General features: G+C 40.6%; 3 protein-coding genes and 1 long non-coding RNA gene across 5 annotated transcripts in view; 3 read left to right on the plus strand and 1 right to left on the minus strand.

Moving 5' to 3' along the window:
- The window catches only part of LOC144667151 (uncharacterized), a 9,323-nt gene extending 8,576 nt beyond the window's left edge, over positions 1-747 (plus strand). For both annotated transcript variants that reach the window (XM_078528543.1, XM_078528544.1), the window contains exon 7: positions 1-747. This exon is cut by the window's left edge and continues 365 nt beyond it. The gene's annotated coding sequence lies outside the window, so the exon portion shown is untranslated.
- A 27,355-nt stretch (positions 748-28,102) lies between these two features.
- LOC144628806 (uncharacterized) lies at positions 28,103-29,788 on the plus strand. Its single transcript, XM_078486921.1, has one exon. The coding sequence runs from the start codon at positions 28,103-28,105 to the stop codon at positions 29,786-29,788; it is 1,686 nt and encodes a 561-aa protein (XP_078343047.1).
- Positions 29,789-36,415: 6,627 nt separating this feature from the next.
- LOC144628807 (uncharacterized) lies at positions 36,416-39,957 on the minus strand. The gene is made up of 3 exons (XM_078486922.1): positions 39,273-39,957; positions 36,913-38,588; positions 36,416-36,673 (listed from the first exon to the last, which is right to left on the minus strand). The coding sequence occupies exons 1-3, from the start codon at positions 39,955-39,957 to the stop codon at positions 36,416-36,418; spliced, it is 2,619 nt and encodes an 872-aa protein (XP_078343048.1).
- An 11,524-nt stretch (positions 39,958-51,481) lies between these two features.
- Positions 51,482-60,729, plus strand: LOC144667161 (uncharacterized). The gene is made up of 3 exons (XR_013573288.1): positions 51,482-51,627; positions 57,448-57,556; positions 60,532-60,729. It is a non-coding gene; the product is annotated as an uncharacterized LOC144667161 (long non-coding RNA).
- The last annotated feature ends 219 nt before the right edge of the window (positions 60,730-60,948 follow it).

Below are 60,948 nucleotides of genomic sequence, written 5' to 3' on the forward strand. Positions count from 1 at the left end.
TGAATATCTTTAAACTTATGAATTGTGACATAATTATGATTGTTAATTATGAAATCTTAAACGTCCTAAAGCCATTTTGGGCCCGAGAGCTTTTTATTATAACTTCAACTTCAATCAAATGGTGGCGTAGCACAGGCCATAAAACATCCTTCAACGTTTTGCAATGTAAGGTTTGATTGCTCACTTTCAAAATCAACAAAACCTTAACCTCTCTTGGTAAACATTACGCAAACAATGTAGCTTTTTGGGCCCGAAATGGCTTCGGGAGATTTGAGAAATACACGCCTGTAATCCGAACGGGGGTGGTTGATATAAAAAAGCTGAACTAGCAATCACGAAACGGGTTTAACTATCAAAAAATTAGATTCAGTTCCTAGACTCAGCCTACTTATACTTATTTCTTTCTTTAACTTTAAACGAGACCACAAGCTTTCAAGTTAACAAGATCTAACAAGCAAACAAAATGAAAACTTCTTCGACGTGAACAGCGTAAAGGAAGCTGGACTAGACAATATTCTGACGCTATTCATGGTATAATTCGGTTCTCGTAGAACTTAGCAAAATATCTAAAATTCGTTTGACAATGAGCCACAGTGGGCTTAAATAGAGATTTAGTTCCTGTAAAAGATATTTTCTCCCCAAAATAACTCCCAAATGTGAAGCCTTATTGTATTTTTAGCTCTTACAGCATGTCCAGGGAATAACTGATGCTTATTTGATGACCGCACAACTAGTTTTGTGTTAAGAGTCCTTGTGATAACCTATTTTATGTGCACCTTAAACTTAAACATAATATCCCTTCCAAATGTGGACTCAATTATTTTTAAAATGCCTAATTTCTTCCTATAATTCCCCCACTCCCCTTTTTAACAACATCAAACCTAGGCCTTATTTTCAGAACGTATGGTCACTCGATGTAACAAAGGAAATCTAGTTTTATTTTGTGCTTCATTTTGAGCCACAACTAACACAGTGACGCTGTGACCGTGCTGTTTTTATCATTAATTCAAGCAACTTATAGTTCACTTGTTTGTAGCCATCACTTCTCTTTGTTACAGCGAATGGATACAGCTTTTCCACTTCTTGTGCTATCACGCCGCGTCCCTCACCATCCAGGCCGTATCGCTGCTTCGCAGTCTTGTTCCATTTCCAGCTCACCCCACTAAGGCAAACACTGTCGTATTCAGAGTGAGGCAGTAGGGTCACGTTTTGCTTTAGCCGCTGGTCACTAAACAAATAAGCTGCGGTAGCCATACCAGCTCCGATTAAAGAGCCAAAAAACTGTTCCGCGCTGCCCCCACCTCCTCCCTCTTGGGCACGCATTGATTGCAGTTCGGAAATTTTCCGTGACTTACTTTCAGTTTCTTCTTCCAGCCGTTTATTTCGCATTTGCAATTGTTCTCGCTTCTCAACTTCTTTGCTGAGCTTTTCATCTTTGTCTTCCATTTGTTTTTCCCAGTTTTCACGAGCAGTTTCCATTTCGGCTTCTTTTTCCTCCCGTAGCTTCTCTTCTTCTTCCGCCTTTTGCTTAAGCCCTTCAATTTTAGCTGCTTTCTCCTTGGCTGCAAGCAACTCTTCCCTCGCTGACTCCACCTCTTCTATTAAAGCACACTTAATTTTGAACTCTGCCATCGTCTTCTCCAAAATAGCGCCAATTTCGCTTGCTGTTTTATCCAGAACAGGCCGTACAATCTTGTCATAAGCTTCCGCGCAAATTTTTCCTTCCAACATTAGGTAAGCATCGTTAAAATCCATCCAAGAATTGTTATTCATAGCGTGAAAAAGTTCCTTTATAAACCCGGCTAGTGATTCTCCATCCATCAAATGATCACTTTTTAAGGATTTTTTTGGAGGAGATTTTTTGAATTGCTCCACCAGGGACAAGATCGCATTATGAAAATCAGTTTTCTTGAATTTACGCATGTCTTTGAAAATCGTAATATCCTGAACGTACGGGATTTGATTTGCGGATATTTTGTTCCTCGAGAAATATTTTCCGATGGTCTCTCTCTGTTCCCGCATTCCGTCGTTGTTGTCCAGCCGGGCCCAAGGATAAAATCTTGGACGTATTCGTCCAGTGTGTACCCTGGTGGGGTTTCAAGTGCTCCGCGCACTACCATACCCAGGTGTGGAAAATTGTCGAATCTCTCATCCGGGAATATCATTTCAGTGAGCCTCGAGATAAAGTACAAGAAATCCAGAACATGATTGTGTACCACGTCACGGGCGAATATGTGGACTGATGACGACACAAGGGCGGTAAACATACTTAAATGGGTCGTCACAGCATCGTCTCCCAGATTCAAACCTTCTACATCCAGCAGGATTGCGTTACTCTCATCCGGGGTTCTGGCTGGAATTATCAAAGCCCAAACGCCGTGCGTGACAGGGACTGTTGTATTGCCAGTCACGAAGGCTTCGTGAAAGGGTTTAAGGCTGTTTTCATCCCAGAAGTAGCGAATAAGGTTTAACGTTGTTGATTTACCAATTCGAGCATCTCCAACGGCGCTAACTATCACAATAGGCCCATAAAGCTTCGATATTTCTACCAAACAATGGAAGTCCAGTACAAACTTCTTCGTCTCTAAGTTGTATTTGAGTAGTTGTTGAGCCTTTTGAGGTCTGGATATTGCAGCCAAACAGCTTTTTAGTGTACAAACCACCAACACGGCTAAAATCCAAGCTCTCAGGGAACTCATCATGACTTTTCAGTGTAATCGTACCGACTGAAGCACAAGGCAGGAAATAATTTAATAAATGGCAGTCAAACCGAAACTGTAACAGGGATAAATCCCGGGGAAAACCCCCTTTTCTAAGAAAGCTCAGCAGCGCTTAAAACGATGAAATCAACAATGACTTGCATTTTTTAAAAATATTTACAGTTGAATAAGATATTTTCCTGTTCTAGAAAAAGCCAGAAACGATAATTCTGTTTCTCGTTTTTAACATGCAATTGTGTTTAATTGCACTGCGTTACGTTGCGTGACAAGCTGTAAACGGTAGGTGCGTTTGTGGGGAATGTTTTGCTGTAAATATCGAACCGAATCGAACAAAGAAGAACATCTTTAAAAAACCTGCAAGGCGAATATGTAATGAGCGGAATAAATTTTTCCCTCTTCGCTTTCAGTTTCCATTTTAAGTCGTGACAGAACAATTGCAAGCCACTTAACCATGAAAGGGAAAGCCCCGCACTGCTTTCGATTTCAAAGAATTGTCGGGTGTCGCTTGGATCACAACCCGGGGGGGTTATGCCCCGGGGATCACAGCTTTCTAGAAACAGATCCATTCCTTCATTGTAACAATGAATCTGGCTTTATAACTTCAAATTCCTAGTCTCCTTCGTAGCCGTTATTTGGAGGACAAGATTCAACTTAAAGGATTAGTGGAAAACACGGGGCCGGGGTCCCGGGGTCCCGGGTAGGCATAAATAGATTGTGTTCGGCAACTTTTGAGCAACTTAGCGTTTTGAGCAACTTTTTGTAGTACCAGCAACCTAAGGCAACTTTTGCCTTCCTTGGCAACTTTTGAGCAACAAATTGATGTAAAACCGATCCAAACCATAATAGGTTGTTTCATTTCGATGGATTTTATTAAAACTGGTTTTATCAAAACTGATATTATTAAAACTAAGGATATACAATAAAATGACAATAAAATAACACTTGCTTTACGCCCGCGAAATCTGGACAGCGGCTTTCTATCTAACGGGCGCTTAAATCCAGCGGTTACTCGCTGCAACATAGAGCCTGCCGCCGGCCATCTTGGTATTTAAAGTGCGAGTAATAAACGCTGGGGAAACTCTTAGTAAACCTGCAAGCACTTCAATTTCTAGAAAACACAAAATTCACTCTAGAGAGCAAGCAACTTTTCTAAATTTTGGTGGCAACTTCTTGATATTTAAGCGGTCAGTGTAAAACGCAGACTGCGGACTGCAGACTGCAGACTGCAGACCGGGGGTAAAATGCAGACTGAGGGTAAAATGCAGACTGCAGACTGCAGACCTGGGGTAAAATGCAGACCGAGGGTAAAGTAACGAAATATGAGTCACAAAGCCATTTTCCCCCGCCGGCTCCAAATTTCGAAGGAATGTACGTCAGACAACGTTTCGCACGAGCGATCACGAAAGTTCACTGGCGATAAATGTCATATAAAATAGATTTTATGCCGACACAAATTTTATCAAATTTAACTTGATACAGCATAGGCATTTTAAAGATTTTTGTGACACTTAAACTTCAGTTTACAACCTTCTACGTTTGTAAACCGGATAAAACTGAACGGTTTACAGATCATTTAGAAAAAATAATTTTTTACCATGCCGACATGATCACGTTTACAGCGATCATATTATACCGCGGCCACAGCTCTTTCAATGTTTCAAGGGTTTTTAACTGGCACAGATTAAACCCTTCCGCGGTTAAGTTATAAAAAACGGCTTTGCTTCGCTACTGAACCGTCGTTATAAAACGCCATAAAATAAAAAATAAAAGGTACAAAACTTTTATGTTTAGCGAGCGGTAAACAAATCATGTTCGTGCGCGTGTATAAAATTAATTTCCGAAAGGGCATAGGCTAAAAAGCGGTAAAAGGGCTGTAAACCATTCAGTTTCATCCGGTAAACAGATGCAGAAGACTTGAAATTAAAGGTTAAGTCTCACAAGTCTGTATAAAAAGTAAAATTTGAACACATTTGTGTCGGCATAAAATTTATTTATCGCCAGTTCAGTCATGTGTTCGCTCATGCGAAACGTTGTCTGACGTACATTCCTTCGAGCTTTGGAACCGGCGGGGGAAAAGGCTTTGTGAATCGTATTTCGTTACTTTACCCTCGGTCTGCATTTTACCCCTGGTCTGCAGTCTGCAGTTTGCATTTTACCCTCAGTCTGCATTTTACCCCCGGTCTGGAGTCTGCAGTCTGCCCCGGGGGGGGTACTCCCATATATGGGCTATATAGGTATGTGCCGCCCGATAGGGTATGGTTTTTGAGGTTCTCGGTCCTTAAATAGGGTATCATTTTTGCTCCTTTTGGCATTGTGTTCCCGGTCTGATCCTTAGATAGGGTACCTAAATTCTATTAGCTTAAATAAACGCCCAGCTAAACGAAAAAAAGGTATCTTAAAACTGAACTTTCTGTTCAGGTATTAGTAAAGCGATTTTATAAAGATTTGTGTTTTGCCGTGCATGGTTAGCCGTTATTTGGGTCGTCACGGAACGCTTCTCCTTCCCTAGAATAGGGTGTCATTTTTCGGTTTTGGGCCTTAAAAAGGGTATCAATTTTCGCTTTCTTTATCCTTAAATAGGGTCAGGGTTTAAGAACCTTGGCGGCACACCCCTATCCGAAATTTATGGGAGTACCCCCCCCCCCCGGGGCAGTCTGCAGTCCGCAGTCTGCGTTTTACACTGACCGATATTTAAGCAACTTTAGAGCAACTTTTGGGTATATTGTGAAGCAACTTTTTCTGTATTTACCTGCACAATCTATTCATGCGGGGTGTGGAAAACGCGGGGTCCCGGGGTCTGTGGAAAACACGGGGTATAGAAAACGCGGGGTCCCGGGGTCTGTGGAAAACGCAGGGTCCCTGGGTCTGTGGAGAATGCGGGGTCCCACTTGTTTTTATTAAAGTTGAATTTGTGTTTTGTTTTGAAAACGGTTCCTAGCGGCTAGTGCTTTGTGAATGTTCGTAGTGTCTCTTCTTGTCAGTCGTGAGGTCGAACAAACCAAGATGTGTGACATTCTCGTTTAGCCACGAGATTGTTCGTAGCTTTTCATGACCTTTTGACATCTTGGTGAAAATTTACAGAAAAATGGCTTTATTTGCAGGGCAACCAACGCATTATAAATTACAAAAGAAAGCTATGGTCAAAAAAAACTTTGAAAGCTTACATTAAGGGGTTAAGTTAGTTTCTGTGAAGTATAAGTTTGAAGAGCATTTTTTGTTCCTAAGTATGATCTACCTCTTAAAATCGGTTGTCTTAAGTTTTAATAGGAACGTTGCATGATAACTGACGGCAAAACTAACACACACTTCAGCCAGATGCCGCGCGGCAAGTGAAAAACATGGCCGTTAAATATAGCTCAAGTTGTGATTATTGCCAACATATTATCTATTAAATTATCGTGATCATTAGTTGTACAACACTTCTCTGGTCATGCTGTTCAGTGCTAGAATTTCTTTTTACCTACTTCGATGGATCACTTATGAATTGTAAAGTTAAGATACTAGGCAAAAGATTTTAATCGCGGAGTTTGAAGGATGTCGGCTGGGCTACGAAGTGTTCAGTTACGTTTTTAATTTCCCATCCATCTAGATCTGCTTGCCAAACTTTCCCGAAGCAGATAAAAGGCATGGAACCCCGTTATTCCGGTCACCAACGGGCTACAAAAGTCTGGCTGTATTAACAGGGTGGCCGGCTTATTATAAGGAGGTTCTTTCATAAGGCGCGGCTCACTGTATACTAAAAGACACTACGTACTGATGGCACTAAAGAAGAAGAAGTATAATGGGCTCAGCACATATCCTGTCATATTAATTCTCCAACAAAGCATGTGAGAGAAACAGATGCAATCAATAGGTAAGTTCATCATGAGACCCTACTACAAAAAAGACATTGAAAAGTTCAGAGGAAAGCTACACGTTTTTGTTCAAGGAATTACATGTCATTATGCATGTTTTACGAAAACACTAAATGAACTTCAGTGGGAAACTCGTGAATCACGAAAAAGTAGGCTCGCTTTTGTATATAAACTCAGTCGCACGACCTATATATAAACTAGTAGAGGAATACTTGCAAGTTTTGTTGTTTTTTTATTTTTATTACAGCACACGAATACAAACCAAATGCAATACAACTACTAACTTTACAAAAGTTACACTACTTACAATACGCTACTCTCCTAATTACTAGACTTACACTGCTTACAAAAAGATACACGGCTTAGAATGAAATAATGTATTTTTTAGTTACAATACTTACAAAAAAATGCTTACTCTACTATACCGACAGCTTACTATAGCGATTGATAATGGGTGCCTATGTAGCCAATCAGGTTCAAGTTTGCCAATAGTCAATCACTGGGTTATGCTTATCTAGAATGAAACTCCCACCCTGAAGGAATTATAACCTCCAAATCTATTGATCAGTTTAAACTCTTTTTAGATTTTTTTATATTTTTATTTGATTTTAGATTTTCTGTTGATGTAGTATCGATCATTTGATTTTACCGACTAAACAAAGTGTAAATGTACAGTAGAATCCCGATTTCTTGAACCTCCCGGTAACTCGAACCATCTCCCAGACGAACACTGCATTTTTACCCCCGACTCGAATTCTCCGATTTCTCAAACAATTTCCGTTTCCCTTCGAAGTTCGAGAAATCGGGAGTCTACTGTTATTGATTTAAGATGAGTGTTTATTTCATAGGTACTGAGATTTACTCATGGAAATCGTAGCGTGTAAAAATCGTACTGAGCTTAGCCAATCAGAAATTTAGCCAATCAGAAACGCGAACGATGGAATTTCACTAGTGAAAAAACATCGTTCGTCCAATCAGCAACGCGAACGACGAAATTTCACTGGTGATGAATGAACGTACAGGGTTGCACGGCAGCCGTTGCACACAAATCGCGGGCTTTGAAAAATTAAAAAGAAGAAAGGTTTGCTTCTAACTTGTGTTAACGTCAACTGAAAGCAATAATCGCTCTTTACAAGACTCAACAAGATGTAAACACTACTCGAGGAGACTTGGAAAGGCGAGGAAAATCGAAGATAACTCCGCTGTGGAACTCAATAATTATTCTTACCTCTGTGAATTTAAAAAATCTCAAGCTAAAGAACGATAAAGACGGCAATGAATACGAACTTACTTTGCTTCAAAGTTAACTAGAATACTGGTAAGTAGGCTATGGAATTTTTTAAAGGCTTATTCATTGAAGGGGAGAGCCTTTTGCTATCAATATGATTATAATAAATCTAGTCAACAAATCTATCGCGAGTCGCACACTGCCAAGATGGAAATGACTCGGGCAACGACTTGATTCAGTTAATTAGTTGAACGTGAATTCTTCCTAGCAGTTTGTGACCTCTGCCATTGTTAGCAGACACTTGACTTTAAGAACGTGAAATTCTTATTTTAAGTTTATAGTTTTTAAGACAATTTAGAATTTAAAATACCTTTGACCATTTATTAGCTTTGAATCACTTTTCGCCTCAACGCCGTTTTGTGTACTTTCGCTTGTTTGTAATCATGGCACGAAAACATCTCAGTACCAATAAGATAAACAAATTACACCATGGAAAATGCTTTGTACGATTTTTATTCACTCGTTGAGGTGTATCAGAAAACTCACTCGTTCGCTACGCTCACTCGTTCGTTTTCTGATACTACTCAACTCGTGAATAAAAATCGTACGCGCGCATTATCCATGGAGTAATCTCTATTTTCATCATACGACACATCAATAAAGTTCATTGTCGTCAACACCAGCATATCAACATCATTGATCATGTCTGATCTAGCTGAACAAAACAACATGATACGCCTTATATGATGTGTCTCTTTCTTCTATCGTCGGTAATGGAATATCATGTACCTCTCTGAAGCTTCCCATGTTTATGTCGTCGAGTGAAACATTAAATGGCACTACATTTCGCATCTCATTGAGCGCCTTCTGAAAGATTTGTACATAAAAGGCTTCAAGTGCTGTAGACATGGGGTTTTCAAACAAGTGCAATATTTCTGAGAAAATTGCAAAGAGTACCTTGGCATCTTTGAACTGAACTCCGGGAAGTTGTTCATTGCCATCTTCTAGGCTGCTAACAGTATTCTTGAAAGCGCATGAACCCTTTGGGAATTTATTTCCGATGTCTTGATGATTCTTCGGTGTACAGATAGCTGCCATATCTTCTTTCTCTTCCGAGACAACGGCATATAAATTCTTCGGAATAAATTGCTCTAAGTGAAGATCTTCAGAATGGTCTGAAATGGGCTTTTCAGGCGGGACTTTAAACGACGTAGAACCTTGCGCGTATGACTGTACGGCATTAACGGGAAGCTGTGAGGTGGTGTTCATCCTCATGTCTACAATAGGGTCGTAATTAGTGGCGTGAGGTACTTGCTGGTTTCCCACATTGCTCCAAGAAGCCGATGTTTTATAGGCACAAGTTTGAACATCCTCCTGCTCAGTATTGCTTAGTAGTGGGTTACCGTTTGTTTGGTTAATCCCTAAAGACTTAAGGGAAGTACACTTATCTTCACCTTGCAGTCTTTCAAGAACTCTTTCAAAGTCTTCGAGGTCATTTAACAATTGTTCTTCGTCATCAAGAACGCATTGGGTTAGCGGCAAAGACTCTTTGCAGTCGCCACTTCTTTGCTGGTTCACACCTCTACGACTGATATCCTTATTGGTATAGTGGTCCTGCTTGGCTTTTTGTGGTGGGCTTGCATATCTGGTAGAAAGCTTCAAATTGATACAGATTGGAAGCACACAGCGGGGGTCTGAACAATTTAAGCCATGCGCATTAAAATTAAGGCCATTTTGTTGACTTTTCATATTCATGGTCAAGGTGCTCTGACGTCCGCGTGCGTCCACCTAACATTAATGAAAAAAAAAAAAAATAATAATAGATGTTACGATGATGAAAATACAGAACTAGATCTAGATAGCCTGACGAAACGGACATCACATAGTCTCCATACGGCCGCGTTATTTGGGTCGTCACACAGCACCTCTTTCCGGGTAGAAGTATTGCGTGATGACCCAAGTAACAGCTGCGAACGGGACTAGACGTCACACTGCGGGTGCAATTTTCCCCACACTCGAGAGAGATACACCTGAGGTGAATAGGCCTTATCACGGTTTTTGACGCCATTTTGACGGGTAGGCAAAACGGGTATGTATGGGAATCCGACGGCAAATATCTTTTACAAAAATTAAATTCTGGATAACTTATGAATTGTAAAGTTAAGATACTAGGCAAAAGATTTTAATCGCGGAGTTTGAAGGATGTCGGCTGGGCTACAAAGTGTTCAGTTACGTTTTTAATTTCCCATCCATCTGTCTGTATTTCCTCTGCAGATTTACGTTCCGGTCCGGTGAGTTGACGCGGTTCGCGGGAAAAAAATTATAGACAAATGTATGGGAAATTAAAAACGTAACTGAATGCTTTCTCTTTCCTTGTACCGATCTATCCTTGTACCTATCGTTTTTCTTGACAAAAACAAGCATTTCAGTGCCCACATTCTCCTATCAAAAAGTCAACAAATTACTGAAAATCTAGACCTCGATTTTTCCGATGGGAAAATAAAACGTTTGCGCTTTCGGGTGGGCGAAATTGGCCAGGACAACATACTAAAATATAAAGGTATTCTTATGACACATGCAGCGCACTGTCGTGCACCATTTCCATTCTCCTCTCTCCGCCTCTCTTTTTCTTATAAATAGGAAGTACCTGTTTTTAATGCCTTTTTTAACCTATAAAAATGCAGCTACACCTACATCAATAAAGAAGGACAGTTTCGTCTCTGTTATGGCACCTACCTATTTCTATTTGTATTTCTATACATTAAAATGTATAGCTCCATGTGCTTGTAGTTCTGTTCTTCTAATTTTTGCCCTATTATTACGCTCTTTGTTTATGTGGTCAACTTTCGCGGATCAGCGCCCTCCCGATTAAGCGACCTCCTTTTAATAATGGCTCCTCTTCCCCTCCCTAGCCGCGAAAGGATAGCAATCGACTTCGGACGTCTTAGAATCAGGCTACCTCCTGCCCCGTTTTGGCTGCAATTTCAAATAAGTACCTGGTCGCTTACGATACGATATTTATAACACAGAGTTTCGCAAAAGGGGGCTATTTTGCTTCTCGTGCGAATGCTTTGATTCATACCGTCTTTTATCCTTGAAATTGAGATAATTAACATCTAATTTAGAAGTGACGACAACTTAGTTGCCTTTGCGTTGAGACTTCAGCGTTACAAAATTAATTGTTTTTTTTTTTGGCTTCGGTTTAATTGAAATTTTACGCGGTGTGACGGGTTTATTAATTTACCGTGCAGAAGAAAACTTGGTATTTTTAGTGTTAATGGGGTATAACGCTACCTTCGGAAAGGTTAACTCATGTATTATTTTCTGAAAACAAGCATTTGCCGTTTGGTTAGCCTCTTTTTTTTGTTTAGATCACTAACTGCTGAGAAGTAGCAGTTACTGCGTTACTGCCGTCACGCATCCCTGGCGCTTCGTAACATTGGTAGAGTAAGGAAATACATAAGCCAGAGCAGCACCGAGCGCTTAGTACATGCTTTCATAACATCCAAGTTGGACTATTGCAATAGTCTATTGTACGGCTTGCCCTCTACTGAACTTCAAAAGTTACAACGCATTCAGAACACTGCTGCGAGATTGGTGGTTAAGGCAAAGCGCACGGATCACATAAGCCCTATTCTACAACAATTACACTGGCTGCCTGTTAGCGAACGCATTTCGTTTAAGATCTTGTTGTTTACCTATAAAGCTATGAATGGCTATGCTCCGTCATACATTGTAGATCTTCTTGACCAATACGTGCCATCACGTTGTCTACGCTCGGCCTCGCAAAATTTGCTTAAATTTCCAAGATCGGCCACCTCTACATACGGAGATCGGGCCTTTTCCATTGCTGCGCCGAGACTTTGGAACACACTACCAACAACAGTAAAGAATGCCCCTTCAGTCTCCACTTTTAAAACACTTTTAAAGACATATTTATTTAGGTCGATATATTTTTAACAAGTTCGCCATGTTTTTATTGTCATTTTTATTCTTATTTTTTATCAATTGTAATTAAATTAGGTTATCCTTAGCGTATTTTTATCTGATTGTAATTTAAATCGGGTTTTTATATTTTTACTTTTAAATTTCATGTAAACGCAAGCAGGCAACAGAAATTGATTTGATTGTAGTATTGAGATGAATCTGGTGTTAAACCCATAGCAACAGTACACTCCAATGAATTGTTGTTTGGATTAATTTTGCACTGCGTCAGCCGTGATGTCACATCGGCCCAGAAGGATTCCGTTTTAGGGCATTTCCAGAAAAGATGAATTAATGTTTCTGGCACCTCACGGCAGAAGGAGCACTTAGAGTCATCTTTAATTCCTATTTTATGCAAGAAATCGTTTGTTGATATTCTTCGGTGCAAAAATTTAAATTGAAACTCTTTCAGTCTGGTACTTTTTGTGCGCTTCGAAGCTAGCTGGTACGTCTCTTGCCATTTAATATCTTCAGCATTTGTGATGTTACAATCATTCATCCATTTCTGCTGGCTTTGGGTTGGAGCAGTTGATTTTTTGGCAACGAGTTTAGAATATGCAAGTCGGGTTGCACTTTGTGTTGTCATTAACTTAGTAGAGAAGTTTTCGTACTCGGGGCGATTGTTTACAAAATTACATTTGTGCGTGTTCCAGGTAGACTTGATTGTAGATACCAGGCCGTAATATCTTAAAGGACACGCATTGATATTGTATTTAGTTATTAGTTCATCTAAAGACAGGAAGTTGTTTAAGTCATCTTTCAAATGTTTCACGGCCTTTTTAATGCCCTTGTTAAACCATTCTTTGTAGAAAATAGGGCGGTTATCGATTCTAATTAGCGAGTTATACCATAAGGATTGATCAAGAAATTGTTCCTCAGAAATTATATTGTCTTCAAAATTTGCTTCTGACCAGATTGTCAAAACTTCTTTTATAAAACTATTTGAAGCTTTTGCAGTGCTGGTTGTATCTTTCTTGTCGAGGTTTCCTGTAAGGGCTATTTTTCCTCCAAATGTTCCTAGTTCTAAGTCAAAGAAAAGTTTCCATTTTCCTTGGTTTTCAGTGTCAAGATATTTCTTAATCCAAGTGACTTTTAGCGACTTACTGAAAGACTGAATATCTATCATTTTAAGACCCCCGTGAGGATAGTCGTTAATCAAAACATCTCGTTTGATTTTGTCACCTTTTCCATTCCATAAAAATGTATAGAAAAGTTTATTCGCTTCTTTGATTGCATTCACATCTGTACGTAGCGGAGATAGTACATAGACAAGTTGGGAGGTCGCTAGACTTTTCAATACTGTTATTTTGCCAATTAGTGTAAGTCTGCGGTATTTCCAGCAGTCAAGGACATTCCGAACTTTAGCTAATCGTTCTTTATAATTTAACATTATGGTTGCTTCAGGGTCGACTGAAATCCATACACCTAAGGATTTAACTTTATATTTTGGCCATTTGAAATTCCTTTCTGGAAATATTATATGGTCCCTGCCAGTGTTAGACCCGATCCAAAGGGCTTCCGTTTTCTTATCATTAAGTCTGAGACCAGAGACGGCTCCAAATTTATCGAGTACTTTAAGAGAGGCTTCCAAAGAGCTCTTTGATCCGTCCAGTATTAGTGTCGTGTCATCTGCGTACTGACTTATTTTGATTTCATTTTGGTTGACAAGGATACCTTTGATATTTTTGTTTTCTCGGATTGCTTTAGCTAGTACTTCAACGGACAGAACGAAAAGATAGGGTGAGAGAGGGCATCCCTGTCTTACTCCTCTTTGAATTTCAAAGAAGTTGCTCGCCCATCCGTTGTTTAAAACGCAGCTTTCCACATTACCGTAAAAGATATTCATCCAGTTAATGACGCCATCGCCAAATCCAAAATATCGAAAAGTTTTCCTTATGAAAGGCCATTCTATAGTATCAAAGGCTTTTTCGAAATCTAAAAATAGAAGTAATCCCGGTATATTTCTCTCTTTTGCAAAACCAATAACGCTGTCGATAAGCCGAATGTTTTCTCCTATAAATCTACCTTTAATAAAGCCCGTCTGGTCGTTGTTGATAAGATCTGGGAGCACAATTTTAATGCGGTTCGCGATTGATTTTGCTGCTATTTTGTAATCACAGTTAAGAAGTGTTAAGGGTCTCCAATTTTTAATAAAAAAAGGCTCTGCATCTTTCTTAGGAATCAGTTTGATAATGCCTCTTCTTTGGGTTGTTGATAGCTGTCCAGATTCGTATGAATAGTTAAGCGCTCTGATGAGGGTAGTAGATATTTCTTTCCAAAAAACTTTATAAAATTTAGCTGGCAATCCGTCGCTTTCCGGAGTCTTGTTCGGTTCCATACTTCGAAGGGCATCCTTCGCAGGTTTTCTGTTCATCTTCTGTGAGAACTGTATCGTTTTCTTGCGAGAAAAAAAAAGAGATGTCTTCTGGATTGAGAACATTTACTTCAGATGTATACAAATTTTTGTAGAAGGTCACACATTCAGTTAGTATCTCGGCAACGGTGATAGCAAAATCGTTATCATTTGTTTTAAGTTGGCTCATTGTTCCTTGCTTGTATTGACGTTTTTCAAGATTTAAGAAATATTTCGTGTTTTTGTCTCCTTCGTTGTACCATTTAGTTTGTGATCTTAGGATTTCACCTTTGGTGCGAAATTCTATTATTCTCTCAAGCTCACTCTTTTGTTCATCCAATTGCTGTGCGAGGTGTAAGTATTACGTGTCTTGATTATTAACATGTAAATTATCAATTTTCTCTTCAAGTTTGGCTATTGTTTCTTCTATTTCTAGCTCCCGCTGTTTAGTCATGTTTTTCTTAGTCTTTGCGTAATGGAGCGATTTCTCGCGCACTTTGAGTTTTACCATTTCCCAAAGTAATGCGGGGTTTACTGAGTCATCTTTTTTGTATTCTTCAAGAGTAGCCGAAATGGTTGATTTAATTTGGTTAATATAATCGATTTCGGTTAGAAAGGATGTATTTAATTTCCAAAACCCCGGCCCCCTTGGATTTGAATGTAGTGATAAGCTTAGTGTAATCATCGAATGGTCTGTCTTGTAACCTGTCATGATATTCGCAAGGATAGTGTTTCCAACTTAATTATATAGCTGTCAGTAAATCCTATATTGTCAGCGCAGCTATTTTTCCTTAATTTCTGAGAACTGTCCAATTTGGGATTAAATTTGGATAGTTTCAATTAGGACTTTCAGGTAAAATGCACAAACCGTCCAATTTAAGAAAAATTGGACAGTTTTGTCTCAGCCAATCAAATCGAATAAAAAACAACATGTGACGGATATTAGCCAATTAGCACAAAGCATAGCGTCAGCCCTGTAAACTTGTCGCATTGTTAGTCGACAATGGCGGAATGCAGAGGCAAGTTTGCTACGTTTTTCCATTCTTTATGAGCTTTTCAGCAATAGTAACAACAAAGAGAAATTTTCTACGTTGTCAGAAGAGGAGTTAGCTAAACTGAGAAGCAAAAACCAAGAGCAAAACAACTCAAATAGTACAAAACTTGGGTGAACGTAAGTGCAGCGAAGCGAAGCAAGAAATCTGTTTATTCTGTCAGATATTCATAGCCATGAGCTAGATGCAATTTTTTGTCGTTTTTTTTTGCTGAAATTCGAAAAGAAAAGACGGCGATGAAGTACGAACGAGATAGTGGAAAGGAGTTTGTCAGATTCAAGAAGTTGTTACGCTCTTCGGACACTTTGTTCACGACTTTCATTGATTGATGCAGTGTTTCACTCACTTTGTAGCAAGCTTCGCAAACTCAGGTGAATAAAATTGTACTGTTTTGTTTAAGTTTGATTTGTGAAGACAATGCTTTGAGTGAGTTGCATGTGCTGTGTTATGCCTACTATTGTTGAATGCTTTTCCCGTTCTGGACATAAGTTTATTGTTTATGCTGGATTGACTGACTACAAGCTATATAATTAATATGTAACCGGACTACATGCTTGTCCAATTTGGAAATAATTAGATTCAAAAAATTCCTCTGACAGCCAAATTGGACTCGGCCTACGGCCTCGTCCAATTTTGGCTGCCCTCGGAATTTTTTTCATCAAATTATTTCCAAATTGGACAGCATGTAGTCCAATTACGTATACAAACTTTGACTTACTAAGAAAAAATCCAATCTGCAATGAACATTTGGACGCCGCCGTCTCCATGTGTATCTATAGCTATCTGGGTTTAAGATCCTCCAAACGTCTGTCAGATCTAGTTTTTGGCAGAACTCTTCAACAACTTTTAAGCTATGTTGGTGCGTTTTAGCGACGCCGCCTTTTTTGTCTGTTTCTATATCGAGTACAAGATTGAAGTCTCCTCCTAAGATTATATCTTCACAGTCAAAATCTGATAGGTGATTAAAGAAATCCTGAAAGAACTCTGGTTTGTCTTCATTTGGAGCGTAAATGTTGCCAAGGGTAAAACACCTTTCATTTGCTTTGATGTCACATATAATGAAACGTCCTAACGGATCAACAAAGAGCCTTTGAATTTGCAAGTTGAAATTATTGTTGAAAAGTATGCATACTCCTGCTCTGTTACTACTGTAGGTGCTAAAAATTGTTTTGTAGCCCCATTCTGCAGCCCAGAGATCATTTGATTGCTCGGTGCAATGTACCTCCTGTAGCATATAAATTGAGAATTGTTTTCTTCGTAACCAATTTAACACCTCTCTACGTTTCGTGTTATCCCTGAGTCCCCTGACATTTAAAGAGGCTATTGTTAAAGCCATTGGGTTTTAAATATTCTCACATGCCTTGGTGTCACCTTCAGGATCCCGCGAGTTCTGCCCGTTTTATGGTAATTAAAGCTGAGTTGTCTAAATAAATAAAAAGAAACAGAGTAATACAGTTTGGAAAAATAAATCGAAGCGGCCAAAAGAAGTGTTGCTAGATGTCTACTACAAACGAGATCATCGAGTTTCACTGACGTTAAGTACAAACAAATACAAAAAGCACAGAAAGCAGGGAAAACTCCAAGCAGATAACTAACAAAAAACATTAACACGCTGTTCTAATAAAACTGATTCTCCTCTAGGAGGAATGATGTAGCAAAAGCTATAGCTTGATCAAGGGAGGTGATATTCGCTAGCTTTGCCCTTCCCGCCTGCTTAGAAAAAACTAAAATACATATAAATTATTTAAAGTAGCAGTATAAGCACGGGATAAACGTGTTTTACCAGAAATGCTGCTAAACAGTTTCTTTAGAAACTTACAACTTTGTTTAATCAGAAAACAGAACGTTTTGGATGATCAATCATGTGTGCGAAAGAAAATATTCACTCAATTACTATTCGGAAAACCAGTTGTGTTAGGAAATTTGTGCCAGTCACTGACTAACAGATGCCTAATGATTCTCAATGGACCAAAACTTTAATACAACTCGGTTATGCATCAGCAAATTAGAACTAAGCATCCAAACTTCCGGTGACTTCACGTGAGGTCGACAATTGAAAGCACAAACTGAACTCAGTAAACAAAACAGCGCCAACTGTTTCCGTTTCAACTGCGCAAAATTCATTTCTGGACACGATCAATTTTGCGCAAGGATAATCTATATTAGCACCATCATCAAGCGAATTTCATGCTCTATACATTTAATTCACGAAGCTCAACGTGAACTCCAATCTCAGTTTTCCATTAGTTCTTGTACATTCGGCTTGATGACCTACGTCAAATTGTGTCTATACTTATATGACCCCTTATACTGTATGTTATTCACACGTCAATGCGTAAATGAACAACAAAACTCATACAGCTGGGCTACGTCTTTTCAACTAAACAAACTTGTTTCTAGCAGTAATTATCTGAACTTATGACAACATAACGATTTATCAGGCATCATCCCTCTTGCCTTTTACAGAATGAAGGATATTGTAACTACCTGAGTGATTTGTTCGTCCCTCAGTGTTTAGTTCCCTAGTTACGTTGCACTGCCAGGAACCAAGATCCTATATAAATTGGGCGACAAATGCTTCGACTCTGAACTGTTTAATTTTTGTTTTGCTAGCCGCGCCGCTTTTATGATACCTCAGTTTTGCCATAGAACAATCGGGAATTAAACGCAATGACATCATGATGTCAAATTCGGCAGTCAGATGACGGTAACTTAGTAAGAAAGGTATATGACGTCAACTTCAGTAGTTCGGACCGTTTCCGAACAATGCCGACACCGCAGGGTGCCTCTACTCGGATTCGAGAATGATCGATTTACAATCGTATGCAAATATTATTTGTTACATGTTTTTCATGCAAGGATGGATTTGAAACATTGTATACGATGGTTTCCGTTACAGCTATCACAAAACCCATGCTTATAGAGGACGAAGGATAATTATAATATGTATGTATTGTATACTATATGTAATTGTTTTATGCCAAAGTAGAGTGTCGTCTGTGGAAATAGGAGGAGTTCGAAATTTTAATGGGTGGTCTGATACCACAGCATCATTGCCGTGGAGCCTGAAAACAACAAGAACTGGATATTGAGGAAGACAAGGTCGGTGTGGTTGCAAAAATCAAACGAAAACACGGAGAAAAGAAAGAAGAACTGCCATCATGACTACTATTGAGTGTTAAGAAATGCCGTTAATCTGTTGTGTTTGACTACGTCATCCATACGGATTTCTGCGATATGTTGACTTTAAGGTTTCTTAAACGCACGTTATTATGTAAGAATTGCCAGATAAATAAGTGGCCCTAACTGGGCTCCGTATACCACTGATTACTATTTTGCACTCTCTATGTTTCTGGCAATTCTTACATAATAACGTGCGTTTAAGAAACCTTAAAGTCAACATATCGCAGAAATCCGTATGGATGACGTAGTCAAACACAACAGATTAACGGCATTTCTTAACACTCAATAGTAGTCATGATGGCAGTTCTTCTTTCTTTTCTCCGTGTTTTCGTTTGATTTTTGCAACCACACCGACCTTGTCTTCCTCAATATCCAGTTCTTGTTGTTTTCAGGCTCCACGGCAATGATGCTGTGGTATCAGACCACCCATTAAAATTCCGAACTCCTCCTATTTCCACAGCGGATGTCCAATTAAATAATTTTGTTTGGATGGCTTTTTTATTTTATTTTGGCTGAAAGAATTGTCCGGTGAATATCCCTTTTTATAATATTATCGGCAGAGAAAGGTTGAAGCCAGATAACTAAAAATAAATGTTAATCAAAGGGCTCTTGAGCCAGCTCATTCATGTTTTCTGGTGCTTAATAAACTGAATGTTTACCGTGCTAAAGGGAGCCAAGTAACAGTTCTAAATAGCAGGGGCCAAGTTGGCCGGAATAGCAAATTGTTAATCATTGAAAAAAATCTTTAAAAGGTAAATGATTGGATGGCCATAGCGCTAGCCTTCTTGGGTTAATTTTAATTTGATTAGTTTTATTAAGATGGACATAGCCTGATACACAAACCCTAAAATTTAACAGTTGGGCAAAAAGGATGGTGAGACCACGACTAGTGCTAATATCTAATCTTTGGAGTTTCAAGGCGTCTTTGATCTTACTTAAGATACCTTCAGCCATCATATAAATGAATGTCTGAAACTCAGTCATGATGAAGATTGACGAGAAGAGTCTCTGCTGCATGAAAACGTTTAGAAGCAGGTGGGTGCCTGTGGAGATGAAGGGGCTATGGGAGGAGCACTGCTACCTCTTCACTACCCTGACCTAGTCCCATAATTCTTTTTTCCCTTTCCTGATAGATGATCTGGTCGTTTTGCATGATCAGAAAAATCAGGGTTCATTCTTCTTCACTAGAATCACCCCCAGAGTGTAACATCCTTTACAGAAGGACTGTAAAAAAGACATTTACCATTTCAGCTTTCATTATATTACCTATAGTTGATTAAGTTAGCACTGAAGCAGCTAGAACATTGGCAAGAAATAATTTCTCTTTTTTATTTAGTTTCTGCATGCCCTTTGTGTAACGTAAATTATTCTCTGTAAGTAAGCTATGTATTGTAATGTATTGTAATTGTAAGTAAGCTATGTATTGTAATGTATTGTAAGTCAGTGTTAATCAATAAACTGCATTATCTAAAAAAATAATAATAATAATTCAAAAAACCGAATGAAGAGTAAAAGAAATGGTGTGTAGGTGATTTTCTTGGGAATGTCAAACAAAGTAAGAACACGAGGCCAAGTGGAACGTGACTACCTGAGGTACGCGGTGTTGTGTTACACTAGTAGGTGGTTTAGAATTTAAGTGCTCCAAAGAAATTGTATGGAGATAAAAATAACGCTTAACAAAATAAAATTTTACCTTCTAATCAATAAAATAAAGAAAATGTACTCACTTTGCTCCTTTTGGCATTTTGTATATATCTATATTTTGATACATTTTCGCAATAGCGACGTGCGCAGATCGTGTATCACTACGAAGGGAATGACGTAGCTTTATTTTTAGTTCATGGTACACGTACAAAAATGCGTGCGGGTGAACTTTAGCTTCGTAACGTCACGAACCAAAACAAACTCTGCTTCAAACGTACAAACGAGCGGTCCGTACGGACAGTGTAGTGTTTGAGAGAGTTGTCACGTGACTCGTCACCAGTCGAGCTTGTATGTCTGGCAATTGTCAGACGAGACACGTCTGTCATGTTATTTGAGAGCATGATCTGTCTAAAGAAGAATTTTACCCAACACGTTGATGGCGGTTTTTCATATCTTGCATAAGGGAGGTAGCTACAATCCTAGACAAAAGTCCTGGGACACTTAAGCAATTCGACGGAAAATTGACATTGTATTGACCTCCCCCTCCCCACCCCCAATTCAATGTTGGTTTCTATCCATCATACCGTGGGACAATATCTCAACATTGTTTTGGGGGGAAAGGGGGGCTCGGAAAATTAAACAATGAGTTCTTAATGCAAAGGGAATGGTCACTTAGCACTATTTCTTTAAGTGACCCATGGATTTTTGTCTAGGATTGTATTTGTGTGCGGAAAAATCGGGATTGTCTTTGTATCCGAAAGAAAGTTGTATAGGTATAAAATATGTTTGTTCTAGCAGTTATGTGCACAAATGTTTGTGAACAGTTACAGCATGTAACAAGAAAGCTCTATTTTGAGCTCTTTTGGAGCCACAAAGTGTAGTTGATGGAATCCGTTCCTTGGGAGAAATTGACTGTTTTTTCTGTTGCTTTCTTTTGTGGGTCTTTGAGCGCCCAAATACAAGCTCTGCGAACTCTTTTCAGTAGAACATGGTACACTAATGCCAGGGATCATTGCTGCTTTCCATCTTTATTATTCTTTGGCAAGAAACAGCGCCTAAGTGTTCAAAAATATCATATTTCCTCTCAGAACTGTAAGTACCCTGAACAGTGCTCGACCGGAAATGCGACAGTACTCGCAAGATTCTTTGAGCTAAAATATTTAGAACATGCTCATTTTCATTGGGTTTTCATCTCAGCATATTAAGACTAGTGTATTCAATGCCATGGCGTTCAAAAGTTGCAACTGGTTCTTCGTTTAATCACTTTTTTAACAGTACTCACTCGTAAACCGAGAGTAGAATAATTAGCATATATTATTTATTTCAACGCTTGTGCACTGAGTACTGTGAGAAATTGAGCAAAACGTTTATCATCGTTTATGAATACTTCATAAAGGGTTCCTATTTGAACAGTCAATCGGTCTAGCTGCGTTTCACGCATATATTTATGAGCTAGGGCATAAAAAAGCGGAAAACAGTGGCGAGTACTGTTGTGAGAAATGTTAGCGTATCTCGTTAACTCATTACAACAGAACAGTGGCACTTATCTTCGTGTCAAATTTCAGCTGAACAGACATGCTCAATTATTAACAGCCAAAAGAATGGTTTCTTTTCAATGACAAAAAAGAAATTTGTCTGTTTGAGAGGAAAAATCGCTGTAGAAACCCTGCCAAGTTTAGTCTAAGTTTGTTTTGTTGCGATAAAGATATCGTTTTGGGGGCTTCCCAACATAGTCCTCATGTCTGATGAAGGCGATATATTTATCCCTATTGACTCGAATCTGTCCAAAAAGTGACGAGTTAATCGATTTTGTCACAAAACACTGCCACCTTCATACAAAGATACAGTTAGAACGACCAAAAATTCAAATAAGTCCTGTTTCTCTGGCCGTTTTTTAATAATTCACCCACCCCTCCCCCCTTATTTTCTGATGTCACGTGTCACGTCTTTGATGCCGTGGACCTACATTTGCATTAAAACCATTGATATTTCATTGAAATAATACCTGTGCAAACGCGTTATAGCCAAAAAAAAGTGAGTTTAGTACCGAGCACACAAATACGTATTTGTGTGCGGAAAAATCGGGTTTGTCTTTGTATCCGAAAGAAAGTTGTATAGGTATAAAATAATAAAATATGTTTGTTCTAGCAGTTATTTGCACAAATGTTTGTGAACAGTTACAGCATGTAACAAGAAAGCTCTATTTTGAGCTCTTTTGGAGCCACAAAGTGTAGTTGATGGAATCCGTTCCTTGGGAGAAATTGACTGTTTTTTCTGTTGCTTTCTTTTGTGGGTCTTTGAGCGCCCAAATACAAGCTCTGCGAACTCTTTTCAGTAGAACATGGTACACTAATGCCAGGGATCATTGCTGCTTTCCATCTTTATTATTCTTTGGCAAGAAACAGCGCCTAAACAACAAGCTAAAATCTGCTAGCTAGTGTGACGTTTATCCTTTATAAGTTTTAAATGTCCTCTCATTTTACTTCCAGTATCTCCGGAACCCATTCTGCTTGCGCGATTACTCACGTGAATCTGTTGGGCACTGGCTATAAGTTTTTTATTAGTTTATTTTGGTGCAGTACATTTATCTTATGTTACGATGACCTTTTTCCCTATTAACTGCCCAGAGCTCAAATATTAATCTCTTACTGCTAGCTTGCGTGACGTGTATCCTTTATAAGTTTTAAATGTCCTCTCATTTTACTGCCGGTATCTCCGGAATCCACTTAGAAGTCTTACATCAAGTATTTTGTTTGCGTTATTACTCGCGTGAATCTGTTACCATCTCACGAAGTTGTACACTGGCTGTAAGTTTTTTTATCAGTTTATTTTGGTGAAGTACATTTATCTTATGTTGCGAGTACCTTTTTCCCTCAATTAATTGCCCAGAGCGCGTTCGAGCCTTGTCACGAATTTTTTAACCCATTGCTTTAGAACATTCGTGGACAATAACAAGCCAGTTCCAGTCTAAGGCCCCATTTACATGGAAAGAGGATGATCCTAGCACTAGGATCATCCTCCTTTCATGTAAAATAAAATGATCCTAGTGATAGGATCATCCTAGTACTAGGATCATCCGAGCGCCATATGTTTTCACCTTTCAGTTTACATGTGAAGGGTTGTATTTGGCCCTAGCGCTAGGATCATCCTAGTGCTAGGACCATCCTATCTGAGATGAGGGATGATCCTAGCACTAGGATCATCCTAGCGCTAGGGCTAGATGCAACCCTTCACATGTAAACTGAAAGCTGAAAACATATGGCGCTAGGATGATCCTAGTACTAGGATGATCCTATCACTAGGATCATTTTATTTTACATGAAAGGAGGATGATCCTAGTGCTAGGATCATCCTCTTTCCATGTAAATGGGGCCTAATTTGCATATGTATGTATACGTGCTTGTTCCACTTGACCGCGCAATTAAGTGTTTACGTCTGGCGTAGCGGAATTCGCTTCCCCACTAAACTAACTCCATTAGTGTAGTGTACAAACACTACACTAAAAACATTCGACTGAACTGTATCTTTTTTTCAATCGCTCTTTATACTTTCTCTTGAACGTAGACAGATTGGGGTCAGGGTCGAGGACATTTTGAACGATCTTAGAAAAGAAAAAAAAACGAAAAAATATATATTTGATAAATTTCCGTAATAGCGACGCGTGCGGGTCGTGCAGTGCTACACGGAGAATTGACGTAGCTTTATTTTTGGTTCATTGTACACGTACAGAAATTCGTGCGGGTCAACATCAGCTGCGTAACGTCACGAGCCAAAACAAACTCTCCTTTTAAATAGAAAACCATACAAAAAAAACCCGCCAAGTTTTTTTTTCTCAGCTTATAATCAAAGTAAATTTTGGCTTTTTGCTAAAGAGGGAGGGATAGCATGTGAAATTACTTCCGATTGCGGCAACTTCCGTTCACGTGGACTTTCCGTTTAGGGTCCCCTACGTGAAAACCTTTTGGCTTATCGATCCATGTTGCAATTTTAAGAACCTCAGAAATTGTGTTTTGATGTTAATCTATTTATTAGACTTATCATGTTAATCTAGGCTACACAAACATTTCATTTCTTTTCATGTGCATCGCCGCTTAATCGACGTTAATTTGGGGTTTTACTAAGGGGGGAGAGGTAGCACGTGAAATTACTTCCGTTCGCAGCAACTTCCGTCTACGACTCAAAAGTTAACTTCCGTCTACGGCTCAAAAGTTAACTTCCGTCTACGTGTAACAATTTCCGTCTACATCCTACTTCAACATAATACTCTCATTCATTGATTGCGTGCCCTACGGCACGCAATCGAGCATGAATGAGCGTAAAAAGGTAAAAACTAAGAAACAGCGGAGTTAACCTTTCACACTCCGTGCCATTGTTCCTGAGAGTGAGGGGCTGGGCAATGCAATTAAGTAATAAGGTACCATTTCTACCCTTTTATTTAGAAAAAAAAAAACTAGCTGTGAACCTGAATTTTGTTTTGTAATTTCTTTCTTTTATCAAAATAATGCGCATTTTTAGGAAAAAAAATTGCCGGAGCCTCTCACTAATTCCCTTCGCTGTACGTCGCCAGAGTTTAGGGGTGTCCTTCTTGGACTGGCACTAGTTACAAGCGCGAAATATTATGTTTTCAATGTAGTTTTTCTCGTTCCAACAAATTCACCACAAAGCATAACCAAACGATCAAAAATGGCCTGCCAGGCTACCATTAGAAACTGCTCTAGATTTGAAGTTAAGAATAGAGTGTGATAATACTGCTTATTACAAAACACGACAATGTGCTACTACAATTTACGACAGCTCGGAGTATTACAAATTACGGCAACATGTTATTACAATTTGCGATAGGTGCATTATTACAATTCACGACAACTGATTACAATTTACGACAGGTATTACAATTCACGACGTTATTACAATTTACGACAGTACAACAAGTCCCTGCGACCAGTCCCCTCATTTAATAAACTCTTCAAGCAACTTATCGTCGGGACTAGCCCCGGGGACTTAAAAGGCTTGTGAGGCTTAGCAATCGTCGAAAGTTTTCCCTTCATCATAGTAAAGTTAAGATACTAAGCAAAAGTTTTAATTCGCCGAGTTTGAATTAGGATGTAGCTGGGCTAGAAAGTGTTCAGTTACGTTTTTAATTTCCCATACATTTGTCTATAATCAGTTTTCCCGCGCACAGCGTCAATCATGCAGAAAAAAAAAATACAGACAAATGTATGGGGAAATTAAAGACGTAACTGAACGCTTTCTAGTCCAGCTACATCCTTCAAACTCGGCAAATAAAAACTTTTGCCTAGTATCTTAACTTTACAATTCACAAGTTGTCCAGAATTCAATTTTTGTAAAAGATATTTGCCGTCGGATTCCCATACAAACACTGTAATTTCTACCCTCTTCGCCTACTCGTCAAGATGGCGTCGAAAACGGTGATAAGGCCTATCGTCAAAGTTTGTATCTCTTTGCATGTTTAAACTAAAGGAGGTGTTGGGTTGCAAACGTGCTAATAAGCTCATTTATTCTTTATGAAAATTTTGGCTTTTAAAATTCGCCTCACGCAAAACCTACTCGAAGTTGCAAACAAAGATTAGATAGAAATAGCTCTAAAACGACCTCGAAACAGGACACGCAAACGCAAGTAATACGCTGTAGGGCATTGTTTTATTCCTTATCTGTAAACAAGTAGGAGCTCCGTCCTAACGCGTTCGTCAAATTCCCATACAAAATCTTTTATCTTCGCTATTTCGAACAACGATACGCAAGCATCGATTTTGGAGTACCTGTAACTGATATGAACAGCTGTTGGTAAAGGTCAGTCGGGTCGAACAGGAAGATTTGGTTTAGTGGACTTCGTGCGTCATCAGCTACAACGCCCATCATAAGCCCACTATGATATAGCTATTAACATGAATTTATTTACTTAACTTTCTTTATTGTACGAGGCGGGGTCGGACAATAACGACATACATGAAAAGTGAGAGTTAGAGCGCAAAGTGTAAAAACTCGCTCGGCTCACAAAGCTCGCCTCGCTCCTTTTTACACTTTGCGTCTCTAACTCTCACTTTTCATGTATGTACCAAATTTTCTCACAATTTTTTTTGTTTTTTACACACTTAAACACCTTTTTCACATTTTCTTGCTCTGCCCGTGGCGGCAAAAATCTCTTGCGCTATAAAATATTTTCAATTGAACAATTGCTTATGTTTATGTATACAACGAGATGGGCAGAGGAAGATCAGGTTATGCTATCACAAACTTGAATAAATATCGCAGAGGTAGTAAACAACGACTTTTGAGTATAGCTAGAACACAAAAAAAAGAAAAAGAAAAAACTGTTGTTATTTTAACGCTTTTTTGGAAGAACTAAAAAAAATCGACAAAAGTGTTATTGCAAACGCACTTACAAAAAAACGATTTTGTTAAGTGTGCGTGACTTAACAACAACAGCCTCAAACGTTGTTCATACAATCAACAACCTCTTGAGAGATGTCTCGAATATTTTTTTGCCACTCGGGAGTGAAATATTCAATCACAAAGTAAACAACAATATGAGCACAGACAATCATTCTTTTATAAAAAGAAAAAAACGTTCTATAGGACCGAGAACTTCGTTCAAATTTTATTTCGAAACGTCGGCGGTGCTTTCGAAAAATTTTTTTTGTATTTTTATTTTTTCTTCTTTCCTTATTTGTTCTCGCAGTTGTTCAATGTCAGGACTGCTTTGCTTTTTACTTTCTTTTGGAAGCGTGCCCTTTCGAAAGATTTCCTTTTTAATTCTGTATCCCTCCTTCTCGTTCATAACGCTCTGAAACTCAGCATCCGTAATTTTGCCGTCAACGAGAGATTTTGAAAGAATGCGGTTGACGGAATCGAACTTCGACATGGCGAGGGTCATTATTTTACAGTGTTTGAGGAGTTTTGGTTCGAGTTTCTTATAAACGCCTGTAAGTGCTGCCGCGCCACATCCGAAGACTGCAGCCACGCCACCGATAGGAATAGAAGCAGGAATACCAATGCCAGTAGCTGCAGCAGCAACACTACCAGCAGAAAGAACGCCAGAGATACCGCCACAGGCAAAAGTAGCGAAGTTGATGCCTGTCTTTGCTCGCTTATATTTTTTTGCGACGATCCGATAGTGTTCGGCTTCATCACTTAAATATTTTAAAACTTCATTTGCTTTTTGCAAACGGAAGTTATCTGGTGGCTGAGACGAAAACGTCGGCATAGCAGGATAGAGAGTTTGCGTTTCTGCGTTCTCGCTGGGCACTTCGGCGCCCATACTATAAGAAGGTGCACTCGGAATAACATTAGCTGAAGACATAGTTGTATACATAAATTTTTTTTTTGTATTTAATTTATTTAAATTCAATTTCAAAAGACAGAGGCAAACCTTTGAAATCGTAAATATTACCATTTTCATCCCGCACAGTAATCTCTAAATTTTCAATATGACTGTCTCTTACAACGTCGCGCAAAACAAAAGCTTGTTCAGCGCTGTAGTAAACATTTTCGTGGGGCTTGCCTTTTATATCAAAACAAGCTAAAACATCTGAACCTTTGCCGTTGAAAATGTTCATTTTTTTGTCTAAAACATCACAATGAATGATGTATTTTTCTGGTGAATTCCAATCTTTAAAAATACTTTTTTGACTAAAATTCCAACTTCCTCTGCAACTTTCAAACAAAAGACATGATAAATTTTCATCGGTTATTAGTTGACTTTTTTCTGGTTCATAAATTACATATTTACCTTCTGGTGAGTACAACTGTGTTTCAATATTTACGCTGATTTTTTTAAATTCTTTTTTCATTTCTTCGTCAAAACTTTCCATTGTGTAAAATCCAGCTGGAATTCTTACTGTTTTATTTCTTTGGTCTTCACCTCTTATCCAAAATGTACCTGTTTTTTGAAGATTAAACCAAGAATTGTGAATGCTGCAGCTTAAAAGCCTTGCATATTGAATTTTTTCAAGAGGAAATTCAAAGTGAACGTTGTAAGGATTTTTTGTTGTTACAACAGTTAGCACAACCATAAAGAAATTTTTTGTGTTATATTAAAAAAATATTTTTATCTAATATAAAAAATGTATCAGTCACTGTTAAAGTGGATGCAAAGCCCAAAAGCAACTGAAGTGGCTAAAGAGGCAGAGACAAAGGCGTGGAAACCTTTTGATTCAAAGTTTCCAACGGCTGACAAGAGCAAATTTGTTGCTCAGGTAGATTTTAAAGAAGACCACACAGCAACAGCAGACATTTATTACAAGGCAGGGCAAGGTAATTTGATAAATGTTTTTGGCTCTGACAGAAAATATTGGAGCCCAGAGATGAAAAAAGCACTCGGTGTTGATCAAAGCATTGGAGGTTTTCCACAACAGCTGTCACCAAGCGGCGCAAAAGGCGCATCTTTACCAATTCCCGCGGTTGGATTTCACGAAGCCGCACCGAGTTTGAAAAAAATATTTAACAGCAAAATTAACATCTACGTCACACCAGATCAATATTTCACAACGAAATTAAGAGAGATTTTTCAAAAAACAAAACTGAAGCATACATCAGGAAAAGAGTCAAAAAGGTGGCTTGCCGGCCCTAGCATGAGCTACTGGCCGCAGCAACTAAACTTTGCGGTCTGGTGCGCGACAACAGGCAGTGGGATCGGTCGAGAAATTTTTGATGAAGAGCACTCAGCTCTCAGCTTGCCGCCGGTTGTGCGTAATTTTTACCTTTTTCACGTTTATTTTACAATAAGGCGAATATTGTTTCAGATGGGTGGAATTCAGAGCGTAAGCGCCTTGCCTGGCGACCCAACGTTTAGCCAGTTCGACAACAAGTACGACGTGGCTTCGTACAAAAGAATATGCGCTGAGTTCGGTGTCGACCCGTCAAGCGATTTTCGTTTCACAAGAGGCGCAAACCACGGACTTGGTGACGTTTATATCTGGATCACAAATATTGGTCCAAAAAATTCTGGAGCAAAATATCCCGATTACGATAAATTTTCGGATGAAGGTGGAACTGCAAGCAAAGGTAACTTGATTCAATACATCGAGCCAGACGACGCTGCATATGCACAGGCAGACTGGTTTTGTCCTAACGCCGCGGAAGGGCTGACTCAGGCAGGTTTGTCGAGAGTAAACCAGTCGATAGAGGCTTTTGTCTACTGTATTCTGGGTTCGCAGGTCAACGTTCGAAGTAGCATACTTGGTTCAGGTGGACGCGCAAAGGAAGCGCAAAGTGAGTTCCTTGTCCTGGTGGAGGACGCTATAAGGCAACCTGATCTGGCAAAGTCGGTCCAAAGGTACCAACTTGCAATTGATGAGGCCAAGGTTCGGCTTAACCTCGCCGTCTGTCCAGGTGCCTGGCTTATGCCAGCCAGGATGGTAATAAATACAGAAAGCGTTGTTGGTTACAACAACCAGCTGAAGCAGGCTGTAGCAGGAATGAAATTAGGATTGAATAATGAAGTAAATACCTCCACAAAAAAAGCAGCTCTTAAACTGATGGCTGGAGGACCATCAAAGATCAACCCACCAAACAGCCACCCTTCAAATCCTATACACAAGGAGTTCCAAACAGACACAAAAAAAAATCCGGCACCAAAGGTGCTCGCAAGCGGCAGCGCTAAAAGCGAATCAGTGGCAAAACCAGAGAGCAAAACGCAAAGCGTGACAGCGACAAATGTCTCAGGCAATGATGCACACGAAATAAACAAAGCAACTATTGCTGTTGGTGCGGTTGGAGCTGCAGCTTTGCTATACGCCCTTATGCGTTAACGTCTTTTCTTGATGTATCTTTCAACAAGAAAAGCAACCGCAGCAAGGATAAGCAGCCAGGTGTGCTCTGCAAGAAAGCCAATTACTTGACCAGCGGTTTTGAAAAGAAAGCTCACAATCGAGCCAATGAGACCAGGCAGAGCTGATGCCACCTTTGAGCCAACATCACTTAAGCCTTTCCCCAACGCTTTGCCAGTAGCCTTCAAAGAGTTTGTAATGGCCCCAATAACAGCACCAATCGTGACACCAGCAGCAAGAAAGATTGCTGTTACTGTCACGCCATTTTTTTTGAAGATTTCTTTGATCCTTTCACGAAGTGGAAGCGCTCTTTCTCTTTCCGCAATCTGCGTTTGCAAACGTGCGAGCTCCTCGGTTCTTTCAGCAACTCTTTCTTCAGCAGCTTGTTTGTCAGTGGGGGAGGTATTTTCATCCTGTATTACTGCTTGATCTTCATCGTTTTGTCGCTTCAGCTCGGCTTCTTGCTCTTTTAGATCATCCAACGCTCTTGTGTCGTTGAGCCTTTCTTGCAAAGTGTTTCTTTCGCTCTCTTTGGCAGAGAGGCTTGTCCTGAGTTGGTCGACCCGTGTTTGTTCTTTTGCCTTCTGCTTGGCTTGTTTTTCAAGAGCAGCAACCTCTTTTTTCGCGTTTTCAAAATCGGTTTGATAGTTTTTTTTCAGTTGCTGTAGTCTCCGTAGTTCTGAATCACTTTCAAGATTCGAACCGTGTTCTTGAGTAAGTGCTTCAATCTGAGCTTGAGTTCGCTCGATTCTGATTCTAAGATCTTGCGCTTCTTGGATGGCTTTTTCTTTTTCCGATGCTATATTTTGAGCCTCTTGAAGTTGTTTTTCAGCTTCTCTTAATCTTTGGCGTTCCTCTCTTATACTCACATTTTCTTGAGCAATAATATCTATAGTTTTTGGGCCAAGAGCTTTTTTAACAAAAGTTTGGTTTAAGAAATCAGCACGTAAACCGCTTCCGTCATCTTTTACTATCTTTTTTTCACCACCCCTTGGGCCTTCAACAACAATGTCCAGTGGTTTTTTAAATGAAAAACGAATTGGCCCTAGGGTCTCAAAATTCACGTTTGCATACCTTTTCTTTATAAAATCTTTTACATTTTGTATTTCTTTTTCTTGATCTTCAGGTGATAAAATGTTACTAGTTACACTAGCAGGAATGTCTCTTGTGTCCAATAATGAAGTAATTGCGTTCCTTCTTAAAAGTCTTAGTCTTTCTTCAAGGTCTTTGGTATAATTAGGTAACAATGAAGTATTTGAGTTCCTTCTTAAATTTCTTAGTCTTTCTTCCAGTAACAATGGTGTTTCTTCGTAGGATGTTTCTGGCAGCTCGCTCTGTTCGTGCTGCATCGTTTGCATTTCATGTTGTTCACCCCCATGGTAGGGTGTAGATATCCACCCAGGCTGAAATTCCCGGGTTGTGTTGACCTCTTGTTCATCATCATTATCATTATTGTCTTTTTTGTCAAGATCTCGGTCCAAATCACGGTCTTCGTATCCAAAATAACGATCACCTTCTGCCATCACGTAATTTATATATATTTTCATTTTAAAATTTTCAATTTAACAATAAAACATATAGAGTGATGGCTGCTGTTCAAGAAAACCTTCGACCGGGGCGCACAGAGAAAATACTCGGAGCACTAAAAGCCGAGAGAGGTGTAAAACGAATCACTTTTGACCGCACTGAAGCAAATCCTGAAGAAACTCTGTATGTTTCGGTGCCAAAGCTGAACGAAAACGAAGTAATTGTGCCGGGCTCGCTGGCTCTTCTCTTTAACATCGACCTTAGCGGAGGCCACGTCAACAACTTTCTGGTCGACAACGTCAGCAGAGCCCTTGTTGACAAGTTTGTTGTAAAGTACGAAGGAACCGTATTGCAGGACACGGTTGGCTACGACATCTACAAAATATTTGAGGATTTTTTCCTTTCGCAGGAAGAAAGAGACAGCAGGGTGAGAGAGGGAATTCAAAGCGTGGACCTTAACAAAATACGCTCAAATGCTGGCGATAAGAAAACTTCAGGAGTAGACGCAGAAAAAAAGCTGAATGAGATATATGGGAATAAATACAGGATACGTCTGGACCACCAGATTCTTACCGACCACGGGGCATTTTATCCTCATGCTTTATTTAATGATCTTGTGTTTGAACTAAAGCTCGCGGCAGCAGAACATGTTGTCAGAGGATCTGATTCTACAAAACTAAAATACAAGTTGACAAACATCCAGCTTGAGTACGAAATGATAAGAAGTAAGGAAATCGCAGAAGAGGCGAATAGCGCTTATTCGAGTGGAAAAGAGTTCGCTTACGACCACATCCATCGTTCAGAAGTTGTTACTTTTGCAACAGGTACAGACTCACGTCTTAATTTTAAAGTCAACCCTCAAAGGAGGTCCCTTAAAGGTATCTTGCTGCTTTTTATAGAGCAATATGCTAAAGGTGCAAGGATCTCGGAAAAGTACATTAACCCAGACATTACAAAAGTAAGCGTCACCGTCAACGGCTCGCCAAACATGCTGTACAACAACGGCATCGAAGGAACAGACATATGGGAAGAAGTTAAAAGATTCTACATGAAAGAAAAAAATAAAACGCAGCACATTAACCTGCAAAAGTTTTACACAGAAGACAAGTTCGGCCTGCTTATCGATCTACGTTCCATGTCTTACCACATGATGCACGGAAGCGGCAAGCGCCTTGTGAACACAAAAGATGGCGTCCAGCTTGAGCTAGAGAGGAAAACAAGCGGATCAGCTAACGTGAACTGCCATATTTACGTAATAAGCGATGCCCAAATGAATATAATTGGCAGGCAGTTAGATTCTGTTCTTTTTTAAAGTGTATTTTTGTACATATAAGAACGACGTTGGCATGGATCCTGCCAATATACCATTCAATGCTCTCATTGTTGGACCAACTAACTCAGGAAAAACAAGGTACGTGGTCAGTCAGCTTTGTGGCCCTTTCAGAGGCAAGTTTGACTACATCGTGCTCATCTGCCCGACTTTTGCGCACAACAAGACTTATTATCGCTTTGCTGAGGAAGATCCTCACTTTTATGTTTTCATTTGCGAGCAGCACGAGGTTGAAGATTGGTTAAGGCTGACAAGATTTCTTTTTGAGGGAACAAACACGCTTATCATCCTCGACGACTGTGCTGCATCGAAAGATGTAAAAGGAAGAACGGGTGAGTTGGTAAATCTTGCTTTCTCTGCTCGCCACGCAGGCTTGAGCATATGGGTGCTGACTCAAAAAATGACAAGCATAACAGCCTCATTCCGCGAAAATGTTGCGGCAATCGTTTTCTTTTACACCCCCTCTGCCAAGACCACGAAGGCAATCTTTGAGGATTACGCTGGCGAACTTTCCCATGAAGATTACAAAGAAGTCATTTCAAAGCTGAAAAAAAAATAAGTTTTCGCATCTTTTTATTTCTCATCGCCACCCTTACGGCACAGAATTTTTTTATTGAACATATTTTTTAGAGTAATAAATGGCTGACCCGTTCGCAACTTCCCCTTCCGAGAGCGTGAACCACGCTGCAAGTGAACAAGAATTAGCTTCCGTAATGGAATTGCTAGAAACTGAACCAGAAAGTACAGAAAGCGCTATGGCATCCATTCAAGGCCCTGACATTCCTGCTTTGCGTGAACAGCTTGCAATCCTTGTTTCAACAGGAAAAGCCAAAGAAGCAATCGGTGTGCAACTGACATACGAGCAGGTGAAGCGGTTGACAGATAAAGAAGTTGAAAAGTACTTCAAGAGATATGAGGCATACGTTGGATCCAAAACAACCGACAGCTTGATTGACAGCTTTATTTTTCTTGTAACCAAAGTCGTTGGTATGGCCGTAAATATCAAGGACGTCAATGATTATCAGAAGGAACTCAAAAACGACTACATCATCAGCAAAGAGCTGTCCACTTTGGCAGGCGGTCTGGCTTTGAAATGCGGCCGATTTCTTGCCGTTGCAAATGCTGCGCTCATCACAACAAAGCACATTGATTTAAACGAAGCGACAAAGTTGCAAACCAAAGAAACACCAACTACTGAAGATTTTTCTGAGCAATGCTAAGAAAATGCTAAGTAATTACTGAACAATGCTTAGCAATTGCTTAGCAAAAAAGTTTGCTAAGCATTTTTCATTTAAATATTATTTTTTTTCTCATTATATAATGGCTGAGCTCGAACAATATGAATCACAAACTCCGATTGCTCAAGAAGTACAGAACAGCCAAAATGGCTTGAACCCTTCGGGCTCACAAGTTACTTCAACAACTCCTGCAACGAAGCCTACCAAAAATCCAAAGCGAGTAGCTGCTGGCAAGCTTGCAGCTGAAAAAACAAAACAGGCTCGTGAAGCACAGAAAAAAGCTGCTGTCGAGGCTGCCGCCATAATTGCAAAAGAAAAAGAAAAGAAATCTGCGTCTGCTAAGCGCAGTGTAACTCCTCCTGCTCCTGAGAGCGCAAGTAGCGCGGCACTAGCTCCGCCGGAATCCAGCAGTCTCAGCACAAATCAATGGATCTCTTTGCTGGGTATTGGCGTTGCAATTATTACAACTTATGTCAAACGCGAAGACATCAAAGCCTTTTTCAAGAAGAAAAGCGTCGAAGGTGCTCCCGAGCCCGAAGGGCTCTCTGACTATCAAGTTACAGCAGCAAGAGTTGAAAACTCAGTAAGAAAGAGAGTGCCAAGCCACCCTGCAGCATCTACGCTGCCATCGAGAATCTCGCAACCAAAAAGAGGAATCCGTCAGATGGATTAAAAAAAAATCAATTGAATATTTTTTTATTTATTTTTATACTGAACCGTCATGTCCGACAACAAGCTCGTGAAAACACTCATGGATGCTGCCACTCTTACCGGTCTCGCCGCAGGAATCGACTGGGCTGCCAAAAAAGTTGTAAAAGAAAACTTTACATCTGACCCCAGCAGCAGTTTTATGAACTACGTAAAGTTCACAGCCGTCATGGCAGGCAGCATTGCACTAAAACAGTACCTCGAAGACCAGAAAATTATTCCAGACAATTAAAAAATTGTACATAATATATTAACAAAGTTCATCCATGGCAAGCATCGCTATTATGGCTGGCGGAGCTATCTTGAACGCTGCTGCTTTCATTGGCGGCAACTACCTTGCTCGAGCTTTGGGTGGTGGAGATGACGCAGCTTTGAAAGAAAAAGAAAGGCACGACAAAGCTCTCGAGGCTTACCAGGCAGCTTACGCAAAATACTCTCGCGACCGCACCAAGCTCCTCGACTGGATACAAACCAACGCGGAAATAAAAGAGCAGGCCAAACAGAACTTCACTAACACTGACTACGCTTTCAAACTCTACAACCAGGCACATCCTGACAAACAAATTATTTTACCGAAAGAGCCCAAGTTTTCTGATTTTTATCAGCCAAGCGAGCAGCAGAAACAAGGTGAACTTATGTTCGTTGGTGCTGGCGCGCTTGCACTTGGGTACGCTGCCTTTCGGTTTCTTTAAACTTTTCTTTTTTTCTTGTATACGCATGGATGCAAAGATCTCGAAAGTCTACTATAGCCCCCAGGGCTACTGGAAAGGAATTGCCGCGATAAAAAAATTAGCCGAGGCCGCCAAGGTTTCCGAAGATGCTGCAAAAAAGTGGCTAGTTAAGCAGGCCCTTTGGCAGATCTACCTTCCGGCACCACGATACGTTCCTCGCCCAAAATTCGATGTTTCTACTCCTAACGCGGTCCACCAGGCGGACCTTCTTTTTCTGCCACACGACAAACTGCCGCGAGGGCGAAAAGTTTACAAATACGCTCTGACTGTTGTTGACGTTGCCAGCCGTTACAAAGAGGCCGAGCCTTTGACCTCCAAAGATTCAACTGAGGTTGCAAAAGGGTTTCAGACAATTTACAGGCGAAGTGCACTGAAATGGCCACAGATGCTGCAAGTTGACCCCGGGCGCGAATTTATGGGAGCTGTTACCAAAGAAATGGAAAATCACAAAACTTATATTAGGCGCGGGCGTGTTAACATTCACAGAGATCAAGCCATTGTTGAACGTTTTAATCAAACACTGGCAGAGCGCCTGTTTGGTTATCAGTACGGTGTCGAGATGAACCTGCCATCTGGCCAGCGATCGACAGCGTGGGTTAAAAGGCTACCCGAAGTTGTTACAGCTATTAACAACGAAGTAACCAGTCTTACTGGCAAGAAACCAGCAGCCGCTATAAAAGAAAAGGCTGTTTTTTCCAAACCGTCGTCAAAATATACAAGACCTGTTGGCTTAAAAGAAAAAAAGCTCCCCTCTCTCGTTAATGTGCGCTTTCTTTACCAACCTGGCGAGCTAGAAGGCGGCGTAAAAAGGGCAACAGATCCGATTTGGTCATTAAAAGTCTACAGCATTAAAAGGTCTGTTACTAAACCTGATCAGCCAGTGCTTTATTACTTGCACGATGGCCCCAAGCGCGGCTTCGTGCGTGAAGAATTGCTAGTTATTCCTCCAAATACACAGTTACCCCCAGAAAAGCTATAAAGTTCTTCAAATTTCGGCATTTGTTGTCGGTCTTTCTTTAGCAAAAAAAAATGTTTTTTTCTTTCTCTTTCCCCATTTTTTTTTTGTTTGTTTGTTTTAACAATATTCAATGTAATCTGTGCTATATTCGAAGTAATCGTCAGGATCTTCTGTGTCGTAGGGATCTTCTATACCACAGTAATCTGGGTAATCTTCTAAATAATCGTCGATTTGTTCTGTTTCATATTCACAGTAAAGGTCGGGGCCGTCATAAGTATAAAAATCATATTCTTCATTTTCTTTTAATTTTGTTGATTGCGGCAACAAACGATACCCATAGCCTTTTGTTCTTATTCCGTCTTCTTCTATCAATCGCTTTGAGTCAAAAGGAGACAGCGAAACCTTGTTTTGATGCATTCCAAATATTTTGTGGCCATAGCTTCGAAGAATGTTCATTCCATGCCACCTCTCATTCTCTTCAAAAAGTGTTTCTTTGTAATCTTCGTGATTAATTTGTTTTTCCACGACACTCTTTTTAACACCTTTTGCCTTTTTTATTTTTTTTTTTCGTTTGCAAGGAGAATTGAGTACATTTTTGATCTTAGTGCCACAACCTCTGCAATCGGTGTTCCTGCGCATTCGTCTTTCATTTTTCCCAAGACCTTTTTGTTGTCTGTTGAGTAGAGTGGGTGTTCTTTTGGGTAGTCGCTTGTGTCGTAAAAGGCTATGTTCTTCTCCATGTCTTTGTAAACGTCTTCAGTTTCTATTTCTAAAAGAAGACTGTCTGTGTCTGTATAAATCAACTCACAACGCGGGCCGTATTCTTCTTTCATATGGTCGTAGAAGAACCTGTACATAAGAATCTTGCTGTTGTCAAGGATTGTCATACCTGTGTAAACAGGCTTGTTCAGAATCAGCCGGCTTTTGTGCATGTCGATTCCTGCCATTTTGTTCGAAAAGAAACAATGCCTTGAGTACAAAGGACTGGCAATTAATTTTCTTATTTTGTTTGTCTCATCGCTGCGCACTATTTTTATGTCGACACGGTTTCGCAGGTTTTCCATTGTTTTGCCGAAAACTGAGTTGTTCATCAGCTTGTAAAAGTTCTTTTCGAAGTCGTTCTTCGCATTTTTTCTGAATTCTGTGTTCATTCGGATGTAAGGCTCCATCCAACATTCTTGGTTAAACTCAAGAACTCTATGAACTTTTTTCAGTTTCATTCCTTTTTCGATATATAACTTCAGGTTTTTGTAGTGAACAACGTAATTTTTTTTGTCTTGAAGAGTCAACACGAGCTTTTTTTCTGAGGGAGGTTTGTGATCGAGTTTTTCCTTCAACCTTTTTTGGTATGGTGAGTAAAGGGTTTCATCAATAATTTTTTTCTCTGGAGCGAGTGGGTAGCTGTTGTGCTCTTCATGCAGCTCTGCGGGATAATCTAGGTCAACTTCAAGAATCCAGCCGGTTTTTGTCCAGTCTTGTTTTTTCATAATTTCTTTCTCAGTTGGCATTACTTTTTTCCATTTGAATCCACTTTTCGGAAGTTGCTTGCTCATAGCCCACCCGTAGAGGTTGTTTGCATCAAGATACTGTATGTATTTTTTCGGCTTGCTTGGGTCGTAGCCTTCGACATAAGGGTTGTTTGCCTTGGCGTACCTCTTGCTTACCATTGAGATGCCTCCGCGCATTCCTCTTTCGATGAAAAGATACATTTCGGAGTCAGTAAGCAGCTCAAGCTCTACTCCTGTCTTTTTCAAGAGCGCGTCCCAGCTCAGTCCAGGAGAGGTGTAATAGTTTGCTGGATCCAAACCATATTTGTCGAGGCACAGCTTTCTGAAATTTTCGAAAACGTCGGTCAGGAGACAAACGTCTGTTTTCACGTAAAGGTCGTGATAATCTCCGAGAGTTTTACACCCGAAAGTCTTCCACACGTTTTGAGCATGCTCATAATCTCCGTCTGTTATGTTCTCGTCGTTTAGTTTGCTATAGAACTTGTCTTTTTCAGGAAGACTTGTTTCTTCGAATTTTTCCCACGAGTCCATGTACTCGTAGGGATAAAATCCTTTTTTGTAAAGAAGGTCACTTCCTTTTGAAATCGTTGAAGTTATTTTTAATGACTCCTTTGGTGTTGCACTTACAAGAGAATCAAGTTTTCCTTGCAAGAAATTTAAGCTGTCGATAAAACATAAACCGCCAACTGAAAATGTTATATATTTCTCCATGTTGTTTGCAATACACTTTACCTCTTTTTTCACTGTCGACAAACCTTGCATCAGATGGTGTGCATCGTAACCTTTCAAGTTGTGAAAAACAACAGGTATTTTTATTGTTTTTGGATTAATACGCATTTTCAAATTGCAAGAGTTATGCGCTGCTCCGCGGAACTTGCCTGTTATGTGGCAATGGTCTTTTACTGCGTCTCTAAAGTTTTTTTGCAATAAAGAATTTTTGCAAAACACGCAGTCTTTTTGCTCTTTCGCCAAAATTTTGTCTTCTTCTTTTTCTAACCTTTTCAAAAATAATTCATCAAATCCAAGTGTTGATTTGTTTTTTTTTGTTTTCGTAAAAACATTTTTTATGGCTTTGTCCATAATAATAACACTTTTCTTTTTTATCACCAACTTCTTCAAAATCCCCGCCGTAAAATACTTCATCATCTATTGCAAATACAGGCACTGAATCTAAAAACTCTTCTTTTATCAAACTTTTGTCACAAATGTGGCAGTTTTTTGCGTTTTTGTATTTCATCCAGTCATCTTGTGTCATTTGGATTGGCTCAGGTTGAGATAAACTTTTTCTTATTAATTCCTCTTCTTCAAAAAGTTGCTTCAAAAAAGTTTCTACTGGGTTTTTACCTCTGAAAGGAACGGGTCGTTGTCTGCAAAAACCATCGCTCCTTACGACTGTGTAATGAAAACCACAAGCCTCGTGAAAATCTGTCTTTATAGTAAAGCTTGTATCTGTTTTTCACGCTCACATGGATGAATCTTTTCAACTAAAGCCTCAAAGTCAGCATAAATCACAAATGGAGCTTTCATCTGTTTGTGGTAATTTTGGAAAAAAAGCTTGTTTTTTCCTTTTTCTGGCATTTCTATCTTTATTGGCCTGCCGTTAACTCCATTGCAATATTTTTCGTGTTTCTCAAGCAAGTCAGCTCTTGAAAAACCTGTCAAGCACATCATGCAAAAGTGTTTTCTGCCATTGTGTTTACTCTGATCGTGAAATAAAGCGCTTACTCGTTTCACATAGCAGTAGTGCTTAATTTCGCCTGACTGAATCAACATCATGTTTATACGAGAAACAGTTCTTTCTTTTTTACTTAATCTATAAACAATCACTTCTCCATTTTCCCAACCAAAAACGTTTATTGCAAGTTTTTTGTTTTGTGACTCAAGCTTATCAATTTGTTTTATAGGTGTTGGAAAATCTAACCCTCTATAGTTAATTCCGTCGTCAACAGGATATTTTGATATTCTTTGAGGATCTTTAATTTGTGGAAATAATGCTGCTCTTAGTGCCCACTTTAAACATTCATTGTCTTTGTTTTGTACGTTAATAATTGCTCTTTTTTTTGCAAGATCAGGTGGAAGAGGAAGAAAGGTTCCTCCTTTTAGTGGTTGGTAGCGTGCAACATTCACATAAGCTTCAGTTATTGAAACCATAACCCAGCCTGAGCCTTTTTTTGACCGTGATTCAATCTCACCTTTTGTTTTTTCAATAAATCTGTCAAATTCTTTTTTTATCTGGTCTTCGTTGTTTGTTGTAAAAACGTGGGGTTCGTTTTCAACAAAAAAGTGACTCGTGTATTGTGTTTCACCATTTCTTTTTAGTGAAAAATTCACTTTTAACCCTGAGGTGGTTTTTATGCTTTTCAAGTTTTTAATTTCACTTACCAAAAGTTCATTGAACTTTTGTTTATTTTTTTTGCGAATGTAAAGAGATCTTTGTTTGATTTTTCATCTTCTGAAATTTGCATTTTCCAAACACGAAGCCAATTATGGAAATTGGTTTTTGAAACAAAAAAGTTGTTGTCTCTTTTCGTGTCATTTTGCTCGTTCAAAGCTTTTTGCAAAGAGATTGATGTTGCCATCTGTATATACAACAAGAAAAATAATTGTTCAATTGAAAATATTTTATAGCGCAAGAGATTTTTGCCGCCACGGGCAGAGCAAGAAAATGTGAAAAAGGTGTTTAAGTGTGTAAAAAACAAAAAAAATTGTGAGAAAATTTGGTACATACATGAAAAGTGAGAGTTAGAGACGCAAAGTGTAAAAAGGAGCGAGGCGAGCTTTGTGAGCCGAGCGAGTTTTTACACTTTGCGCTCTAACTCTCACTTTTCATGTATTAACGATATAGCTGGCAATTTTTCGTATGCTTAAAGTAATTAACGACGATATAATTTTTGCATTAATTAAACATTTATGTTGAATTTGTCAAAGAGTCACCTGAAAACACTGACTGATTTCTGCAAGATGCTGCCTGATAAATTTCTCAAATTTACCTTTTTATGTAAGAACCACCAGAAATAGCGAGAGTGACATAAGACTTCGTAATAAACTTCCATCGTTCGCTAATACAAGGAAAACTTATCGAAGTTTCGTGACAGCTGAACCGGAAACAATATATACAATGTTTCAGTTTATCCGACCACGCATGAAAAACATTTGCATACGATAACCTATCGATTATCGATCGAACCCGAAAATAGAAGCAGCCTGCGGTGTCGTATTTGTTCGGAATCAATCCGAACTGCCGAAGCTGTCCGTCAAATTACGTTCCAGAATGTTCTATGAAAAACTAAGGTGTTATAAGTTGCTATCGATACTTAAACAGTTCAAACAGATGCAAACGTTGTTAATACTGTTCGGGAACTTGGTGTTTGACAGTGCAAAGGAACTGGGGAACTTAATATCAGGAACGAAGAAATCAGGTAATAATTAGAACACCCTTCCATTTAAGAGGCCCTGTTAAGGGAGGCTACATTATCCCTTATCCCGATAATTTTGAGGGCAGTTATATTCCTTGTCCCTAGAATTATCCCTTAAACTGAGTTGTTTTACCTTATACCAATAACTGTCTTAACATTTATCCCTTATCTTTAAAATAATTTTGTGACTTATGCCTTATCCCTAAAACCCCTAACAAGGCCTCATTTAGTGTTAACATAAAGGGAAGACCAGATATGATGCTTGATCGTTAAAATGTTGCCATTATTTAATTCGCTGTGGCTATATGCCCGGCAGCCGGGCACAGTCTTAAATAGACTAAATGCCCGGCAGTCAAAAAATTTTATAGAATTTCCACTGAAAGGTTCTTTTAAACTTCGTGAGAGTATTAGATATGTTTTTAGAAATGTCGAGCGATTCCAAAAACCATGTTGGTTTTCTAGTTGACGAAATATCTGAACTTGGGCATACCGTAAAATCGCTGTGTTCTCGACACTTATTTTCGGCTCAGCCCGGCATTCAGAAATACTCACCAAATTCCCGCAGAAAGCTTCATTCAAACCTAATGAGAGTATTCGATGTTTGTTTAGAAATGCCAAGCGATTCTAAAAATTATTTTGGTTTTGTAGTGGACGAAGTTTCCGAGCTTGTACATACGGCATGAAATAACTTGTTTCTCCACACTTTAGAAGATTTGTGATCAGACTGCCGGGCACGGTCTCAAATGCGCTAAATGCCCGGCAGTCAGAAATGTCACCCCCAAACTATAATATGCCATTAAGAAGTGCTAGGCGATCCTGAAAAGTTTTAAAGATCTCAAATCTAACGGTTGGTTTACGCTGAAACGAAAAGTAGTAGAGAGGTCAGTAGACATAGTTCGTGACACCACGACAACTTCCGGTCATGCGTGACGCTTGTTCTTGGCGGGAAATTTGCAGCACGTGATGTGTAGGTTTGAAGACTTTCGAAGGTCACTGGCTTACGATCGATTCTCGCTTCGTGCTCTCGTTTGCTTTAGCTGTGCCTTGTTTGCTGTTGACTATTTCCCGAGCTTGTGCATACCATAAAATCACTAGGTTTTAAACTGCCGGGGACGGTCTAAAATAGACTAAATGCCCGGCAGTCAGAAATACTCACCAAATTCCCGCAGAAAGCCATATTGAAACCTATATACTGAAGGTATTCAATGTTTCTTTAGAAACGCCAAGCGGTTCTAAAAATTATTTTGGTTTTGTAGTGGATAAATGTTCTGACCTTGAACGCAACATAAAATCGCAGTGTTCTATGTGATCAGACTGCCGAGCAAGGTCCCAAATAGATCTAGACTTCCGGTAATGCCCGTACGTCAGTCAGTAACATTCAATGAATTCCGTGAAAAACCTTTTCAAGGAGTATAAATTAAGAAAGGTTGTCCCGTCTGCCTAAAGGAAAGATATGTGAGTGCAGTTGTGCCTTTATACAATGTATCAGAGACGTATGGGGTAAACTCCATGATTCCATCCTTGTCGAACAAGAGGTGCCCTGCTACTGTTCGATCATGAAGGAAAAGGGTGTTTTATTTCGATGTTGATTCGAATACCATGAACGCGCTACAATCAGCAGGATTTCGAAAACTCAGTTTAATTCACCTAAGTAAGACACATAGATGAAAGTCTATGCACTAGTCTAGACCTTATGTTGCTAAGGCTTTTTATCATCAATCGGCGTTAGTAATCAGCGAAAGTACGTTTTGGAAACGAGATATATGATAACACAACATGGATTTCACCAATTACGGACAATTCACCATTACAAGCCTTTGCGGTATTAACAAGAACAAAAGCACAGAAGCAGTCAATTAACTGAACTTAAGTTAAAAACTAACAATATAAACTAATTAAAAACAAAAGACGCGATCACAATTCAGTCTTGGACCGGTATAACCGACGTAACAGTTCAAGAGTTCTGGGCTCGTCATTCTTTTCCATTTGCATTAATTTTCATCGTTGAGTTCCCTGTCCAACTACACAACAACGTCATTGTGAACAACCCTCTTGCATTGATTATTCGGAAACAATGCACAGGAAAATGCTTGAGTGTTCTATTACGCAACGAAACTGAAGCAAGAATGATGCAGATCGAGGAGGGTGTTATCCGTCGTAGCCGAAGGCCGAATTCAATAATTGTTTTATTATTCATTCAAAATATTTCCAGAGCTCCATAAACACAAAATGCATTAAAATGGGTTACCACTTTGGTGTAGAATTCTCGCAAAGCAGTGAGCAATTCCTCCGCTGTTGCTGGTTTTTGGATGTTTCTCTCCGGAAGATAAAGCGTTAAAAATCAAGTGAATTCCTTCGAAGATTTGTTTGTGTTTCTGCTATCTGTATCCTCTAATAATTTGGGAAATGCTTTTGTTGCGATGTTCAAGGCTTGTGGCCATTTTCGCGCTTCTCAGCTAGCTGTTGTTGCGTGACGTCAATCGTCCAATAATAGAAACGTCTTCCAAATTTGGTCGGTGCTAGCTGGTTAGCTGAAATTAGTCGGGAATTGGAAGCAAATCAGAAACGGAGAAATATTTTGAATGAAAAATAAAACTAATTAAACTTCAGTTTGCAGGATTTACAATACAAGTTGCGATTTTTAGGTTTCTTTTTTAGTGAGGTGCAGTTAAAATGCAACCACAGTAGGCATCTGTCGCAGGCGATGCTGTCTTCGCATTCATCGTTTATTACTTTTGAACAGACACCACAGCACCATCCTATTTCCTCCTTTTTCCGAATCAAGTCAAGAACCTCCAACCACGCTTCTCTGCTGAAATATTTCTGCACACGATAAATATCAAGACTTTCCTTATCTTGAATGGAGTCTGGTATTTCGTGCAGGCTGTTAAGGTCATCCCTACGTAGTGCTCTCTTTCCCATTGAAGCCTCAGAAGCAGCCAAATCATTTGTAAGGGATCTTAGAATGGCGGTGTCTTTCTCTGCGGGAGTTAATTTACAAAAGGGCTTGATGTTGTCATTCTTTTCTTTCTTTTTCTTTGCTTTTGGAAGACCTATCACTGTCATTTCTGCGCCTTTAGGTCGACCTCGCTTAAGCATTTTTGGTGGCATTTTGATGTTAGAGAGTGGCGTCTGGCTATCTTCTAGCTCCTCGGGATTTTTTTCAATATTTTCAATTTTTGTTCCTAGGTTTTCATTTTTGCCGATATCTGTAGCGGCGTCTTTGCCATCACCCATAGCTTCAATATCTTGCCATTCTGTTGAGTTTTCTTGACTCTCATCTTCGACTCCACAAACACTAACCTCGCGGCCAAGCTCCCAGCTCCTGATAATAGACTGTAATATATCATACCTTGTCCTAAACGTTGCCACACCACCTTCGCTTAGGAGAGAAGCCATAGTCTGTGCGATTTGTAGTCCCTTTCTGAACTTCTGGGCTTGAGATAGGGTTCTCGATTTCTCGCCTTGTTGATCTGGTAAGGCTGTAACGTTAAAGGCCGCAGTCGCATGGTCTTCTGTGTATGAACAGTCATTCTCTTCATGGTGGTCCGCAATCACAGACGGAAAACGCTCAACGCTTTGATAATACTCCATAGTCCATCTCTCATGCACTAGGCTTTGGCAAAAAGCCGGAATGTCGAGTAGAGATCGAACCTTGAAAATATGCTTGCATGGTAGACCCATGCTGGAGAAAAAGGAACAATCACAGCATGATGGTGTTGCTTTGTGTGGCTCCTTTACATTGTTAGCCGCAGAGAGACTAAACTCGTCGCCGTTTTGCTGCTTGAGTACTTTTACTTTACTTGAAGACTGAAGTTGTTCTCGGACAAACTTGAAAGCGTAAGGGGTTACGTAGTTGCAAAACAATTGCAAGTCTTTATCAAGGTTCTCAAACTCAGTTTTCTTGCGTGTAATTGTCATCAAATAATGATGGTTCCTTTGCTCTCTTAGACTCTTAAGCACACAGAAAAACTCAGAAAAAAAACTGCATTAAGCTTGCGTACCGAGAGCAAACACTTTTGATTTTGCTGAAGGTAGACTCTAGGCTGTTGTTTGTTGTTTCTCCCAGATTAAAAGCTTTGTCTTTAAAGCAAGCTACCCATTACTCCTTTATGGGGTCCCAATTTTGTAGGACATACTCTATGACACTTTTCATGTTGGAAGATTTTAGCTCATCGAGTGCTTTGTTGTATTCGGTAGCTGTTTTGGAGTGGGCCATGCGCGACAGGATTTCCAAAGCACGAAGTCTTTCTGCTGACGATATACCCAGCTTCTCGCAAGTAACTTCCCTCCTAAAAGACCTCAAAGTGTGGTAAAGGCAAATGTTTAGGGAGGCACCGGGAAAGCAACTTGTAAAAGCATCTCGTTCAGTGAAGTCTTTGTCAGACATAATGACTTTCGTTTGAGACCAAGAAGGATTGTGTTTTTTAAAAATCTCCACTGTTGCTTGAATCACTTCCTTAGTTTCCTCGGCTAAAGTAAACATGGCGACAATTTCGCTAAGACCATCTCCGTCAATGCACATAAGTAAGCACACAGGCATTCGCAAGTCCAACAGTTTGTATGTTGCATCAACTAGGATCATTTCCGGGAATTTCTCAAACAAATTCTGCATATATTTATCCTGATAAAATATGCCTTTGAAATTGTCGTCTTTATCAATTATAACCTCGGTAGTTGAGCCTGGTTGATTCTTGAGGTGCTGAATGACATCCTCTAGATTGTTTTTGTTTATATCTTGTTTTGATCGCTGCTTTATGTTTGAAATGTCTTTCAATGTCACCTTTCGCCCAGTGGTTTCTTCAACTTTCTGCTGCAAAAGTTTTGGATTCGCTTGCAGTTTGATTGCTTCTTCGATGTTTTCAACACTTTGTTTAACACGGGACGCTCTTTGTCGGGGTAAATGCTAGTAGATCGTTTTGTTGGCTACGTGGTTGTGAGCCTCATTGACTCGGATGACTTCGAGGTGTTGTCCGTCCTGTGACAGAATGAAAAGGGCATCCTTGCCGAAACGTCTTCGTGTTTCGTATCCTTTGGGTACGTTTTCTTGCTTCTCCGCCAAACTTGCAAACTAACTTAAGGGAATAGTATTTTAAAGATGATTTTGCAATTGAGACACGTTTAGGAACACGCCTTGCAGCAGCTTCTAAAGTGCGTACATCCCTTTTCCATAGCTCGCAGAAATTAAATTCTTTATACTTCGACTTACCTGTTTCAGTCGCCCTTCGCTTCATTTCAAACGAACAGATTTTCAGTAAACAACAGTACACAAGGAAGCAACAGCTAAAGCAGCTAGCAGACGAGAGCACGAAGCGAGAATCGATCGTAAGCCAGTGACCTTCGAAAGTCTTCAAACCTACACATCACGTGCTGCAAATTTCCCGCCAAGAACAAGCGTCACGCATGACCGGAAGTTGTCATGGTGTCACGAACTCTGCTTCGAGATCTACTATGTCTACTGACCTCTCTACTACTTTTCGTTTCAGCGTAAACCAACCGTTAGATTTGAGATCTTTAAAACCTTTCAGGATCGCCTAGCACTTCTTAATGGCATATTATAGTTTGGGGGTGACATTTCTGACTGCCGGGCATTTAGCGCATTTGAGACCGTGCCCGGCAGTCTGATCACGAGGGTCCTGAAGGGGGGTCCTAAATCCCAGTTCCCAGCCAAATTTTGGTCCAAATCCCAGTTCCCAGGCTTCAAATCCCAGTTCCCAGGCTACTTTTGCTCCAAATCCCAGTTCATAAACAAGAAATCCCATTTCCATAAGTACAGGTTAAAATCCTGTACATATAATGACTATAAATGTGGCTTCATCGGTTCTGTGGGTAAAGACACCCCCTCTTCACATTCCATTCCACATGGGACCTCTTATCATATTGACTGTATTCTGACCACCAAGCTATTTCAGAGTTTTAAAAACTCTATGAATTCAGGACCCCACGAATATTCTGATGGGGATACCTACACTTGCAGGAATCTTTGAAGGTACTTATAGAAAATCCCATTTTTTGGTATTTTCCCTTGTTTGACAAGTTTGTCTAATGTAAAAGCAACTTCATCCGCTTGCTCAACAAATATAGGAAGCATATTGTAATCTGCGTAATTTACTTCAAGCACCAGTAACTTGTGAAGTTTCCTCATCGAGTATTACAGATTCTGCATCAGTAATCATCTCTGTAGATTCGAAATCAAAATCAAGACAACATTCTTGTGTCATATTTACTGTCCACACCACTAAAGCTTTCATCAACTTCATTAAGATCAGTCAGAACATCACTATATCACCAATCACGTGCTGACAAGTTTACCGTGGTTCAAAGGTATATGAGCCAAAGTTTATCGATATTAATTTGGAACATCTTCAGACCTTCCTCGAAATCTTCAGTTATCTTCGGCAATCTTCGGACATTTTCGGAAAAGTTCGGAAATGTTTGGAAACATTCGTATGGCCTTCGGACAACAGTTTGAAAATCTTCGGAAATCTTCGGAAAATGGTCGGAAATCGTCAAAGACTAGTAGGTTTTTATAATAAACAGATTAATACATAGTCGCTTGGAGATATGAAATTTATCTTCTCGTGTTAAAATCGATATCTAACTCGTTCGCTGCGCTCACTTGATAATAAATTTCATATCTCCGCGCAACCATGTATTGTCCTCTATTTAAACAAACCGCTGATCATGGACATGTTATGACCGTAGCGTAAAGCCTGGAAAAATACTGACGTTTTTTTGTCATCTGAGTGGGATAATTCGAGTATTTGTGTGAAATTATAGAGTCAGAGACTAGCAAGTCTCACAAAGAAGAGAAATCCCATTCCCATTTTCCAAAGTGTTTTTTCCCATTCCCAGTGGTAAAATCCCAGTCCCAGTGCACGAATCCCATTTTCCCAGCCCAAAAAGAGGCAAATCCCAGCTCCCATTTTACCCCTTCAGGACCCTCGATCACAAATCTTCTTAAGTGTGGAGAAACAAGTGATTTCATGGTATGTACAAGCTCGGAAACTTCGTCCACTACAAAACCAAAATAATTTTTGGAATCGCTTGGCATTTCTAAACAAACATCGAATACTCTCATTAGGTTTGAATGAAGCTTTCTGCGGAAATTTAGTGAGTATTTCTGACTGCCGGGCATTTAGCGCATTTGACACCGTGCCCGGCAGTCTGATCACAGATCCTCTAAGTGTGGAGAAACAAGCGGTTTTATGGTATGTGCAAGCTCGGAAAATTCGTCCCGCACTACAAAACCAAAATAATTTTTAGAATCGCTTGGCATTTCTAAACAAACATCGAATACTCTCATTAGGTTTGAATGAAGCTTTCTGCGGGAATTTGGTGAGTATTTCTGAATGCCGGGCTGAGCCGAAAATAAGTGTCGAGAACACAGCGATTTTACGGTATGCCCAAGTTCAGATATTTCGTCAACTAAAAAACCAACATGGTGTTTGGAATCGCTCGACATTTCTAAAAACATATCTAATACTCTCACGAAGTTTAAAAGATTCTTTCAGTGGAAATTCTATAAAATTTTTTGACTGCCGGGCATTTAGTCTATTTAAGACCGTGCCCGGCTGCCGGGCATATAGCCACAGCGAATTATATGAGCCTGCGATTTAACCGCATACTGTACAAGTCTCTTGATAATGGAGTCAAGATGACTCCGAAACGTCGTATTAAATCTTTCTTGGTTCTTCTTATGTATTTGCTGTAGCAAATCCCTGCTGATCAAATTCACACCTAAGGTGTGAAAATTGATACCTCGTATATCATTTTCCTGAATGTCCAGGTCTTGTTTAATAAGCCTATGTAACTTTTATTTTGAAAAATTATTTAATGTTTGAGATATTAATTTTCAAATTGGACATGTTTATAGCAGTTCTACTACCTTAAACCAAATAGGAAGATCATGTCACATAGCAAGATAAATGACCTGTGAGTATTTTGTTGCTTCCAGAAAAGCAAAAGCCAATAATGAAACGCGAAACACAGGCAGACAGTGTTCTAGTCATCCCTGAGTCATAAGAAATGGTTTTCTTGCCAGGAAAGGGTTCAACCGTTGACCTGACTGTGCTCTTAGAGTGAACGCTATATATTTCAGATTTTGAAATGAAAAAAAAAGACGATATTCAATTAAAGGATCGCAAAGACAAGTATATGTTTCACAAACTTGAATGGCTTCTTTACGACATGTATAATAGGCTTTTCAATGCAAGGAAACACGTTTCACGAAGATCCTAAGTTTGGTGATAAACTATTAAACTTGTCTTTTTAGCCAGAAAGAATGTTTTACCTTCTTTTTATTTTCAGACGCCGTGACCCCGCATTTTCCACAGACCCAGGGACCCCGCGTTTTACACAGACCCCGGGACCCCGCGTTTTACACACCCTGTGTTTTCCACAGACCCCGGGACCCCGAGTTTTCCAGACCCCGGGTTCCCCGGGACCCCGGCCCCGTGTTTTCCATGACCCACTAATCCGGTCGTGCGTGATGGTGAAATCAGCCTCATCGTGAAATTTCCTTAAGCCCCCATTTTGCGTGAAGGGTCACATTTGTATATTTCTTTCTCATGCGCAGCCCTTAAGGAGACCAATATGGCTACAGATATTGGCGTTTTGGTCGGAACACCCAAAGTGAGACCAAAAATCCAAAGTTTACTAAGCGAGACGACGAGCATCCCCGCCCCTTTCACATGTAGTGGGGGAACTCCCTTTTCCCTTATTGCAGCAAGAAAACCCACCTTTACTCCCACTTGTAACCTGGGTTCGTGTTGATATTCTTGGTCTATTCCTGGGGGACACTAGTTTCTCTGTAGTGGCGGGTCACTTTTTAAGTTTTTTTCCAAAAAAAAAATGCTCAGCCGTCGTGAGCAAAATATTTCTTGCTGTAAGTATCAGAAAGGGTACCATTTTTCATGAAAGGTATATAAAATGGTTACCTTTTCTGCCAAAAACAGTATATAAATGGGCAAACGTTGGACCTCGGACCCCTCCACCCCCCCCCCCCCCCCCCGGGTCCAAACTTTAGATACGGGAGCTTCTTGATTATGACCGCGTGTAACCTGGCGCCAAGACTCGCCGGGAACAAAGATGGCGGAAATTTCAATGTTTTGAAAACTGCATGAGGTCATTTGTTTTATTGACGACTGTGGACTGTTTTTGACATCTTATAGTTCTTTGGCGAGTTTTCAACGCCAGACTCATCTTTTTTGGCAAGAAGTGCAAGCATTATTTAGGCGTTCTGTTTTGGATAGCTCTCGGTGGTTTATAACTAGCCTGCTTGAGGTTTAAAGCATTGCATCATTGTAGCGACCGAGGAACCAAATTGGTGAGTATAAGCATGAGCGTATATTAAGCTTATTTCACAAAGCTTATTAGGCTTAATGTGCCTTAATTTCCGTATATGCACGGAAAAGATAAACTAATGTACCTATCAATGTTAAGCCCCAGGGTGGGGGGGGGGGGGGAGCTCTCCCAGGGTAGGAATTTTGACATCTAAAATAGTCTGCTGGGTTAAAAATTTAGGAGGAGATATGTGAAATTTGACATTCACCAGGTGCCCAGGGGTGGGGGATTCTTCTCCGGCTTCCAAAAAATGTCAAAATCCCCTGGGTCTGCCTGCCCCCCCCCCCACCCTGGGGCTTGACATTGATAGGTGCATAAACTTGATGTAAGCTATACTGCATAAAAAGCCCATAAACAATGAAGGTGAGTCAATAGGCCGTCTTTAACAAGTTTTATTTTTTTGGGAAAAAAGTTCGTCTTAACTGTATTAAAAACTGTGACCATACCATGAGTTTGTTTTTGTACCTTTATTTTTGCCATTATTGCTTGATTGTTCAGCGGAAACCATCTTAAATATTTTTCTGTGATGCTGGTTTGAAAACATGATATTTTACAAAGAATGTATGGGCTAATTAATTAGTGCTTTTGCCACAAAGAAAATTTTCAGTTTTTGAATGCTTATATCTCCTTGAATATTGCACACAAAGAGCTGAAAATTCTGACAATGATTTAAGGATCTTTAAATATCTGGAGTCACTTTGTACATACACCTGTAGCCTGATGCCGTTTCTAGGCAAAGTTGTATGCTAATGAGGCAAAATGTAAACAATGACGTCAGCAAAGATCGCCCTATAGCTGTAGAGATCTTCTCAGCAACTACTGGATCTCCCATTTTTTACATTGTGTATATGTCATACATGTGTACATCGTGTGATTAAACAGTCACTTTATTATCTTTAAGGACCTGAAAGAAAACAAGGCAAGATGTAATATACCAAACCAAAGGTTTAAGATCAAACTTAAGCAGATGGATGTGACCAAATGGAGCACAGTTGTGGACTAAGCTGTGCCAGATGGAATGTGTCCAGATGAGATACAGAATCTACAGTAATCATGGTGAGTAATTTCAATCAGAATGATAGTTTCTTGTTTGAATGGTACGGTTTATCTCGAAGACCTAGATGGACAGACAGACAGACAGACAGACAGACAGACAGAGACAGACAGGCAGACAGCTTGTTACATGGATCAGTAGATACATAGATATAGATCCATCAATCCATAGTGTGCTGTCCCATTTTTACAACATTATTTCAGTATTTTTCGGTTTACCCTTGTTACGTGACTTATTGCGTTACTCTTTGTGCCTTGTTTACGCACGTGACTTTTTCTCGCTTTTCTATTGGACAGCGCTCTTAGCATATATTATGGTCTGTACTAGCTACACGAGGTAGTCGGAATTTTCACTCGCTAGTGTTGTAAAGCTTTCTTTTTCACCAAATAATAAATCTAGTTTAACGGTTACACTGCTGGTGAATCGCTTCGGACCTTCTTCAAAGCTCGGGACGCTTTCGGGGTCATCTCAAGCGAGTTTAACCTGGATACAAGAAATCTTCGCTCCTCAAGAATTCCTTCAAGCCACCTAAACCTCCAAACCCAGGTGAAGGCTTCACAGTGCAAAAGACTGAACTTTCTGAAGATGCTACTAACTCAAGCGGTCAACCTTCCTCTGCTCCCGATACTCGGAAATGGTGCTTCATTCATCGGTCACATCACGCCCTAAGCAAGTGTCGAGTCTTCAGATCAAAAACTTTGGATGAGAGAAAAAACCTGTTGAGTCAACATGGTGTCTGTTTCCGCTGTGTAGCTTCTTCCAACCTTCGTGCCAAAGACTGTACAGCTGTTATAAAGTGCAGTGAATGCCAGAGTGACAGACACACATCAGCACTCCATCCAGACTCTCCAAACAACCCAGTAACTCAGACTAGAGAGCAAGGAGACATCCAGCTTCATGGCGAGGAGGCCAGCAACTTCACGACCACATGTACCGAGGTGTGTGGCAGCACAAGCGGAAGCAAATCCTGCTCTAAGATATGCCTCGCAAACGTTTACTCAAGAGATCACCCTGGCAACAAGATCAAGGCGTATGTGATCATCGATGACCAAAGTAACTGCTCTCTTGGTACATCAAGACTCTTTGAACTGCTCAACTTGGGAGGTGATGCTACTCAGTACACACTTAGGACTTGCTCAGGGACGACACAAGCCAAGGGCAGAAGAGCCATGGACCTGGTCGTAGAATCTGTGGATGGTAGCAAACACCATAATCTACCACCTATCATTGAGTGTGATGCCATTCCAAACAACAGGGATGAAATCCCTACCCCCGAAGCTGCAAGATATCATCCCCATCTCAGGGGGATTGCCCACAAGATTCCCAACATAGACATGGAAGCTGACATCCTGCTCCTCATCGGTAGGGATGCACCCCCTCTGCACAAGGTCCACGAATCCCGCAATGGACCAAGGGATGCTCCATGGGCACAACGGCTGGACTTGGGTTGGGTTGTGATCGGGAATGCATGTTTGAATGGCGCACACAGACCAAGCGAGATTGCCACCTTCAAGACCCATGTTCTTGGTAATGGCCGGCCCTCATTTATGGGACCATGCCCCAGCCTTTTGTATGTTAAATGTGGAACAGCTCTGGATGACACACCTTCAGCCACCAATCAGAAAAAGGGACAATTTATTGGCGAACGGTTCGAGGACAGTTTAGGAACCAATGTGTTTGTGCGCACAAGAGATGACAACAAGCCGGGCACCTCTATAGAGGATCGCAAATTCCTGAAGATTATGGATCAAGGCATGGTCAAGGATCGTGAATCAGGCAGCTGGACAGCGCCCCTTCCGCTCCGTGAGGAAACACAGCACCTCCCAGACAGCAGAGAGAATGCGTTAAAACGAATGAAATCGACACGTCGCCTCTTGGATAAGAAACCAACTATGAAGGAACACTACTTCACGTTCATGCAAAGGCTTCTCGACAGCGGCCATGCTGAGATTGCACCAGTAACCGGACCAAAGCAGCCTACTACGCAGTGGTATCTCCCGCATTTTGGCGTGTACCACCCGCAGAAGCCAGGGAAGATCAGGGTGGTCTTCGATTCCGCAGCCGAGTCAGGAAAGGTGTCCCTAAACAAGCTGCTGCTTTCGGGACCCGATCTTAACAATGGTTTATTAGGTGTCCTTATACGGTTTCGCCAGGACCCAGTCGCCTTCATGGCAGACATCGAACAGATGTTCCACTCATTTTTTCGTTGACGAGAGACACAGAGATCTTCTCAGGTTCTTCTGGTATCAAGACAATGACCCAGCCAAGTCCCTGACGGAATACAGAATGAGGGTGCACGTTTTTGGAAACACATTGTCCCCTGCGGTCGCCACTTATGGTCTTCGAAAAACGGCTGTGGTAGGGGAGTCCGAGTTGGATCAGATGCCAAGGAACTTGTAGACAAGAACTTCTATGTGGATGATGCCCTAAAATCTGTTGCCACTCCAGCCAAAGCCATAGACCTGCTAAAGCGAACACGAGCCATGCTAGCTACAGCCAACTTGCGCTTGCACAAGATCGCTTCAAGTCACTCAGAGGTAACACAGGCCTTTCCAGACGAAGATCAAGCCACGGACATCCGCAATCTAGATTTCTCCAAGGACAACGTCCCTGTCCAGCGCTCTCTTGGTGTGTTCTGGGACTTAAAATCAGATGCTTTCACCCTGAAAGTCTCTTCAGAGAACAAGCCATTTTCAAGACGCGGCGTCTTGTCGACCATTAACAGTCTGTATGATCCTCTGGGTTTAGCAGCGCCGGTGACCATCAGGGGAAAATTTCTTCTTTGGTCTATGTCAGCTGACCTCTGCAATGCACAGCCGGGAGATTGGGATGCACCTCTTCCTGAAGAACGGAGGCCAGCCTGGGAACTTTGGCGCCAGAGCCTCCTTGCCCTAGATCAGATCAGAGTTCCTCGTGCTTACTCGTCAAAGCCACTTTATGCAGCTAACCGTGTGGAGCTCCACACCTTCTGTGATGCTTCAAACGAAGCCATCGGAGCAGTTTCTTACCTGAAATCTATTCATGATGACGGACACGTCCAGGTCTCATTCGTCTTGGGGAAAGCGAAGTTAGCTCCAACTCATGCCACAACTACGCCTCGCCTGGAGCTGTGTGCTGCGGTACTGGGAGTTGAGGTCGCGGAGCTGGTTATTGAAGAGCTTGACATGGAACCACAGGCCATCCTCTACTATTCAGATAGCCGGGTTGTTCTTGGGTATATCAGCAACGAAACCAGGCGATTCTACGTCTACGTCAGCAATCGGGTACAGAGAATAAGAAGATCCACCCTTCCAAACCAGTGGCACTACGTACCATCGCAGCTGAACCCTGCCGATCTCGCTACCCGATCTGTGGACGCGCAAAACCTCTCTGAAAGCATCTGGCATACTGGTCCCGCCTTTCTCCACAACAAGCACGTGGCCGCCTACATGCCAGTCAGCAGCTTAGCCTCAGAAGCTAAACAGGACGACCCCGAGGTTCGCCCCGAAGTAAAGGTGCTGACTACTCGATTAGAGCCAAACAAATGTCTCGGATCAGCAAGATTCTCCAGGTTTTCACAGTGGTTCACACTCTTGAAAGCAATCGCAAGGCTCATTATACTTGCCCGTTCACGGAAAAGGCAGGCACCCGCAGAAGAAGGTGACCATGCGGCACCGAGAACATTGCTTACAGTGCAGACCTTCAAACAAGCCCAATCAATCATCATCAAGAACGTGCAATTAGAGGCTTATGGAGAAGAGTTAAAGCTCCTTCAGAATTCTGAAAAGTTACCTTCCACTAGTACGCTCAAGAAACTCAGCCCAATCATTGATGCAGAGGGGCTCTTAAGAGTTGGCGGTCGCCTTGAACATGCAGACCTGAAGTTCGAAGAACGTCACCCTTTAATCCTGCCGAGCTCGCATCATGCAACAACTCTCATAGTCTGCTGCTATCATGCTAGAGTCCAGCATCAAGGTCGTCACTTCACCCTTGGCGCTATTAGGGGCCATGGCTTATGGATCCTCGGTGGAAAACGCCTCATCAACCGCGTCATCAACAGTTGCATTAAATGCAAGAAATTGCGGGGAAGACGGCAGATTCAGAAAATGGCCAATCTACCTGTTGACCGACTAACTCCTGCTCCTCCATTTAGCTTTGTCGGCCTTGACGTCTTTGGTCCTTGGCTAGTGAGTGCCAGACGCACAAGAGGTGGAGTCGCTAACAGCAAGCGTTGGGCCGTACTCTTCACCTGCCTGACAACAAGAGCCATCCACATTGAGCTTATAGAGTCCATGGACTCTTCAAGCTTTATCAATGCACTGCGACGATTCTTAGCCTTGCGAGGACCAGTGGTACAGCTCCGTTCTGACTGCGGTACCAACTTCGTTGGAGCATACAACGAACTCCAAGCTTCACTCAATGAAATGGATGACGTTATTCAGTCCTACTTAGCTTCGGAGGGCTGTGATTGGATCTTCAATGCTCCCCACTCATCTCATGTTGGTGGAGTCTGGGAACGGATGATAGGAGTGACTCGTCGAATCCTGGACGCAATGCTTGCTGAAATTGAACCCAAGCGTCTCTCTCACGAAGTCCTCTCAACGCTTATGGCGGAAGTTACTGCCATTGTAAATGCAAGACCTCTTGTTCCAGTCCCAACTGATCCTGAAATGCCAGAGGTCCTAACGCCTGCCATCCTGCTGACACAGAAGACCCAAAGCTTGAAGGCTACACCAGGAAACTTCAGCTGTGCAGACCTACACAGTAAGCAGTGGCGACAAGTACAGCATCTGGCCAATGTGTTCTGGCACCGATGGCGAAAAGAGTTCCTCCCTACACTCCAGCCAAGAAGGAAGTGGGAACATGAGACAAAGAACCTCGAAGAGGGTGACCTTGTTCTCCTCCGCTGCAAAGATCTTCCAAGGAACAGCTGGCCAATTGCTCGGATCACCAAAACCTTCACCAGTGCGGATGGGAAGGTGCGAAAGATTGAATTGCTGACAGCCAAGGATGGATCAAGGAAGAGCTACACAAGACCAGTGACTGAGGTCATATTACTGAGGAGTGAGGACGATTTCAAGAAGATGAGAACCACCGTTGGATGAACTTTGAACAGTGCTTCACATTTCGGATATGACATTGATCTTCAAGCAGTTAGTGCTTCACATTTTGGATATGACTTTGATCTTCAAGCAGTTAGTGCTTCACATATTGGACATGACATTGATTTCAGAACTTTAAATTGTTGATTCAGAACTGTCGTTACCTAGAACTCTAGTGATATTTCCTTAAATAATATCAGGCGAGGAGTGTGCTGTCCCATTTTTACAACATTATTTCAGTATTTTTCGGTTTACCCTTGTTACGTGACTTATTGCGTTACTCTTTGTGCCTTGTTTACGCACGTGACTTTTTCTCGCTTTTCTATTGGACAGCACTCTTAGCATATATTATGGTCTGTACTAGCTACGCGAGGTAGTCGGAATTTTCACTCGCTAGTGTTGTAAAGCTTTCTTTTTCACCAAATAATAAATCTAGTTTAACGGTTACACTGCTGGTGAATCGCTTCGGACCTTCTTCAAAGCTCGGGACGCATTCGGGGTCATCTCAAGCGAGATGGATCAGAACACATAGATCCATAGATTGATAGTATTTCATCTTGGAAAACATTTTTTACTCTGTTAATACACTTAGTGCCCTCAGGCCCCAGCTGTTCAAAGAGTGGATAATACTATTCACCAGATAAATCACTATCCAGTGGACAGCGTAGTCGTTATTGTTTTGTTAACACTTGTCCACTAGATTTGGGAGGCACAGTGGCCTAGTGGTTAGTACGCCAGACTCCAGATTCATTCCTGACAAGAGGAGGACAGACACATCCACCTGAGAAAGAGAACACTGTCCAAGACAAACCAAACCATATGGAGACTTGAACCAGGCTTTACACACTGACATGGTGAGTTTATTTTTTTTGCTATATGCATGTTGCTAGACATGATTTTAAATCATGCAACAAATTGAGGCTACTGGATTCACGGATCTTTTGCAGTTAAATTGGTTTTCAGGTTTAATCCACTTCTGACCTGGATTTATCTGCTTTAATTAAAAGATAACACTTTTATGGAAACTTGAATTCTTTTTTTTATTTATTTATTTACTTTAACTTGAATTTTTTAAAATGGAAGACCAGTAGATTGTCATCTTAACGTTGAAACCAACTTAACGTGCAACAGATCCACAGCAAACTTCTCTCGCCTTTTAATTGGCTCCTGACAACACAGAGCAATATAATTTCATTGGCTAGAAAGCTGACAGTTTGACAGCACCCTTCTCACTCCAATGCCTTGCGTAAATTAAAATTTTATGTGTCTGTATTCTTATTGATGGTGAAAATAAGCCAATCAGTACACAAGAAATCATTCATTTATTGTAAAAAAGTAATTGCTAACACATACATTTATGTACAAAAATATTCTCAAGACACTTTTAGTCATCATATAATAGTCATCATTTTTATTTCGGTGATGGCTGCTAAGAATTCAGTATGTACATGTAATTATGTATTTTACCTTCACCATTTTTTAACTTAATCATTTTATAAATTATCATTCAGTTAACAAAAAATTAATGACTGGGAGGCGCGATGGCCTAATGGTTAGTGCGCCTGACTCTGGATCGAGTGGTCCGGGCTCGAGACCTGGCCGAGGTCACTGTGTTGTGTTCTTGGACAAGACTTTACTCTCACAGTGCCTCTCTCCACCCAGGTGTATAAATGGGTACCGGCAACATAATGCTGCATGGGCGGGGTACCTTGTGATGGACTAGCATCCCATTTAGGGAGAACGGAATAGAAATATTCCTAGCCGCTTAATGCTACCGAAACCGGGATAAGCTCCAGCAGTATTGGCTGCATAGCTCAAGGCTTCCCTTTTAACAAAATGACCAAATTTTTCTATGGTCTTCAATCTGACAGACCACAAAAATGACATCATAAAATGTTCAAAACTCAAGAGGAACCACAAGCCATAAGGAAGTGGTTTCACTGCACAAGAAAATCAGCTCATAATCACTCATATGCTCAACAGCTTTAGACTGTCCACAGCCCTCTATTTTTTCGTTTTTTTTTTTGATCGATGAGCGCGCAGTGAGAACGGCGAGAGAACTGGACGCCAGCGCAAAACGGAAGAAGCAAAGGGGTGGGGGGACGGGGAGCGAAAAAAAATAGAGGAGCTGTAGACATCTTTGGAAATATTGAATTTCCCGTTTCTCCAGAAACAGAAAATTCCCATTGGTTGAAAGGCGGCAAAAGTGTCATCACCTTGACAACGGCCGATCATGATTGCTTGCAGGCGGCGTCTTGCGGTTGCTCGAGTTGTCATCACTATTGACATGCTGTGATTTGCGATGGATCGATTATTGGAACGCTCGTTGGAGAAATTTCCAAATGTTTCCTCGCTCAAAGACGAGCAGAAAGAGGCTGTTCGCCACCTTCTTTGTTCGAAGGACGTAGTTGGAATTTTACCGACTGTGCTATGGCGAAACAAATGCAAGAAGATGGGAATGTTGTTCTTGTTGTTTTGCCGCTAAAAAGAATCATGGATGATCAAATTGAATCACTTGGCCGGCATAACTTTTGCCTCGCCGAAGACGTGTGAGGCGAACGTGACATTCTTTTGAATTGCTGGTCACGATCAACTTGCCTTGTAGGAGATTCTATGCCATCTATCGGTCGCGCTAGAGATTTCTTTATTAATTCAACATTGCTTGCTACACTTCTAGCTTTAGTTGCACAAGATGAACCCACTTGACTACTAGAACGAAATTTGTCTGCAATTGCACTACAATTCCCAAATCGACCAAGACGTCTGCCAACTTTCGCTGTGAAACACCTTTGCGTTTTGGCTCGACAAATAAATTTTCCGTATATTTGTAGAGATGTACGATGTCTTGCCGAAGTTCCCCAAGCGAATCGCGAATGAGCACCCGCATATTCTGCAAAAATCGGAGGGACCGCTTGATTTTGGCTTTCTGCCTCTTTTTGCAGGTTTTTTGGGGGTTGAAGAAGTTGTCTCAGACGCAAACTCAACATCGAAATAAAAACTCACGAGTTGTTTTGTAAACTGACACTTGTAGTCAATTAAACAAGCACTTTACCGCTCAAATTTTATTGGTCTAATTTAATTGAAAGGTCAAGAGGCAGAGTTGTAAATTACAAGGCGATGACAAAGGGAGGAGTCTAATACTTCCACTTTTATTCAAAGATGTCTACAGCCTCTCTATTTTTCCTTTGCTCGCTTCGCTCGCTTCCCGTCCCCCTCCCCCCGCGCGCTCGCGCTTCGCGCTCGCTTGCTTTTTTGCGTTGAAAAATCGAGAGGCTGTGGACAGTCTAAAACAGCTTGTAAGATCACTCTTTTCTACTTGAGCCTGCCTGACAAGTTTGTCAGAATTGACATTTCATTTGATAGTAAACCACCAGTTGCCATTTTTTGGGAAAAAATTGTCACATAATGACAATTTCTCAAGTTTCCCAAATAAAAATTGTCTTACATGTACATTGGGTTACAGGTTGCATAATTTATTAATAGACTTTACTCTTGTTATGCATAATTATATGTAGCTCATGATCAATGAGCATGCAAGTATGCCCAGTCATAATTATTGTAAAACACACTATAGATGACTTGTGTGCCTAATAGAAAACACTTAGTAGTTGTTTTAGTGAGCAGTTAGTGTCTCTTAATTAAGAAGCCATTTGTGTCAATAAAAGTAAAGTGTCTTGCCCAAGAACATGCAATAAAATGACCCTGGCCAGGACAAACAAGAATATTTACTGAACTCGCATTGTTTTATGCAGAGTATAATTATTTTCAAAGTTAGGGCCTAGGTACAAAAATAATAATAATTATTGTCAAATTTTGTGTGGTTTTGCAGGTATGTTGGCAGAAACAAAGAGCATAGGGCTGAGGACGGAGGACCCAGGATCCAGGACAGAGGACCCAAAAGGGAAGACCCAGGATGGAGGACCCAGGACAGAGGACCTAGGAGAGAGGACCCAGAAAGGAGGACCCAGGACAGAGGACCCAGGACAGAGGATCCATGACAGAGGACTCAGGAGGGAAGACCCAGGAACCAGGATGATGGGAGTGGACCATGGACAGAGGACTGAGGACCAAAGACAGAAAAACAAGAACAAGGACAGAACTTGTGTTAACATTGGATTATAAATATGTGCTATATTGCATTTGTAAGGTAATATTATACCAAAAACCTGTTCACTTGCGAGTGTTTACCATGAAGTGAAGTACCAAATTATTTTGCATTTCTTACATGTAATTTTGAGTAATTTAG

The sequence above is a fragment of the Oculina patagonica genome, chromosome 10 (assembly GCF_052425735.1).
Source record: "Oculina patagonica isolate OP01 chromosome 10, crgOcupat, whole genome shotgun sequence".
Taxonomy (NCBI): domain Eukaryota; kingdom Metazoa; phylum Cnidaria; class Anthozoa; order Scleractinia; family Oculinidae; genus Oculina; species Oculina patagonica.

Bases quoted from the DNA above. Each gene is read 5' to 3' on its own strand.
- LOC144628806 (XM_078486921.1), top strand. From the start codon at position 28,103: ATGTATCAGTCACTGTTAAAGTGGATGCAAAGCCCAAAAGCAACTGAA.
- LOC144628807 (XM_078486922.1), bottom strand. From the start codon at position 39,957: ATGGTTTCAATAACTGAAGCTTATGTGAATGTTGCACGCTACCAACCA. The intron at 38,589-39,272 runs GTGAGCGTGAAA...ACAACTTGAAAG, and splicing joins AGTTGAAAAGATTCATCCAT to GTTACGATGCACACCATCTG. The intron at 36,674-36,912 runs GTTGTGGCACTA...TTTGACTCAAAG, and splicing joins CAGGAACACCGATTGCAGAG to CGATTGATAGAAGAAGACGG.